Source organism: Oncorhynchus gorbuscha, linkage group LG06 (genome assembly GCF_021184085.1).
Source record: "Oncorhynchus gorbuscha isolate QuinsamMale2020 ecotype Even-year linkage group LG06, OgorEven_v1.0, whole genome shotgun sequence".
NCBI lineage: Eukaryota > Metazoa > Chordata > Actinopteri > Salmoniformes > Salmonidae > Oncorhynchus > Oncorhynchus gorbuscha.
Window position 1 is genome coordinate 51,605,837 of NC_060178.1, and position 72,089 is coordinate 51,677,925.

The 72,089-nt window shown below is 45.0% G+C and overlaps 2 protein-coding genes across 7 annotated transcripts; one reads left to right on the forward strand and one right to left on the reverse strand.

Moving 5' to 3' along the window:
• The first annotated feature begins 6,490 nt into the window (after window positions 1-6,490).
• On the forward strand, window positions 6,491-30,445 carry LOC124038066 (leukocyte elastase inhibitor-like). 2 transcript variants are annotated; one of them, XM_046353480.1, is made up of 7 exons: window positions 6,491-6,751; window positions 8,835-9,017; window positions 15,677-15,814; window positions 16,221-16,338; window positions 23,594-23,736; window positions 24,024-24,191; window positions 29,852-30,445. In XM_046353480.1, the coding sequence occupies exons 2-7, from the start codon at window positions 8,853-8,855 to the stop codon at window positions 30,257-30,259; spliced, it is 1,140 nt and encodes a 379-aa protein (XP_046209436.1). In that variant the 5' UTR covers window positions 6,491-6,751; window positions 8,835-8,852; the 3' UTR covers window positions 30,260-30,445. The 2 variants fall into 2 exon arrangements, with proteins under 2 accessions (XP_046209436.1, XP_046209435.1); XM_046353479.1 differs by lacking the exon at window positions 6,491-6,751 and adding an exon at window positions 6,950-7,141.
• A 14,994-nt stretch (window positions 30,446-45,439) lies between these two features.
• On the reverse strand, window positions 45,440-59,341 carry eef1db (eukaryotic translation elongation factor 1 delta b (guanine nucleotide exchange protein)). 5 transcript variants are annotated; one of them, XM_046353485.1, is made up of 10 exons: window positions 59,274-59,341; window positions 58,747-58,756; window positions 54,179-54,299; window positions 53,899-53,970; window positions 53,282-53,338; window positions 50,801-50,885; window positions 48,310-48,419; window positions 46,263-46,466; window positions 45,904-46,098; window positions 45,440-45,688 (listed from the first exon to the last, which is right to left on the reverse strand). In XM_046353485.1, exons 3-10 carry the CDS (start codon window positions 54,293-54,295, stop codon window positions 45,650-45,652), a joined length of 879 nt encoding a protein of 292 aa, XP_046209441.1. In that variant the 5' UTR covers window positions 54,296-54,299; window positions 58,747-58,756; window positions 59,274-59,341; the 3' UTR covers window positions 45,440-45,649. The 5 variants fall into 5 exon arrangements, with proteins under 5 accessions (XP_046209441.1, XP_046209440.1, XP_046209437.1 ...); XM_046353484.1 differs by lacking the exon at window positions 58,747-58,756; XM_046353481.1 differs by lacking the exons at window positions 58,747-58,756; window positions 59,274-59,341 and adding an exon at window positions 54,743-56,109.
• Between the last annotated feature and the right edge of the window lie 12,748 nt (window positions 59,342-72,089).

Sequence of the window (72,089 nt, forward strand, 5' to 3'; positions counted from 1 at the left end):
ACTTCATGATTGTGTCCCACTTGTTGTTGATTCTTCACAAAAAAATACAGTTTTATATCTTTATGTTTGAAGCCTGAAATGTGGCAAAAGGTCGCAAAGTTCAAGGGGGCCGAATACTTTCGCAAGGCACTGTATGGAATTTTTTATTATTTATACTTTTACTTTTGATACCTAAGCATAATTAGGCATTTACCTTGACGTTTAATAATTAAGTATATTTAAAACCAAATGTTATTTTACTTTTACTCAAGTAGTATTTTACTGGGCGACTTCAGTTTTACTTGAGTCATTTTCAGTGGGGATTTTAGCATGTAAATCTTGGTGGGACAAACTCCCCAAATTGTTAATAGATGCATGCCAGAAAATCCACAAAACAAAACAACGCAACACAACGCTAAACAATACATTCATTGGACTATAACGGTGACCACAAACTGTTAGGGCCAAACAGCAGTCCCAACAACTTACCACTGTTACACCTGGCTATCAGCTGAGCCTTGTCTGGCAGTGAAACGGTTCATTCAGCCTCATTTGCTGTCTTTAAAAAAAACATAGCTGATATGGCTGACTTTCTTAAACAAATGTGGTTTCTACTGACAATTGAGAAGTACAAACTGTGATATAAGGGGACGATGAGTGCATAAGAAGAAATCTGTCATTTTGATTAAGACATTAATGAGCAAGCAAGGACAGACAATATAGCTAGGACAGTCAAAATAACTATTTGTTAAGCACTATAGAAATGTACAGCGAGAGAATTCAGAACATGGGCCGTTCTTACCATATTCTCCCTGTATACCAAGTCAGCACCATAGAATAAATAAAGGGGGTACAGTTTAAGTCGGAAGTTTCCATACACCTTAGCCAACTACATTTAAACTTTTTCACCATTCCTGACATTTAATCCTAGTAAAAACTCCCTGTCTTAGGTCAGTTAGGATCACCACTTTATTTTAAGAATGTGAAATGTCAGAATAATAAGAGGGAGAATGATTTATTTAAACTTTTATTTCTTTCATCACATTCCCAGTGGGTCAGAAGTTTACATACACTCAATTAGTATTTGGTAGCATTACCTTTAAATAGTTTAACTTGGGTCAAACGTTTTGGGTAGACTTCCACAAGCTTCCCACAATAAGTTGGGTAAATTTTGGCCCATTCCTACTGACAGAGCTGGTGTAACTGAGTCCAGTTTGTAGACCCCTTGCTTGGACGCGCTTTTTCAGTTCTGCCAAACACATTTTCTATAGACTTGAGGTCAGGGCTTTGTGATGGCCACCCCAATACCTTAACCTTGTTGTCCTGAAGGGGTCATTGTCCATTTGGAAGACCCATTTGCAACCAAGCTTTAACTTCCTGACTGATGTCTTGAGATGTTGCTTTAATATATCCACAAAATGTTCCTCTCTCATGATGCCATCTATTTTATGAAGTGCACCAGTCCCTCCTGCAGCAAAGCACCCCCACAACATGATGCTGCCACCCCCGTGCTTCACGGTTGGGATGGCGTCTCCTTCCTGAGCGGTATGACGGCTGCATTGTCCCATGGTGTTTATATTTGCGTACTACTGTTTGTACAGATGAACGTGGTACCTTCAGCCGTTTGGAAATTGCTCCCAAGGATGAACCAGACTTGTGGAGGTCTACAATTCTTTTGGCTGATTTCTTTTGATTTTCCCATGATGTCAAGCAAAGAGGCACTGAGTTTGAAGGTAGGTCTTGAAATACATCCACAGGTACACCTCCAATTGACTCAAATGATGTCAATTTGCCTATCAGAAGCTTCTAAAGCCATGACATCATTTTCTGTCTAAAGGCACAGTCAGCTTAGTGTATGAAAACTTCTGACCCACTGGAATTGTGATACAGTGAATTATAAGTGATATTCTGTCTGTAAACAATTGTTGGAAAAATGACTTGTGTCATGCAAAAAGTAGATGTCCTAAACCGACTTGCCAAAACTATAGTTTGTTTAACAAGACATTTGTAGAGTGGTTGAAAAACTAGTTTTAATAACTCCAACCTAAGTGTATGTAAACTTCCGACTTCAACTGTGTTTTTGTCCTGGGAAATGTTCAAGTGACTTACAACCTCATGCTAATCACATTAGCCTTCATTTGCTTAACCTTCCTGTGGGAAGAAAAACACAGTTTTTTTCCTTCGAATCCTAGTCGCACCTCATGTAGCCTAGCCCATAGGCTTAAATGTTTTCATAAGGTTTGTATCACAACTAAAGCGGCCAAATAACTTCATAAAGTGTAGCACATTAATCTGCTTTACAAGGGGTGTATGATTTAACTGGCATACACAAGCAGAGGTGAGTTTCAAGTTTGAGAGAGATCATTTTCACCATAGAAATGCATCTTTATAATAAAAGCATTACATGCATGATTACATTTGCGTTCACTTTTGATAATGTTGTTTTCCGTTGATGGAACATGCGCATTGATGCACTTACAGTGTGAATAAGTAGCCTAATAGTGTGTCAACATTTTAAACTAAACATTCTGATCTGTTGCGTCAGCCACATTGCGTTAAAAAAAAAGTATTTTGATGCTCGTGGTTGTATTCATTTGGGATCTATCGCATCCCACTGTTGTCCCAGATTATGTTTGGAATATTTATTTCTCGCACGGAATAGAATAGGTCGACCTTTGTACTCTGGGGGACAGTAGAGTGACATAGGCTATTGCTTTTGCTGTTCGTTAGGCCGACTCATCTTGTTGGCTGATGAAAATGAAGTATGGACAATTCTTCCAATATCTTCAATATGCACTTCGGAAGGCCACGTGCAGTAGCATGTGAGAAAGACCCAATCATGTGATAGAGCACAGCACTCAGGGAGAAGGGCACAACCTCCACTGGCCGCAAAAGGTGTGGATTTTTTTAGGGTGCTTTACGATACATTATCAAGTGCTTGTCGATTTGTGAATGAGTGACTGATGTACATGTACAGCCTGCACAAAAAACTAAGTAGAGTTCATGCCTTTCAAGCGACTTTTTTCAAAATAATCATTAGTCACATCATGCAGCCTTACAGTGTATTAAAAATCTAAACATATAGCCCAACATTTGTAGGCCAACTAAAGTTACATTTAGTAAGTCTAAATTAAGCATATAGGAATACCTATTACTTTGTTCACCGCTCAACAAAGAATAGCCGCATGGACGCGCACTCAAATATTTTAGATTTTTTTTCAGCTTTGTTTAATAGAAAATAATGCCACGGAATTGTAAGCAAATATTGTCAGCTAAATTAACTAGTGTAGCACACAGCCATTTGGCATAGCCAGATCAGGACCCAACATAGGGACAACTCAAGAGTATGCTATTCTGTTGTTCTGATATAGACTACATTTTCTGCATATCATGCTTTTTTTAGACCTGTCTAAAAGAAATAATGGATTTATTGCGACGATGTAGGCTATATTACATTGATTTATTACGACGATGTAGGCTATATTCCATGGATTTATTACGACGATGTAGGCTATATTACATGGATTTATTACGACGATGTAGGCTATATTACATGGATTTATTACGACGATGTAGGCTATATTACATGGATTTATTGCGACGATGTAGGCTATATTACATGGATTTATTGCGACGATGTAGGCTATATTACATGGATTTATTACGACGATGTAGGCTATATTACATGGATTTATTACGACGATGTAGGCTATATTACATGGATTTATTACGACGATGTAGGCTATATTACATGGATTTATTACTATATTACATGGATTTATTACGACGATGTAGGCTATATTACATGGATTTATTACGACGATGTAGGCTATATTACATGGATTTATTACGATGTAGGCGATGTAGGCTATATTACATGGATTTATTGCGACGATGTAGGCTATATTACATGGATTTATTGCGACGATGTAGGCTATATTACATGGATTTATTGCGACGATGTAGGCTATATTACATGGATTTATTACGACGATGTAGGCTATATTACATGGATTTATTGCGACGATGTAGGCTATATTACATGGATTTATTACGACGATGTAGGCTATATTACATGGATTTATTGCGACGATGTAGGCTATATTACATGGATTTATTACGACGATGTAGGCTATATTACATGGATTTATTGCGACGATGTAGGCTATATTACATGGATTTATTACGACGATGTAGGCTATATTACATGGATTTATTGCGACGATGTAGGCTATATTACATGGATTTATTGCGACGATGTAGGCTATATTACATGGATTTATTACGACGATGTAGGCTATATTACATGGATTTATTACGACGATGTAGGCTATATTACATGGATTTATTACGACGATGTAGGCTATATTACATGGATTTATTACGACGATGTAGGCTATATTACATGGATTTATTACGACGATGTAGGCTATATTACATGGATTTATTACTTTTTTAATATGTAGATGTTCCAAATATGTGGAAGCCAGGAGATAAATGTGTTTGTTATAGTTAACGGTCAAGAACGACAGTTATTTGACAATCACCGGCTGACGAAATGTTGTGGTCCCACAGCCCTATCTCTAAATGTCCTTGAGTGGCCCAGCCAGAGGCTGGACTTGACATTTTTGCTATATAAAAAAAAAGAAATATGACATTTACATAAATATTCAGACCCTTTACTCAGTACTTTGTGGAAGCACCTTTGGCAGCGATTACAGCCTAGAGTCGTCTTCGGTATGACACTTCAAGCTTGGCACACCTGTATTTGGGGAGTTTCTCCCATTTGTCTCTGCAGATCCTCACAAACTCTGTCAGGTTGGATGAGGAGCGTTGCAGCACAGTTATTTTCAGGTCTCTCCAGAGATGTCCGGGCTCTGGCTGGGCCACTCAAGAACATTCAGGGACTTGCCCCGAAGCCACTCCTACGTTGTCATGACTGTGTGATTAGGGTCATTGTCCTGTTGGAAGGTGAACCTTTGCCCCAGTCTGAGGTCCTGAGCGCTCTGGATAAGGTTTTCATCAAGGATCTCCCTGTACTATGCTCTGTTCATCTTTCCCTTGATTCTGACTAGTCTCCCAGTCCCTGCCTCTGAAAAACATCCCCACAGCATGATGCTGCCACCACCATGCTTCACTGTAGGGATGGTGTCAGGTTTCCTCCAGACATGATGCTTGGCATTCAGGCCAAAGAGTTCAATCTTGGTTTCATCAGACCAGAGAATCATGTATTTCATGGTCTGGGAGTCCTTTAGGTGCGTTTCAAAAACTCAAAATGGTCTGTCGCGCTTTTTACTGAGTGGCTTCCGTCTGGCCACTCTGTTGTCCTTCTGTAAGGTTCTCCCATCTCCACAGAAGAACTCTGGAGCTCTGTCAGAGTGACCATCGGGTTCTTGGTCACCTCCCTGACCAAGGCCCTTCTCCTCCGATTGCTCAGTTTGGCTGGGCGGCCAGCTCTAGGAAGAGTCTTGGTGGTTCCAAACTTGCATGGCGCAGCAGTCTTAGGCACCGCATCGCAGTGCTTGAGGCGTAACTACAGACCCATGTTACATCCCAGGCTATGTCACAGACAGCCATGACCGGGAGACCCAAGGGGCGGCGCACAATTGGCCCAGCGTCGTCCGAGTTAGTGGAGGGTTTGGCAGGCCGGGCGCCTGCAAGCTGGCTTTGGTCGCCAGCTAGACAGTGTTTCCTCGGACCCTGCGGCTGACTTCCGGGTTAAGCGAGCAGTGGAAGGGTCGTGTTTTGGAGGACGTATGGCTCTCAACCTTCGCCTCTCCCGAGTCCTTAGAGGAGTTGCAGCGATGGGACAAGACTGTAACTACAAATTCGATATTACAAAATTGGGGAGAAAAAGGGGTAAATGTTTTTTTAATTTTTTTATAAATAAAACATTTGATGGAGGCCACTGTGTTCTTGGGGACCTTCAATGCTACAATCATACCATCCGGTCTCAGAGCTCTATGGACAATTTCTTCACCCTTATGGTTTAGTTTTTGCTCTGACATGCACTATGGGCTAACTAACTAACTATGGGCTGTTTAACTATTGAACTAACTATTCATTGTATTCTCACGCGTGAAGGTGCTGGAATTATTAGGGAATTAAGTCAAGGTGAGAAAGCGTCAGGGTTTTCCAACCCTCTCCTCGGCCTCCCCAGACATTCCGCCCAAAAATGTAACTCTAAACTGACACACCTGATTCAATAAGTCAACTAATCATCAAGCCTTTGACTAACTGAATCAGGTGTGGCAGTTTCTGTCCCCCTGTCTGTATGTCCCCTTTCTGTCTGTCGGTTCCCTCCTTTTGGTACTGTCAGGGAGCACGGGAGACCTCAGCCAAGAGAGAGAGAGAGAGAGAGAGAGAGGGGCGGAAAGGAAGGGCGGGGCGAGGTATTGATAGTGAGAATCAGTCATGTTTGCTCTGCATTGGTCACCATGGATTACCCCGTTTGGAGTGACTGATAAGGCTGTCATTGGTCACCATGGATTACCCCGTTTGGAGTGACTGATAAGGCTGTCATTGGTCACCATGGATTACCCCGTTTGGAGTGACTGATAAGGCTGTCATTGTAAATAAGAATTTGTTCTTAACTGTCTTGCCTAGTTAAATAAAAGTTAGATATTTTTTCTAAGTAAAAAATAAGAAAGAAAGGGTGAAAACCAAAACGGGACTGAGACAGAAACTCACCCGCCTGCTACATGTTGAAGAGGACAGGAATGTATCCGAGAGGACAAAAGTCACCTGGCTTAATATTGATGGGAAATTCAAGGTGTGACTGGTAATGGCGTCTGTCTGCTCTGACTCTGCTTTGAAGTTGTGTATGTGTTAATCATTAAAGTCATCCTGAAATGTGGGTTCCCTGCTTGGGCATTCTATATCTTAGCAGGGCAGGTAGGGCAGAGGAACCAAAGTCCAGCAGGTAGGAGCCTAGTGAAAATGAACTCAGTCTTACTGACAATATCAATAGGCGAACTGACTTACGCAAAGTGGACAGGCCTGTGTATTCAGTCCCCACCCAGTTTTATGGCTCGGTAGAGCAGTGCATAGCCTATATTAAAGGACACACCAGATGACTTGGGCTTATTTGCAGTTCTCTGTTGTTTTGTTTCTCTTTCACTGGAATCAGTCGGAGCTTTTCACACACAGAGAAGCAGAACGGGTAAGTGACAAATATTAGTCTTCCTAATCCCAAGTACACTACAGTAGCATGATTTGTAGGCCTACACTTGTAGCCTACATGCATTTAGCTTTTAGCTGTTGCATATACAGAGCCTTCGGAAAGTATTCAGACCCCTTGACTTTTTCCACATTTTGTTACGTTACAGCCCGATTCTAAAATTGACTACGTTTAAAAAATAATACTAATAATCCTCAGCCATCTACACACAATACCCCATAATGAAAAAGGGAAAACAGGTTGTTAGACATTTTTGCAAATGTATAAAACATGACAAACTGAGATGCAGAAGTATTCAGACCCTTTGCTATGAGACTCAATCCTGTTTCCATTGATCACTCTTGTGAGGCTGTGTGCTGCCAGGACAACAACCTCTCCCTCAACGTGATCAAGACAAAGGAGATGCTTGTGAAAAACAGGAAAAAGAGGACCGAGCACTCCCCCATTCTCGGAGCAGGTTGAGAGCTTCAAGTTTCTTGGTGTCCACATCATCAACAAACTAACATGGTACAAGCACACCAAGACAGTCGTGAAGAGGGCACAACTTAACCTATTCCCCCTCAGGAGATGGGTCCTCAGTTCTCCTGAGGTTCTACAGCTGCATCATCGAGAGCATCCTGGCTGGTTGCATCACTGCCTGGTATGGCAACTGCTCGGCCTCCGACCGCAAGGCTCTGCAGAGGGTAGTGCAAATGGCCCAGTACATCACCGGGGCCAAGCGTCCTGCCATCCAGGACCTCTATATCAGGCGGTGTCAGAGGAAGGCCCTAAAAATTGTCAAAGACTCCAGCCACCCTCGTCATAGACTGTTCTCTCTGCTACCGCACGGCAAGCGGTACCGGAGCACCAAGTTTAGGTCCAAGAGGCTTCTAAACAGCTTCTACTACCAAGCCATAAGACTCCTGAACATCTAGTCAAATGGCTACCCAGACTATTTGCACCCCCCCCCCCCCTACCCTATTCACACCACTGCTACTCTCTGTTGTCATCTATGCATAGTCACTTTCATTAACTCTACCTACATGTACATACTACCTCAACTAACCGGTGCCCCCACACATTGACTCTGTACCGGCACCCCCCTGTATATATTGTTATTTTTTACTGCTGCTCTTTAATTACTTGTTACTTTTATCTTTAATTCTTATCCATATATATATTTTTTTTACCTACACTGTTGGTTAGGGGACCGTAAGTAAGCATTTCACTGTAAGGTTGTATCTACACCTGTTGTATTCTGCGCATGTGACTAATAATGTGACTAATTTGATTTGATTTGAGATGCTTCTACAACTTGAATGGAGTTCACCAGTGGTATATTCAATTGACTGGACATGATTTAGAAAGGCACACACCTGTAGCAATTGGTATGTGAGGGTGCAAGAACACTGGGTTAAAATGAACAAAAACATTCTGCCTTGGAATCTATTTCTCTATTGTCAATGTCATTGAGTAGCCTATACAGTGAAGGCCCAAAATTGGATCAGAATTCATGCAGGATCAATGATAACTTGATTTCCAAAATTAAATAGACTAGTGATGGGGAGATGTGTGGGGTAGATTTTGGTCACATAAGATGCTCCAAAACGGCATATTGTCACATTAAAATCAGTGTAGATCTGATTATCTGATTAGTCTGCATATGTCAAACAATACTGTAATCTCCTTTCTTCAGACAGATCAGTCATCAGACATGGCTTCTATCAGCAGCTCTAACACAGCCTTTGCCTTGGAGCTGTACCGCACTCTGGGTCAGACCAACACAGGGAATGTCTTCATCTCCCCCTTCAGTATCAGCTCAGCTCTGGCCATGGTCTACCTGGGAGCTAAAGGAGACACAGCTGCTCAGATAGCAAAGGTAACGCACACATACTCAGATACACAGACATGGACACACACACACACACACACACACACACACACACACACACACACACACACACACACACACACACACACACACACACACACACACACACACACACACACACACACACACACACAGATACGCACTGAGAGAGATAGACACACATACACACACACACACACACACACACACACACACACAGATACGCACTGAGAGAGATAGACACACATACACACCCTTAAAGTAGGCTACTCAACTTGTACTTTGGAACGTACCAAAGCAGTATCTACGTACGTATCACTGTCCAGCTAGTTACCATGGAAAGGGCTATAAACCCACAGGTTACTTTTTCCCAAATGGCACCCTATTCCCTATATAGTGCACTACTTTTGACCAGGGCCCATAGGGCTATAGGCAGGGAATAATACACTGCACTTTATCTGCTTTATTCATTTCATCATCATAACTCAAAGGGTTGCAAACCGAGGGTATATTACCGATAACTTTCTAAGTTTACCAGTAAACTACCAGAATTTAGGAAACTTGGGTATGATTTAGACATTTTAATCATGTAAAATATATACATGAATAAAAAATAAGCGGATTTTAAAATGTTTTTAAAAAAATTGACAGCTGTAAAATATTATTCTAAATATAGAATACTTGTTGAGTAGCGTTCATTCGTATTTAATATGAGGAGTTCAGCATTAAATATTTTTATACTCTTTTATTTATTTTGCTATGTCAACATGTCTTTGTTGTAGTGGTCCTTCTGTAGCTCAGTTGGTAGAGCATGGTGCTTGTAACGCCAGGGTAGTGGGTTCGATTCCCGGGACCACCCATACGTAGAATGTATGCACACATGACTGTAAGTCGCTTTGGATAAAAGCGTCTGCTAAATGGCATATATTATTTTATTATTATATTATTATATTGTAAATGTTTGGCACTTAACTGGTGGCAGTTGTGAACAAAGTTGAAAATGATTCCATTGTTAATTAGAATTTGTTTTTTTAAATTAATTACGCTATTTTCTCATAGTTTATCCATTAGAAACTCATGGACAACATGGACACAGATATAAAAAGGAATATTTTGTACGAATACATTTAAAAAAAGTTTGTCATGCAGGTGAAAGAGGACCCAAAAGCGACTTGGCGAAAACAGAGTCTTTAATCCAGTAAAGTAATTACAAACAAAAAAACACAACTTTCACTCGAAATGACGAGGACTAACTGGAGACTCGATCTTGAACAGCAGGTGAACAGCAGGTTGCCTCGGGAAGGCACTCGAACCAGACAGACTCAGACACCTGCTCACCACGCAGCATCTGAGGAAAACACGACACGACAGGGCGATACACAATCACAGCACGGTGAATTCTAAACAAGGAACCGACAGGACAGGAACGGAACACAAAGGAAGAAATAGGGACTCTAATCAGGGAAAAGGATCGGGAACAGGTGTGGGAAGACTAAATGATTGATTAGGGGAATAGGAACAGCTGGGAGCAGGAACGGAACGATAGAGAGAAGAGAGAGCGAGAGAGTGAGAGAGGGAGGGGGAGAGAGAGGGATAGAAAGAGGGAAAGAACCTAATAAGACCAGCAGAGGGAAACGAATAGAAGGAAGCACAGGGACAAGACAAGATAATAAATGACAAAACATGACAGTACCCCCCACTCACCGAGCGCCTCCTGGCGCACTCGAGGAGGAATCCTGGCGGCAACGGAGGAAATCATCAATGAGTGAACGGTCCAGCACGTCCCGAGACGGAACCCAACTCCTCTCCTCAGGACCGTAACCCTCCCAATCCACTAAGTATTGGTGACCCCGTCCCCGAGAACGCATGTCCATGATCTTATGTACCTTGTAAATAGGTGCGCTCGACAAGGACGGGAGGGGGGAGGGAAGACGAACGGGAGTGCGAAGAAAGGGCTTCGACACAGTAGACATGGAAGACAGGATGGACGCGACGAAGATGTCGCTGAAGAAGCAGTCGCACAGCGACAGGATTGACGACCTGGGAGACACGGAACGGACCAATGAACCGCGGAGTCAACTTACGAGAAGCTGTCGTAAGAGGAAGGTTGCGAGTGGAAAGCCACACTCTCTGGCCGCAACAATACCTTGGACTCTTAATCCTGCGTTTATTGGCGGCTCTCACAGTCTGTGTCCTGTAACGGCAAAGTGCAGACCTCACCCTCCTCCAGGTGCGCTCACAACGTTGGACAAACGCTTGAGCGGAGGGAACGCTGGACTCGGCAAGCTGGGATGAGAACAGAGGAGGCTGGTAACCCAGACTACTCTGAAACGGAGATAACCCGGTAGCAGACGAAGGAAGCGAATTGTGAGCGTATTCTGCCCAGGGGAGCTGTTCTGCCCAAGACGCAGGGTTTCTGAAAGAAAGGCTGCGTAGTATGCGACCAATCGTCTGATTGGCCCTCTCTGCTTGACCGTTAGACTGGGGATGAAACCCGGAAGAGAGACTGACGGACGCACCAATCAAACGACAGAACTCCCTCCAAAACTGTGACGTGAATTGCGGGCCTCTGTCTGAAACGGCGTCTAACGGGAGGCCATGAATTCTGAATACATTCTCGATAATGATTTGTGCCGTCTCCTTAGCGGAAGGAAGTTTAGCGAGGGGAATGAAATGTGCCGCCTTAGAGAACCTATCGACAACCGTAAGAATCACAGTCTTCCCTGCAGACAAAGGCAGACCGGTAATGAAGTCTAGGGCGATGTGAGACCATGGTCGAGAAGGAATGGGGAGCGGTCTGAGACGACCGGCAGGAGGAGAGTTACCCGACTTAGTCTGCGCGCAGTCCGAACAAGCAGCCACGAAACGGCGCGTGTCACGCTCCTGAGTCGGCCACCAAAAGCGCTGGCGAATAGACGCAAGAGTGCCTCGAACACCGGGATGACCAGCTAACTTGGCAGAGTGAGCCCACTGAAGAACAGCCAGACGAGTGGAAACAGGAACGAAAAGGAGGTTACTAGGACAAGCGCGCGGCGACGCAGTGTGCGTGAGTGCTTGCTTAACCTGTCTTTCAATTCCCCAGACTGTTAACCCGACAACACGCCCATAAGGAAGAATCCCTCGGGATCAGTAGAAGCCACAGAAGAACTAAACAGACGGGATAAGGCATCAGGCTTGGTGTTCTTGCTACCCGGACGGTAAGAAATCACAAACTCGAAACGAGCGAAAAACAACGCCCAACGAGCTTGACGGGCATTAAGTCGTTTGGCAGAACGGATGTACTCAAGGTTCTTATGGTCTGTCCAAACGACAAAAGGAACGGTCGCCCCCTCCAACCACTGTCGCCATTCGCCTAGGGCTAAGCGGATGGCGAGCAGTTCACGGTTACCCACATCATAGTTGCGCTCAGATGGCGACAGGCGATGAGAAAAATAAGCGCAAGGATGAACCTTATCGTCAGACTGGAAGCGCTGGGATAGAATGGCTCCCACGCCTACCTCTGAAGCGTCAACCTCGACAATGAATTGTCTAGTGACGTCAGGAGTAACGAGATAGGAGCGGACGTAAAACGTTCTTTTAGAAGATCAAAAGCTCCCTGGGCGGAACCGGACCACTTAAAACACGTCTTGACAGAAGTAAGAGCTGTGAGAGGGGCAGCAACTTGACCGAAATTACGAATGAAACGCCGATAGAAATTAGCGAAACCTAAAAAGCGCTGCAACTCGACACGTGACCTTGGAACGGGCCAATCACTGACAGCTTGGACCTTAGCGGAATCCATCTGAATGCCTTCAGCGGAAATAACGGAACCGAGAAAAGTAACGGAGGAGACATGAAAAGAGCACTTCTCAGCCTTTACGTAGAGACAATTCTCTAAAAGGCGCTGTAGAACACGTCGAACGTGCTGAACATGAATCTCGAGTGACGGAGAAAAAATCAGGATATCGTCAAGATAGACAAAAACAAAGATGTTCAGCATGTCTCTCAGAACATCATTAACTAATGCCTGAAAAACAGCTGGCGCATTGGCGAGACCAAACGGCAGAACCCGGTACTCAAAATGCCCTAACGGAGTGTTAAACGCCGTTTTCCACTCGTCCCCCTCTCTGATGCGCACGAGATGGTAAGCGTTACGAAGGTCCAACTTAGTAAAGCACCTGGCTCCCTGCAGAATCTCGAAGGCTGATGACATAAGGGGAAGCGGATAACGATTCTTAACCGTTATGTCATTCAGCCCTCGATAATCCACGCAGGGGCGCAGAGTACCGTCCTTCTTCTTAACAAAAAGAACCCCGCCCCGGCCGGAGAGGAAGAAGGCACTATGGTACCGGCGTCAAGAGACACAGACAAATAATCCTCGAGAGCCTTACGTTCGGGAGCCGACAGAGAGTATAGTCTACCCCGAGGAGGAGTGGTCCCCGGGAGGAGATCAATACTACAATCATACGACCGGTGAGGAGGAAGGGAGTTGGCTCGGGACCGACTGAAGACCGTGCGCAGATCATGATATTCCTCCGGCACTCCTGTCAAATCGCCAGGTTCCTCCTGAGAAGTAGGGACAGAAGAAACGGGAGGGATGGCAGACATTAAACACTTCACATGACAAGAAACGTTCCAGGATAGGATAGAATTACTAGACCAATTAATAGAAGGATTATGACATACTAGCCAGGGATGACCCAAAACAACAGGTGTAAACGGTGAACGAAAAATCAAAAAAGAAATAGTCTCACTGTGGTTACCAGATACTGTGAGGGTTAAAGGTAGTGTCTCAAATCTGATACTGGGAAGATGACTACCATCTAAGGCGAACATGGGCGTAGGCTTCTCTAACTCTCTGAAAGGAATGTCATGTTTCCGAACCCATGCTTCGTCCATGAAACAACCCTCAGCCCCAGAGTCTATCAAGGCACTACATGTAGCACCCGAACCGGTCCAGCGTAGATGGACCGACAAAGTAGTACAGGATTTAGATGGAGAGACTTGAGTAGTTGCGCTCACCTGTAGCCCTCCGCTTACAGATGAGCTCTGGCTTTTACTGGACATGAATTAACAAAATGTCCAGCAACTCCGCAATAGAGGCACAGGCGGTTGGTGATCCTCCGTTCCCTCTCCTTAGTCGAGATGCGAATCCCTCCCAGCTGCATGGGCTCAGTCTCTGAGCCAGAGGAGGGAGATGGTTGCGATGCGGAGCAGGGAAACACCGTTGATGCGAGCTCTCTTCCACGAGCCCGGTGACGAAGATCTACCCGTCGTTCTATGCGGATGGCGAGAGCAATCAAAGAGTCCACATCTGAAGGAACCTCCCGGGAGAGAATCTCATCCTTAACCACTGCGTGGAGTCCCTCCAGAAAACGAGCGAGCAGCGCCGGCTCGTTCCACTCACTAGAGGCAGCAAGAGTGCGAAACTCAATAGAATAATCCGTTATGGACCGTTCACCTTGGCATAGGGAAGCCAGGGCCCTAGAAGCCTCCCTACCAAAAACTGAACGGTCAAAAACCCGAATCATCTCCTCTTTAAAGTTCTGGTACTTGTTAGAGCAATCAGCCCTTGCCTCCCAGATAGCTGTGCCCCATTCTCGAGCCCGGCCAGTAAGGAGTGAAATGACGTAAGCAACCCGAGCTCTCTCTCTAGAGTATGTGTTGGGTTGGAGAGAGAACACAATCTCACACTGCGTGAGAAAGGAGCGGCACTCAGTGGGCTGCCCGGAGTAGCAAGGTGGGTTATTAACCCTAGGTTCTGGAGGCTCGGCAGGCCAGGAAGTAACAGGTGGCACGAGACGAAGACTCTGGAACTGTCCAGAGAGGTCGGAAACCTGAGCGGCCAGGTTCTCCACGGCATGGCGAGCAGCAGACAATTCCTGCTCGTGTCTGCCGAGCATGGCTCCTTGGATCTCGACGGCAGTGTAACGAGCGTCTGAAGTCGCTGGGTCCATTCCTTGGTCGGTTCCTTCTGTCATGCAGGTGAAAGAGGACCCAAAAGCGACTTGGCGAAAACAGAGTCTTTAATCCAGTAAAGTAATTACAAACAAAAAAACACAACTTTCACTCGAAATGACGAGGACTAACTGGAGACTCGATCTTGAACAGCAGGTGAACAGCAGGTTGCCTCGGGAAGGCACTCGAACCAGACAGACTCAGACACCTGCTCACCACGCAGCATCTGAGGAAAACACGACACGACAGGGCGATACACAATCACAGCACGGTGAATTCTAAACAAGGAACCGACAGGACAGGAACGGAACACAAAGGAAGAAATAGGGACTCTAATCAGGGAAAAGGATCGGGAACAGGTGTGGGAAGACTAAATGATTGATTAGGGGAATAGGAACAGCTGGGAGCAGGAACGGAACGATAGAGAGAAGAGAGAGCGAGAGAGTGAGAGAGGGAGGGGGAGAGAGAGGGATAGAAAGAGGGAAAGAACCTAATAAGACCAGCAGAGGGAAACGAATAGAAGGAAGCACAGGGACAAGACAAGATAATAAATGACAAAACATGACAAAGTTATTCAAGTATACAGTATTTACCAAAGTTACCATCAATTGCAATAGATTAACTGTAAATGACCACAAATTCTGGTGACTTTGGTAAATGATCAGTTGTTTTGCAACCCTAACCACCATTATCATCAGTTTAACCATCTTTCCTCTCTGAATTCTCCCCAGGTTCTGTCATTCAACTTGACTAAAGACATCCACACAGATTTCCAGACACTCAATGGAGATATCAACTCTCCCTCTGCATCTTACATCCTGAAACTGGCCAATCGCCTGTATGGAGAGAAGACCTGCAACTTCCTGACTGTGAGTTTAACTATAAACTATACTTTTCATGCAAGTAGCAAGTAACAGCCACACTACCACTTTACAGGCTACTAATCTATACAATCTTTTCACATTTACAGATATGCTGAGGTAATAATTACATACCCATTGTTCTCTAGTAATACTAGTCCTGTGCGAATAGGGCTTTATTGAAACAGACCGACTGGCTGTGCTATTACTGTCCCCAGAAGTTCTACCGTGTTTCCCTATATGCTAATTGAACTGTTCTCTCTGCTTATTAGTTTAACTGTCCTCTATATGCTAATTGAACTGTTCTCTCTGCTTATTGGTTTAACTGTCCTCTATATGCTAATTGAACTGTTCTCTCTGCTTATTGGTTTAACTGTCCTCTATATGCTAATTGAACTGTTTCACTCTGCTGTAGGAGTTTTTAGAATCCACCCACAAGTTCTACCATGCAGACATGAAGGCAGTGGATTTCCTCGGCGCAGCAGAGGAGGCCAGAGGAGAGATCAATGGCTGGGTGGAGCAGCAGACAGCGAGTATGTTCATTCAACATATCAATGATTCAGTTAATCAATCACATACAGTAACAGTCACAAGTTTGGACACACTACCCATTCCAGGGGTTATTTACATTTACATTTAAGTCATTTAGCAGACGCTCTTATCCAGAGCGACTTACAAATTGGTTATCTTGTTTTTTATGTTTTCTACATTGGAGAATAATAGTGAAGACATCAAAACTATGAAATTACACATATGGAAACATGTAGTAACCAAAAAAGTGTTAAACAAATATTTTAGATTTCAGATTCTTCAAAGTAGCCACCGTTTGCCTTGATGGCAGCTTTGCACACTCTTGGCATTCTCTCAACCAGCTTCATGAGGTAGTGAACTGGAATGCATTTCAATTAACAGGTGTGTCTTGTTAAAAGTTCATTCACTTCTTAATGCGTTTGAGCCAATCAGTTGTGTTGTGACAAGGTAGGGGTGGTATACATAAGATAGCCCTATTTGGTAAAAGACCAAGTCCATACAGTGCCTTGCAAAAGTATTCATCCACGTTTTTCCTATTTTGTTGCATTACAGCCTGTAATTTAAATTGATTTTTATTTGGATTTCGTGTAATGGACATACACAAAATAGTCCACCTTGGTGAAATGAAATTTAAAATAAAAAAAATAATAAATAAAATGGAAAAGTGGTGCGTGCATATGTATTCACCCCCTTTGTTATGAAGCCCCTAAATAAGATCTGGTGCAACCAATTACACTCAGAAGTCACATAATTAGTTAACTAAAGTCCACCTGTATGCAATCTAAGTGTCACATCATCTGTCACATGATCTCAGTATATATACACCTATTCTGAAAGGGTCTAGAGTCTGCAACACCACTAAGCGACTTGATTAGTGTAGTGTTAGCTAGCTACATAGCTGTCTTTGCTGTCTTCGTATCTTCGTATCCAAGATAATTGTGTTGTTTAGGTTTAGAGTGTGTAGTCTTAGAGTGATTATCTTAATTTACCGAGGTTAGCTAGCCAGCTATTTGTCGTCCTTAACGTAGGAGACTCTGCTAGCTAGCCAACGCTAGCCAACGTCTTCTGAATAGAACTCAACAACCCGGTCGCATTCACAGGTAGTATCACATTTTCACTTCATTTCATTACAGTACAACGGTTTGATTTGTTTGATCGTAGCTAGCTACATAGCTAGCTACATAGCCGTCTTTGTATCAAAGATAATTGTGTAGTCTAGAGCGATTTTCTAGGTTAGCTAGCCAGCCATTGTCGTTCTTTTAACGCAATGTAACGTAAACAACACTGCTAGCTAGCCAGCTAGCCCCCGAATAGCAACACTGCAGAAACTATTACACTCAATGGAACGACTTGATTAGTGATTAGTGTAGTGTCAACAACGCACCCACTGCCAGCTAGCCTACTTCAGCAGTACTGTATCATTTTAATCATTTTAGTCAATAAGATTCTTGCTACGTAGCTTAACTTTCTGAACATTCGAGACGTGTAGTCCACTTGTCATTCCAATCTCCTTTGCATTAGCGTAGCCTCTTCTGTAGCCTGTCAACTATGTGTCTGTTTATCCCTGTTCTCTCCTCTCTGCACAGACCATACAAACGCTCCACACCGCGTGGCCGCGGCCACCCTACTCTGGTGGTCCCAGCGCGCACGACCCACGTGGAGTTCCAGGTCTCCGGTAGCCTCTGGAACTGCCAATCTGCGGTCAACAAGGCAGAGTTCATCTCAGCCTATGCCTCCCTCCAGTCCCTCGACTTCTTGGCACTGACGGAAACATGGATCACCACAGACAACACTGCTACTCCTACTGCTCTCTCTTCGTCCGCCCACGTGTTCTCGCACACCCCGAGAGCTTCTGGTCAGCGGGGTGGTGGCACCGGGATCCTCATCTCTCCCAAGTGGTCATTCTCTCTTTCTCCCCTTACCCATCTGTCTATCGCCTCCTTTGAATTCCATGCTGTCACAGTTACCAGCCCTTTCAAGCTTAACATCCTTATCATTTATCGCCCTCCAGGTTCCCTCGGAGAGTTCATCAATGAGCTTGATGCCTTGATAAGCTCCTTTCCTGAGGACGGCTCACCTCTCACAGTTCTGGGCGACTTTAACCTCCCCACGTCTACCTTTGACTCTTTCCTCTCTGCCTCCTTCTTTCCACTCCTCTCCTCTTTGACCTCACCCTCTCACCTTCCCCCCCTACTCACAAGGCAGGCAATACGCTCGACCTCATCTTTACTAGATGCTGTTCTTCCACTAACCTCATTGCAACTCCCCTCCAAGTCTCCGACCACTACCTTGTATCCTTTTCCCTCTCACTCTCATCCAACACCTCCCACACTGCCCCTACTCGGATGGTATCGCGCCGTCCCAACCTTCGCTCTCTCTCCCCCGCTACTCTCTCCTCTTCCATCCTATCATCTCTTCCCTCCGCTCAAACCTTCTCCAACCTATCTCCTGATTCTGCCTCCTCAACCCTCCTCTCCTCCCTCTCTGCATCCTTTGACTCTCTATGTCCCCTATCCTCCAGGCCGGCTCGGTCCTCCCCTCCTGCTCCGTGGCTCGATGACTCATTGCGAGCTCACAGAACAGGGCTCCGGGCAGCCGAGCGGAAATGGAGGAAAACTCGCCTCCCTGCGGACCTGGCATCCTTTCACTCCCTCCTCTCTACATTTTCCTCCTCTGTCTCTGCTGCTAAAGCCACTTTCTACCACGCTAAATTCCAAGCATCTGCCTCTAACCCTAGGAAGCTCTTTGCCACCTTCTCCTCCCTCCTGAATCCTCCTCCCCCTCCCCCCCTCCTCCCTCTCTGCAGATGACTTCGTCAACCATTTTGAAAAGAAGGTCGACGACATCCGATCCTCGTTTGCTAAGTCAAACGACACCGCTGGTTCTGCTCACACTGCCCTACCCTGTGCTCTGACCTCTTTCTCCCCTCTCTCTCCAGATGAAATCTCGCGTCTTGTGACGACCGGCCGCCCAACAACCTGCCCGCTTGACCCTATCCCCTCCTCTCTTCTCCAGACCATTTCCGGAGACCTTCTCCCTTACCTCACCTCGCTCATCAACTCATCCCTGACCGCTGGCTACGTCCCTTCCGTCTTCAAGAGAGCGAGGGTTGCACCCCTTCTGAAAAAACCTACACTCGATCCCTCCGATGTCAACAATTACAGACCAGTATCCCTTCTTTCTTTTCTCTCCAAAACTCTTGAACGTGCCGTCCTTGGCCAGCTCTCCCGCTATCTCTCTCTGAATGACCTTCTTGATCCAAATCAGTCAGGTTTCAAGACTAGTCATTCAACTGAGACTGCTCTCCTCTGTATCACGGAGGCGCTCCGCACTGCTAAAGCTAACTCTCTCTCCTCTGCTCTCATCCTTCTAGATCTATCGGCTGCCTTCGATACTGTGAACCATCAGATCCTCCTCTCCACCCTCTCCGAGTTGGGCATTTCCGGCGCGGCCCACACTTGGATTGCGTCCTACCTGACAGGCCGCTCCTACCAGGTGGCGTGGCGAGAATCTGTCTCCTCACCACGCGCTCTCACCACTGGTGTCCCCCAGGGCTCTGTTCTTGGCCCTCTCCTATTCTCGCTATACACCAAGTCATTTGGCTCTGTCATAACCTCACATGGTCTCTCCTATCATTGCTATGCAGACGACACACAATTAATCTTCTCCTTTCCCCCTTCTGACGACCAGGTGGCAAATCGCATCTCTGCATGTCTGGCAGACATATCAGTGTGGATGACGGATCACCACCTCAAGCTGAACCTCGGCAAGACGGAGCTGCTCTTCCTCCCGGGGAAGGACTGCCCATTCCATGATCTCGCCATCACGGTTGACAACTCCATTGTGTCCTCCTCCCAGAGCGCCAAGAACCTTGGCGTGATCCTGGACAACACCCTGTCGTTCTCAACCAACATCAAGGCGGTGGCCCGTTCCTGTAGGTTCATGCTCTACAACATCCGCAGAGTACGACCCTGCCTCACACAGGAAGCGGCGCAGGTCCTAATCCAGGCACTTGTCATCTCCCGTCTGGATTACTGCAACTCGCTGTTGGCTGGGCTCCCTGCCTGTGCCATTAAACCCCTTCAACTCATCCAGAACGCCGCAGCCCGTCTGGTGTTCAACCTTCCCAAGTTCTCTCACGTCACCCCGCTCCTCCGTTCTCTCCACTGGCTTCCAGTTGAAGCTCGCATCCGCTACAAGACCATGGTGCTTGCCTACGGAGCTGTGAGGGGAACGGCACCTCAGTACCTCCAGGCTCTGATCAGGCCCTACACCCAAACAAGGGCACTGCGTTCATCCACCTCTGGCCTGCTCGCCTCCCTACCACTGAGGAAGTACAGCTCCCGCTCAGCCCAGTCAAAACTGTTCGCTGCGCTGGCCCCCAATGGTGGAACAAACTCCCTCACGACGCCAGGACAGCGGAGTCAATCACCACCTTCCGGAGACACCTGAAACCCCACCTCTTTAAGGAATACCTAGGATAGGATAAGTAATCCCTCTCACCCCCCCCTTTAAGATTTAGATGCACTATTGTAAAGTGACTGTTCCACTGGATGTCATAAGGTGAATGCACCAATTTGTAAGTCGCTCTGGATAAGAGCGTCTGCTAAATGACTTAAATGTAAATGTAAATGTAAGCAAAGGGCACCACCAAGCAAGCGGCACCACCAAGAGAGGGCCGCCCACCAAAACTCACAGACCAGTTAAGGAGGGCATTAATCACAGAGGCAACAAAGAGACCAAAGATAACCCTGAAGGAGCTGCAAAGCTCCACAGCGGAGATTGGAGTATCTGTTCATAGGACCACTTTAAGCCGTACACTCCACAGAGCTGGGTTTACGGAAGAGTGGCCAGAAAAAATGCCATTATTATAGAAAAATAAGGCATGTGGGAGGCTCCCCAAACATATGGAAGAAGCTACTCTGGTCAGATGAGAAAAAAATGTTACTCCTTGGCCATCAAGAAAACGCTATGTCTGGCACAAACCCAACACATCTCATTACCCCGAGAACACCACCCCCACAGTAAAGCATGGTGGTGGCAGCATCATACTGTGGGGATGTTTTTCATTGACAGGGACTGGGAAACTGGTCAGAATTGAAGCAATGATGGATGGTGCTAAGAGGGAAATTCTTGAGGGAAGCTTGTTTCAGTCTTCCAGAGATTTGAGACTGGGACGGAGGTTCACCTTCCAGCAGGAAAATGACCCTAAGTATACTGCTAAAGAAACACTTGAGTGGTTTAAGGGGAAACATTTAAATGTATTGGAATGGCCTAGTCAAAGCCCAGACCTCAATCCAATTGAGAATCTATGGTATTACTTAAAGATTGCTGTACACCAGCGAAACACATCCAACTTGAAGGAGATGGAGCAGTTTTTCCTTGAAGAATGGACAGAAATCCCAGTGGCTAGATGTGCCAAGCTTATAGAGACATACCCCAAGAGACTTGCATCTGTAATTGCTGCAAAAGGTGCTGTACAAAGTATTGACTTTGGGGGGGATGAATAGTTCTGCACACTCAAGATTTCATTTTTTTCTTATTTCTTGATTTCTTGTTTGTTTCACAATAAAACATATTTTGCATCTTTAAAGTGGTAGGCATGTTGTGTAAATCAAATGATACAAACCCCCCAAAAATCAATTTTAATTCCAGGTTGTAAGGCAACAAAATAGGAAAAATGCCAAGGGGGTGAATACTTTCGCAAGTCACTGTATTATGTCAAGAACAGCTCAAATAAGCAAAGAGAAATGACAGTCCATCATTACTTTAAGACATGAAGGTCAGTCAATCCGGAAAATGTCAAGAACTTTGAAAGTTTCTTCAAGTGCAGTCGCAAAAACCATCAAGCGCCATGATGAAACTAGCTCTCATGAGGACCGCCACAGGAAATGAAGACCCAGAGTTACCTCTGCTGCAGAGAATCATTTAATTAGAGTCAACTGCACCTCAAATGCTTCAGAGTTCAAGTAATAGACACATCTCAACATCAACTGTTCAGAGGAGACTGTGTGAATCAGTCCTTCATGGTCAAATTGCTGCAAAGAAACCACTACTAAAGGACACCAATAAGAAGAGACATTTGTCAAAGTCTCGGGCCTAACAACACCAGTGCCTGTAATCTGGTTCAGGTTATTAATCAACCTACCAGGGTGTTTACAAACACTACAGGAACAAGATCATCCACATGTATAGATCACATTTTTCCTAATACTGTAGAACTTTGTTCTAAAGCTGTATCCGTACCCATTGGATGCAGTGATCACAATATAGTGGCTATATCCAGGAAAGCCAAAGTTCCAATAGCTGGACCTAAAATGGTATATAAGAGATCCTGCATTTTGCAGCGATACGCCATCCCATCTGGTTTGCTCTTAGTGGGACTATCATTTGTTTTTCAAAAGGACAATGACCCCAAACACACCTCCAGGCAGTGTAAGAGCTATTTGACCAAGGAGAGTGATGGAGTGCTGCATCAGATGACCTGGCCTTCACAATCACCTGACCTCAACCCAATTGAGATGGTTTGGGATGAGTTGGACTGCAGAGTGAAGAAAAAGCAGCCAACAAGTGCTCAGCATATGTGGGAACCCCTTCAAGACTGTTGGAAAAGAATGCTAAGAGTGTGCAAAGCTGTCATCAAAGCAATGGGTGGCTACTTTGAAAAATCTAAAATATAGTTAGATTTGTTTAACACTTTTTTGGTTAATACATGATTCTATATGTACTATTTCATAGTGTTGATGTCTTCACTATTACTCTACAATGTAGACAATAGTAAAAATAAAGAAAAACCCTTGAATGAGTAGGTGTGTCCAAACTTTGGACTGGTACTGTATATTGTCTAAATTGGGAAATATGTAGTGCAATACAGGGAGGAAAAAACACAACATAAATACAACAGCATACACAGCCAGAAGAGAACTGGCCACCCCCTCAAAGCCTGGTTCCTCTCTGGGTTTCTTCCTAGATTCCTGCCTTTCTAGGCTGTTTTTGCTGCCACCGTGCCTCTACATCTGCAATGCTTTCTGTTTGGGGTTTTAGGCTGGGTTTCTGTATAAGCACTTTGTGACATCTGCTGATGTAAAATATAAAATAAAATATAAATACATATGATTGATTAAACCATCAGCTAAATATGAATAAATGTGTCTTTGCTTAAATGACATAATTAGAACCATATGGTACCTCTTGTTTTAGATTGTTTCATTGTGCGTGTGTGTACGTGCATGTGTGTTTGTATGTTTGCGTTTACAGATCAAATCAAAGATCTGCTGAAGCCGGGGACAGTCAGTGCTATGACGAGGTTGGCTCTAGTCAACGCCATCTACTTCAAAGGAAACTGGCTGAATCGATTTGACCAAAAAGACACCAAAGAGATGCCCTTCAAACTAAACCAGGTATTTAGATAGATATCTATGCTGAGTAATTCAATAATGGAATTATAATATAATTATATACTACACTCCTAGAAGATATGATGAAAATATATATAAAAACAAAAAAGGATTCAAAAGTTCACTTTAAATGGGCCTTATTTATAGCAATGGTACAGGCAAAGATTAGACATGTGTGTGTCATCCGAGACAAAACAAACCTTCAAGTCACACTGTATAGGCCTATTGTGAATTATATGGCGGTCAGATGAACTCATTCTCCTTGTCTGTTATATTCTGTGATTTTTCAGAATGAAAGCAAGCCAGTTCAGATGATGCACCAGATGAAGAAGTTCCCCTTTAACTACGTCCCAGACTATAACCTTCAGATCGTGGAGCTTCCGTATGTGGACGAGGAGCTCAGTATGTTTGTCCTGCTACCTGAGGAGACCACTGATGGATCTGCTCCCCTAGTGAAGGTGATACACAACCTCCTATAACCTTTTCACACTACTGAAGAAACCCTTACTAATGAGCCATGTTACAAATCCCACAAAGTGGGTTCCCCCTATTGGCTCGATGCGTAGGGGGGTTTGCCTTTCATGCCAGCAACCCGGGTTCGCTTCGCTGTCCCTCTGTTCAATACACTACAAAACCTCCTATAGTTAAAGTGATACTTCACCCAAATTACAAAATTACATTGGTTACCTTACCATGAAAACAGACTATGGTCAAGGTACAGTGGTTCTTCCTTTGAAAGTTGTGTCATACTGCAACACAGCTTGTGGGGTGCCACAGAATCCTATGGCACGTTATTTAAGTGTCAGCCATTGTTGCCATTAATGCTAGTTTGACCACCAGAGGGCATCTTTGAGAAGTTAAGTTATTGAAATGACATGGCGCTGTAGACGTAAGAGTCCTTAAGAGCTGTTATAGCATAACTTACTTACGGCATACAGGCCTACTTCAATATACAGTATATCAATCAGTCATTAGTTAATTTGTGCGTGTCATCACGTCTTACATGTCTTTAAATGCATTCAAACATTTTAGTTATAACTTGAAATAACGAATGGATCAATTAATATTTAAACATTAATTTAAATATGTTAATGAATTCAATTTGTTTTTTACTATTTCGAAATGCATATGTTTATTAGGCTACTGTGCAATGTCTTTAAATACATTGGTTCCCTCTACCCTCCTTTCCTATTGTCCTGCTAATAGCCCATCCTCGGGGGATGGCTTCTTTTTTATTAAATACATGTTTTAATTACAGTCATTTACCATTCTCATTCTCGGAGTGTAAACGTTGTCAACAACCTGCTACACTTGTGTGAAAAACAAGTGTTTGAAAACATGTTTTCAAAATGTCTCCAACTGTTAATCAACTGTATTCTAAAAAAATAAAAACACAGGATCTACAGTGGTACAAATATATTATTGAATTGGGTTTTAAAAAACTGTTTTAAAATGAATATGTTGACTAGGCTACTGTGCAGTCTGACGAAACCGACAGGGCAATGAGAATAGACAACAGAAGCAGGAACAGCATAGGGCTGATTGACTTACTCATTCCTGGCTTTCGTTCAAAGTAAGTTATATTATTAAAACAGCGTCTCTAATGTGTGGATAGGCCACTGGGAGTAAACGGATACTGTACTGCACTCTGGTCAAAGAGTGATGACAGACACAGAAGACCAGTCTAGGAGTTTAATGATGAACCAGAGTATACATGTGGTCTGTGTCCAGAGGGAAACAGGAAACAGGAAATAGAAAATTACTACAATGTAAATCCAATAAACAATTAAACACTAATGTCAACAATCTCTATACAGAATTGACAATAAGAGAAAAATAACGCACCATAGTTCCTCTCAAGATAATTAACATTACAGTTACACCAACGGGTAGGCTAATCACACAAAACGTGGTAAGGGAACTGGTGAAGAAAGTTACATACACATTTAGTCAAAAATGCACAAATATCCTTGCAAATGAAAATAGTCTAATCTCCACAAAAGCCAACCTAACTAAGAAATACATTTAGTTTGTTGCCATGGTGAATAATCCAATAATAATTGGTAGGACACATTAAAGGAAACATCAGAGTTTACCGGAATCTCTAAATGAAATTACTGGCAGATCAATACAATGTCCTTGTAAATCTAATTACATTTAGAGGATTCTAAATTAATATCTAAGGGGCTTTTATACAATTATAATGCAGGGTTAATAACATTTACATTTACATTTAAGTCATTTAGCAGACGCTCTTATCCAGAGCGACTTACAAATTGGTGCATTCACCTTATGACATCCAGTGGAACAACCACTTTACAATAGTGCATCTAAATATTTTAAGGGGGAGGGGGTGAGAAGGATTACTTTATCCTATCCTAGGTATTCCTTAAAGAGGTGGGGTTTCAGGTGTCTCCGGAAGGTGGTGATTGACTCCGCTGTCCTGGCGTCGTGAGGGAGTTTGTTCCACCATTGGGGAGCCAGAGCAGCGAACAGTTTTGACTGAGCTGAGCGGGAACTGTACTTCCTCAGTGGTAGGGAGGCGAGCAGGCCAGAGGTGGATGAACGCAGTGCCCTTATTTGGGTGTAGGGCCTGATCAGAGCCTGGAGGTACTGAGGTGCCGTTCCCCTCACAGCTCCGTAGGCAAGCACCATGGTCTTGTAGCGGATGCGAGCTTCAACTGGAAGCCAGTGGAGAGAGCGGAGGAGCGGGGTGACGTGAGAGAACTTGGGAAGGTTGAACACTAGACGGGCTGCGGCGTTCTGGATGAGTTGTAGGGGTTTAATGGCACAGGCAGGGAGCCCAGCCAACAGCGAGTTGCAGTAATCCAGACGGGAGATGACAAGTGCCTGGATTAGGACCTGCGCCGCTTCCTGTGTGAGGCAGGGTCGTACTCTGCGGATGTTGTAGAGCATGAACCTACAGGAACGGGCCACCGCCTTGATGTTAGTTGAGAACGACAGTTTGTTGTCCAGGATCACGCCAAGGTTCTTAGCGCTCTGGGAGGAGGACACAATGGAGTTGTCAACCGTGATGGCGAGATCATGGAACGGGCAGTCCTTCCCCGGGAGGAAGAGCAGCTCCGTCTTGCCGAAGTTCAGCTTGAGGTGGTGATCCGTCATCCACACTGATATGTCTGCCAATAATAAATGAATATGTTTGTAGGGGTTGATACATTTTTGTTGTAGGGGAAAATCTGTTTTTAGAGTACTTAAGCATTGTCAGTTTGCCCATTTTGGCCCTTAGGCTACACTTTAGAATAGGACTCAACTCTAACTGACCGCACTATCTATCGGTAGTCTAAACTGTGGCACAAATTTGGGGATTTTTCACACCTAGCCAAGCTATTAGAGTATCCTTTTGTGAAAAACAAGTGTTTGAAAACATGTTTTCAAAATTCCTCCAGCTGTACATAACTACTGTAAATAAAAACAGCATCAACAGTGGTACAAATATATTACTGAATTAGATTTTTCTTTAAACTGTTTTGAAATGTATGTTTATTAAGCTACTGTGTAGTCTGACAAGTAAACATAGCCTATAGTACATAGTCAACATGGTAAAGTGCCTAATTCCTTACGTAAGGGAGAGCAGGCCATGTCCAGACTTTCTCTGTGACCTCAAGTACTCATTAACTCTGTCTTTAATGCTTTGTCGTGTTCCATCAGTCAAGGACAGAAACTTCTGAGACACACCCAGAGGTTCACTGGTAAGACACATTTGTCTCGGGATCCATCCCAGTTGGTATTCTGTGTCCTCTCGTGGTATCTCTCTTTGGTTACACATCCTTGGAATAGCAGAAGAGCATAACGGTCCGGACGGCCCTTGCTGTGCCTGGTGAGCAGTTCGTCAAGTTTTCTTGTCAGAAGAGGAATGGAAATGTCAGTGTGAACCGACGACCTGACGAACCCGCCACGTATGTCGACTCTGCCTGTCAGAGGTGGAGTTCCAGAGCTCACAGGTGGATTGTCCAGGTGTGCCTGGCATGGATTGTGACTCCATCTCCTTCCTCTTCCTCTTCAACATGTCATTCTCCACCTGGCTCTGGACCAATGACGAGTGACTCCGCCAATACCGCCTGGCTCTGGACCAATGGATCAGCTTGTCGCCCGTATCTCTCGTATCCCTCAGAGAATGTTTCTCTTTCTGCTGGTCTGCCTTCAATGACTTCATCTCGGTCTTCAAAGTTTGAATCTGATCCATGTGCATCTTCATCAGATGAGCCGAATGGTACAGCCCTGAGCCCACCTTCGATTACAGTGGAATAAACGGTAGATAAATGAATATTAAAAGTGACTACAAACACGCAAATGCTGCAGAAACACATTTTAAGAATCTAGCTAAACGAACCACTTTTTTGGGAACCAATGTATTTTTTCTGTTGTCTGTTGTCCAGATCTTTGTCCACTGATCTCCATGGATGGTTTTGGGTCGGTTGAGAATGACCAGGATCTCTATTCATTTAAGTGAGCAGATTATGTCTTTCAGGAGGAACGGAAAATCTACTGGAGACATTTAAAAAATACTGTTAGAATTAGGGATTATGTAGCTGAGATATACAGTAGTTGAAATGAACATCTACATTTTGAAAGAGTATTTTTATCATTATTTTATTGACAAAAGCATAAAGATGTTGATGAACAAATACTGTACTGTACAAATACTGTACTCCCTCCAATTTAGAGGATTGGATGATTCTAAATTTAGATCTAAGGGCCTTTTTCGTTAGGGCAAATCTGGTCTGTGAGAATATCTAAGGGCCTTTTTCGTTAGGGCAAATCTGGTCTGTGAGAATATCTAAGGGCCTTTTATATAATTAGAATGCAGGGTTAATAATAATAGCTGGATAACAGATCGGCTTTCGAAACTCATTAAGAGACGGCTTCTCTCTTCAATATAATCATTAATTAAAAAGATTAAACCCATAGGTTTTAGGCCTGCAATAGTGTATAATAATCCATGCCTTCTGGGAATGTTAAAAATTAGAATTTTGGCTGTTAGAAGTACTAAAATCAACCAATGTCAGCCTTTAAATGCTTTATTATCCAAATGTTTAAAGTGCGTGTGGGTGACGGAGAGAAACTAAATGGTGCAGTTTGAGGCCATGAGGCGGAGGGTGACGCAGTGCTGGAGATAAAATAAATGAGAAGGGAAAAAAAGCTGGGAAAAAAAGAAGCTTGCAACATGCGTCTGATTATTCATTATGAATACGATTGATTTAGTTTATATTCTTCATTGCAACCACAATGTCACGAATAATTGAACACGCACAACATGAGCAGATTAACTTGGTCCAAACAGTCAGAACATTTATTTTTAAAGACTATCAGAAAGAGTGTTGGTACTTCTTTATTTTGATCCAAAGCCATGAATGAGTGAGTCACTCAGCTTTATACTGACAAAATGCTGACTCTTTCATTCCGTTTCTTCTTCACATCAGCAAAGAAGGACTCCGTGTTTCAGAAACTCACTTTATATATATATATATATCACTCTTTCACACGGTGGTAAATAAAGCCAGGTTTTTATTGATTTGATTTATTTTTGTTTTCAGAGAGAGAGAAACCAAAAGCCCACCCTGCCTATTTAAAAAAAAAAATCCTCAGTCGATGGTCCTGGAGTTAAGTTCTCTCTAGTGCCAGAGAAGAGAGACTCTCAGACTGTAAATATTTCCATTAATTCTTCAAAAAGATTTGTGCCATAGTTTAGACATCTGAGAGATCAGCGTTCTAATTCCCCCTCTAATTCTGCAATGACAGAATCTACCACTAACGGTCTCGGCCTAAACTCTAACCTTTTAAAGAAGAACCACTGTGACAGCATTCCATGCGTTGGTTTTGTTTCCCTGGTTTCCAAATGCTAACGTTTTAGCATTTGTGGCAAAATCCAATGCAAGTCATGGTACCTATATTAGCATTTTCCACGCATCATTTGCCACTAGGTGGTGGACTTGGCTCAGGCCCGGGTAGGTTGCTGAAAATCCCACTACTACAGTATCATCTATCATCTGTAGGAGTGTCAATGCTGCTACGCCTCTCTACACTGATTGGGTTTCAACTGTGTGTGTTTCACCTTCTTTCTATACTGACTGGGTTTTAACTGTATGTACAATTTTAGCTGGAGAGAGAGCTGACCATGGAGAAACTGGACGAGTGGACCAGCAGGGACAACATGGACACGGGCACAGAGGTCATAGTTCACCTGCCCAAGTTTAAACTGGAGGAGGACTACGAGCTGAACGAGCCCCTGACCCAGCTGGGCATGAAGGACGTGTTTGAGGGGGGCAGGGCCGACCTGTCTGGGATGAACAGGGAGGGGGGACTCTTCCTGTCTACGGTGGCCCATAAGGCCTTTGTGGAGGTGAACGAGGAGGGGACGGAGGCTGCCGCCGCCACTGCTGGGATAGTAGCGTTCTGTATGATCCGAGAGGAACACTTCACAGCTGACCATCCCTTCCTTTTCTTCATCAGGCATAACAAGAGCAAAAGCATCCTCTTCCTCGGCAGATTCTCCTCTCCTCAGTAGAAGACTGGTTAAAAGCGTAGAGAAGATTTAATTTATGACATTTATTTGACAGGGAGAAATTAACATCATTCAACATTTCTGTAAATGTGGCAGATTTAGCAAGCTAGCTAGAAGCTAGTTCCATCAGCCCTTGATTGAATCCACTATTAAAAAATATATTTTAAAAAATAAAGGAAAATGTCTACATTTGTCTGTTTGAAAAGTATCATTGTGTGCGATCTTGGTTCCCTTATACACGTATTTTGACAACAGAGTAATCTGGGATTCAAATAACAAGGGGGAGGAGTAAACAGCTGAGAGTTGGGTCTGATAGGCTCCTCCTCCTCTTATCTTCTGTTTCTGTAGCGTGAGGCAGCTTGTATAGTCTATTGCAGGGACTTACCCCAATCTGTCTACTTAATGCTGAGTGCTAAGCAGATATGCACTGGGTACTATTTTTACAGTCCTTGGTATGACTCGGCCGGGGATCGAGCCACTCAAAACACAAGGTCTCTGAAATTATTGAACAAATGCAACCACTCAAATACATAGGCAGAGCTATAGATGCAAGGACTGACCATCCATTTTTAACCATGTTTTGAAGCTGTGTTTGTTTACAATACCATAACAGAGTTGAACTAAACTAATGAGAAGGATGTATGAGATGTATTCAAAAATCAATAGCTATACAGTGCACTCGAAACATATCCAGACCCCACATTTATGTTACAATCTTATTCTGAAATTAATTAAATTATTTTTTTCCCCCTTATCAATCTGCACACATTACCTCATAATGAGAAAGTGAAAGCATTATTATTATTATTATACCTTAATACCTTATTTACATAAGTATTCACACACTTTGCGAAATCGAGCTCAGGTGCATCCTGTTTCATTGATCATCCATGAGATGTTTCTACAACTCAGTCCACCTGTGGTAAATTCAATTGATTGGACATGATTTGGAAAGGCACACACCTGTCTATATAAGATCCCACAGTTGACAGTGCATGTCAGAGCAAAAACCAAGCCATGAGGTCAATGGAATTGTCCGTGAAGCATCAAGACAGGATTGTGTTAAGGCACAGATTTGGGGAAGAGTACCAAAAAATGCATTTAAGGTCTCCAAGAACACAGTGACCTCCATCATTCATAAATGGAAGAAGGTTGGAACCACCAAGACTTCCTAAAGCTGGCCGCCCGACCAAACTGAGCAATCGGGGGAGAAGGGCCTTGGTCAGGGAGGTGACCAAGTACCCAAATGGTCCGTCTGATAGAACTCCAGTGTTTATCTGTGGAGATGGGTGAACCTTCCAGAAGGACAATCATCTCTGCAGCACTCCACCAATCAGGCCTTTATGGTAGAGTGGCCAGATTTTCTGAGGAGTGGCTCAAAGGAACATGGCAGCCCGCTTGGAGTTTGCCAAACGGCACCTTGTGCTCAGGTGCATCGTGTTTTCGGCAGGAAAATGCTGCAAACTTTCTACTATTAAACTCGGACAAAACAGAGATGCTTGTTCTAGGTCCCAAGAAACAAAGAGATCTTCTGTTGAATCTGACAATTAATCTTAATGGTTGTACAGTCGTCTCAAATAAAACTGTGAAGGACCTCGGCGTTACTCTGGACCCTGATCTCTCTTTTGAAGAACATATCAAGACCATTTCGAGGACAGCTTTTTTCCATCTACGTAACATTGCAAAAATCAGAAACTTTCTGTCCAAAAATGATGCAGAAAAATTAATCCATGCTTTTGTCACTTCTAGGTTAGACTACTGCAATGCTCTATTTTCCGGCTACCCGGATAAAGCACTAAATAAGCTTCAGTTAGTGCTAAATACGGCTGCTAGAATCCTGACTAGAACCAAAAAATTTGATCATATTACTCCAGTGCTAGCCTCTCTACACTGGCTTCCTGTCAAAGCAAGGGCTGATTTCAAGGTTTTACTGATAACCTACAAAGCAATACATGGGCTTGCTCCTACCTACCTCTCTGATTTGGTCCTGCCGTACATACCTACACGTACGCTACGGTCACAAGACGCAGGCCTCCTAATTGTCCCTAGAATTTCTAAGCAAACAGCTGGAGGCAGGGCTTTCTCCTATAGAGCTCCATTTTTATGGAACGGTCTGCCTACCCATGTCAGAGACGCAAACTCGGTCTCAACCTTTAAGTCTTTACTGAAGACTCATCTCTTCAGTGGGTCATATGATTGAGTGTAGTCTGGCCCAGGAGTGGGAAGGTGAACGGAAAGGCTCTGGAGCAATGAACCGCCCTTGCTGTCTCTGCCTGGCCGGTTCCCCTCTTTCCACTGGGATTCTCTGCCTCTAACCCTGTTACGGGGCTGAGTCACTGGCTTGCTGGGGCTCTCTCATGCCGTCCCTGGGGGGGGGGGGGGTGCGTCACCTGGGTGGGTTGATTCACTGTTGTGGTCAGCCTGTCTGGGTTGGCGCCCCCCCCTGGGTTGTACCGTGGCGGAGATCTTTGTGGGCTATACTCGGCCTTGTCTCAGGATGGTAAGTTGGTGGTTGAAGATATCCCTCTAGTGGTGTGGGGGCTGTACTTTGGCAAAGTGGGTGGGGTTATATCCTTCCTGTTTGGCCCTGTCCGGGGGTGTCCTCGGATGGGGCCACAGTGTCTCCTGACCCCTCCTGTCTCAGCCTCCAGTATTTATGCTGCAGTAGTTTATGTGTCGGGGGCCTAGGGTCAGTTTGTTATATCTGGAGTACTTATCCTGTCCTATTCGGTGTCCTGTGTGAATCTAAGTGTGCGTTCTCTAATTCTCTCCTTCTCTCTTGCTTTCTCTCTCTCGGAGGACCTGAGCCCTAGGACCATGCCCCAGGACTACCTGACATGATGACTCCTTGCTGTCCCCAGTCCACCTGGCCATGCTGCTGCTCCAGTTTTAACTGGCCTGGGCCCTAGGACCATGTCCCAGGACTACCTGACATGATGACTCCTTGCTGTCCCCAGTCCACCTGGCCATGCTGCTGCTCCAGTTTCAACTGTTCTGCCTTACTATTATTCAACCATGCTGGTCATTTATGAACATTTGAACATCTTGGCCACGTTCTGTTATAATCTCCACCCGGCACAGCCAGAAGAGGACTGGCCACCCCACATACGCTCTCTCTAATTCTCTCTTTCTTTCTCTCTCTCGGAGGACCTGAGCCCTAGGACCGTGCCCCAGGACTACCTGACATGATGGCTCCTTGCTGTCCCCAGTCCACCTGACTGTGCTGCTGCTCCAGTTTCAACTGTTCTGCCTTATTATTATTCGACCATGCTGGTCATTTATGAACATTTGAACATCTTGGTCATGTTCTGTTATAAACTCTACCCGGCACAGCCAGAAGAGGACTGGCCACCCCACATAGCCCGGTTCCTCTCTAGGTTTCTTCCTAGGTTTTGGCCTTTCTAGGGAGTTTTTCCTAGCCACCGTGCTTTTACACCTGCATTGTTTGCTGTTTGGGGTTTTAGGCTGGATTTCTGTACAGCACTTTGAGATATCAGCTGATGTACGAAGGGCTATATAAATACATTTGATTTGATTTGATTTGAAAAGGAAGGAAGCACCTTGTTTCTCAGATTCTCTGGTTGGAAGAAAATGAGATTGAACTATTGTGACAGATCCTTGATGAAAACCTGCTCCAGAGCACTCAGGACCTCAGACTGGGGCGAATGTTCACCTTCCAACAGTACAACGACCCTAAACACAGCCAAGACAACGCAGGAGTGGCTTTGGGACAAGTCTCAATGTCCTAGAGTGTCCCAGCCAGAGCCCAGACATGAACCCTATCGAACATCTCTGGAGAGACCTGAAAATAGCTGTGCAGCAACTCTCTCCATCCAACCTGACAGAGCTTGAGAGGATCTGCAGAGAAGAATAGGAAAATCTCCCCAAATACAGGTGTGCCAAGCTTGTAGAGTCATACCCAAGAAGACGAGGCTGTAATTGCTGCCAAAGGCGAGGCTGGCTGAGGCTGTAATTGCTACAAAGTACTGAGTAAAGGGTCTGATACCCTGATATAATAGGATAATTATATCCTCCTGATTCCTGCTTACAAGCAAAAACTAAACCAGGAAGTACCAATGACTCGATCAATACGGAAGTGGTCAGCTGACGCGGATTTGCTAGCACAGACTGGAATATGTTCCTGGATTCATCCAATGGCATTGAGGAGTATATCACATCAGTTACCGGCTTCATCAATAAGTGCATCGACGATGAAAGATTATTGGAATCTGTGTGGGTTGCTGGACAGGTAGGATGACTGACAGTGAAGGTGAACAGGTGGTCACGTGTCAGGTGACAGAGGAATGTATGAGACTGAGGCAGGAATTCCTTTAACCATAAAGTGGTATATTTACTGGGTAGTCTGTGCTGCATCACAAAGGAAACAAATAACATGTATACAATCAAATTCATAATCAAAGATCAAATCATAGCAGTGATTATTAACATAAGTTAAGGAATTCAACAGTCCAGTTCATGAAGAAGTCAATAGTAATCATCCGTGAGTCATTTAGGCTCATAACCATTTATCATAAATCATGAAAGACTACAAACAGTGAATGGTTATACAATCTATAATCCCCATGATCAAAGTCAATCAGTTAGCAAACAATGACGTTTCTCATTTCACGCTTTCAATAGTCTTCATGTGTACATATAATTAATTTCAATACACATGAACCATATCGATTGTGTAATTGGCCTATGAGGATCTGTAGGGCCGTGATCATTGACAATTCACATTACACAATATGTTTGAAGCGTGCGCTCCAAGCCGCGCTCCGCGGTGATAACTATAAACAATAACTGAATGGCCCACTCTCCCGATCACCACAGATCATTCAGATGAAAGGTAAGAGTCGGTGGACTTACGTGGATTCATGGACGCACAGAACTTCTGGATCAGATGGATTTAGGGAAGAGAAAGCAGCGAGATCAGGCGATGGCAATTTCCTCCTTTTATGGAGTTGAGATCTGTAGGACATTTCCACCTGACCTAATTAAAGCGCCCCTGGCCTAGCTGAGTAAATGGCAATGAATTAAAGGAGTATTCCACCAACTCCATGGGCCTTTTCTACAGCCACCCCGGAAATTTGTTAATTTCCACATTCCTCAAAAAGGCTCATTGCTCCCCATCCTCTGTCATCTCAGGGAGAGGAATCAGTCGGGCAACTGGCCGGATATATGTCCGGTTCTTCACCTGGATTTCCACTGATCTAACACGACCATCGGTCCCAGGCATGGTCTTAGTTATACGGCCCACCGGCCAGGAGGCTCGAGGCAGCTGAGGGTCCACCATCATTACTACTTGGCCAGTTTCCAGGCTGGCCATTTCTCTCTGCCATTTCCCTCTGTGCTGTAGACTTGGTAGGTAATCCCGAATGAATCGGGCCCAAAAATGGTCAGCTAAGATTTGGCTGTGTCGCCACCGGCGTCTGCCTACGAGGTTGGTATCAGCATACATGGCTTGAGGAAGTGACGCATCTCGGCGTCCCATCAAGAGCATATTCGGTGTAACCGGATCGGGGTCAGCGATGTCTGCAGAGAGATATCCCAAGGGTTTGGAGTTCAGAATCCCTTCCACCTCTATCAGGACGGTCCTCAAGACCGTTTCAGTGACAGTTTGGTCCCCTAGTACGACTCGTAAGGCCGTCTTTACAGATTTGATCTCTCGCTCCCATGTTCCTCCAAAATGAGGAGCGCCTGGAGGGTTAAATTTGAATGAGATTTGTTGGTTCATCAGCTGATCCTGGAGGCTGGGTTCCATGGCTTGGAAGGCTTCCTCCAACCTGGCTTCTCCTGCCTTGAAGTTCGTACCTCTGTCAGCCAGGATCTCGTAGGGTTTCCCCCGTCGGGAGATAAACCGCCGTAGGGCCATGAGGAAGGCTTCCGTATCCAAACTCTCCAGTAGGTCCAGGTGGACACATCTGGTTGTCAAACACTTGAATAGAATGCCCCAGCGCTTTTCCACACGACGACCTAACTTGATCATCAAGGGGCCAAAGCAATCTACTCCTGTTGACCAGAAGGGTGGTTTAAGGAGGTGCAAGCGAGCAGGGGGTAAATCTGCCATTTTGGGCACCGTAGCTCCGGCCCGCCATCTCTGACATTCTACGCAGGCGTATTGGTGCTTACGAATGGCTCCTCGTCCTCCAATTATCCAGTACTTCCGCCTCATCTCCCCATAGACGCTCTCTGGCCCTGGGTGGAGAAGCCGCTCATCATAACTCTTGATGAGGAGCCTGGTAAGAGGGTGTCTGGAGTCAAGGATAATTGGGTGGATTGGATCATATTCTGGGGCAAGAGAGAGAAGACGGCTGCCCTTAGCCACTTCCCTACCGGCTTTCAGAGCTTTTAACTCCTCAGGGAAGCTAACTGCTTGTGCTTGCTGGAGGAGTAGTGTCTCTGCCGCGAGGGAGGTAGGTATAGAAGCCACCCCATCTGAGGTATGGTTTGTGGCTGTGATCAGATCCAGCAGTGTTTGGGATTGTGTTAGGTCAGGGAGAGCCATTGTTGGTTCCGTAGAAATGCTGTAGCATTGGGCGGACTTCCTTAACTCATGAGCTTCAGTTGGTCGCGGAGGGGCCGCACGCCTGGGGGCTGTCGGCCACTCGTTCTCTGGTTGGGACAAGAATGGTGGTCCCAAGCTCCAGCGATGGGGTTTAGCCAATTCCTTAAGGGTTTTACCTCTAGTAATGTCATCAGCAGGATTGTTTATGCTATCAACATACCTCCAGTCCTGGACTTCTGTTAGGTCTTGGATTTCAGCGATGCGAGTTCCGACGAACACCTTATGCCTGCAGGACTCAGACTTGAGCCAGGTCAATACAGTGGTCGAATCACTCCAGTAGATGACCTGTTGGATTGACAAGGTGAGCTCGGCTCGCAAGGTAGAGGCCAACTGGGCTCCGGAAAGGGCAGCACTGAGTTCCAGCCTAGGCATTGACAACTGCTTCTTGGGTGCGACCCTGGACCTGGCCATGACAAAGGAGACATGGGTGTGGCCTGCCTCCATAAGGTTATGAATCTCTCGGTTATGAACTTCTGCAAGCTCAGGATTCTTCACCAGGCGTCGCTCTGTTCCACGCAGTAGTGGGAGTACAGCCCGTGTCGTGGTTGCCAGAGGAGGATGGTTGGGCACCCGTAGCAGTGGGGTTGCATACCTGCGAACGCCATCCATTTCAGTGGTGGTGGTCCTCTTCTCCAGGAGGTCTAATGCATAGGAGTCATGTTTCGAGCGAGTGACCTCCTGTAGCTTCTGGTTGGAGAAGGTGTCCATCTTCCATAGCATCTCAACATTCCGAAGGAGGTCAGTGGCTGCATCTGGATTGCTTCTGGTGAAGAGGACTTGCTGTGACTGTACAGCTTGGGTGGTGAGAAGTAGATGGGATGGACCTTGCACAGCCCAAACCAAGGATGTATGGACAGCAATGGGTCCTCCTTCTGGTCCAGCTCGTATAGGCTCAGTCGGGGTGACGAGATGTGGGTGGTCTGACCCAATCATGATAAGTGGCGCAACTCTGGCCAGGTTAGGAAGAGGCAATCCTCGTAGATGAGGATATTGTTTCTGTAGAACACTTACCGGGCAGGAGTGCTCTGCGAGATTCAAGCCATCTGCCGTGAAGGCATTGGTGATGTTATAGGCCACGCCCCTGTTTCCTGAAGGTGAAATGCTGAAGGTTACAGCAGAGCCTTTCATTTGGATAACATCATGTCGCACCGTTCTGAGATTAAGGGTCTCGGGGGTCCCTTCCAGGTTAAGCTGACGGGTGGCCGCTGTGAGAATGATTGTTCTTTCTGACCCATCATCTAGAATGGCGAATGTATCAATGCTTCTCCCTTCTCTTTGCAGAGTGACCTTGACCACCTTCAACATGACCCTTGGAGACCGGTTCTGCTGGTCGAGATACAGCTCCTTTGCAGCTCCTACCATGAGCATACTCTGCTCCTTCTTTGCTTGGGGAAATAGATCATGCAACACGGTGAGATGGATTTCTTTACAGCGGTTGCAGGGTTTCCTCAATGTGCAGGTCTCCACCTTATGGCTACGGGCACACTTGTAGCATCGCTCACCTGAAGTGATCCAGGCCTTCAATTGAGTTTGAGTGAGCTTTTTTACTCTGGGGCATGAGCCAAGGAAGTGCCCCTTACTATTGCAATATGGGCAGTAAGGCTGGAATTTGATGTTCTTGCTCTTGAGAGGGGTCTTCTTCCCGGGTTCCTCCCCGGCCTCACTATTTAAGAACATGGTAGTGGGATTTGGTCTTTTCTGTCCCTGCTGGCGTTCAAACTCCTTCCTTCCCCCTGTGGCTATGGCGGAGATTGTGGCCTGGTGAGCGATGCTCTTCGCCTTTGCCTTCACCTCCAACCATGTGGCCAGGTCTCTGAGAGCATAGGTGCTTCTCGAGCCCTCTTTCAGGATGCCCTTATTCAAACAATGTTCAATGAAACTGTCTCTGAGGTACACTGGAAGTTTGCTAAGAAGCCTGTCCACGTGGGAGCCACATTTAAGCTCGTTCCCGTCTTCTCCTTCAACGGATTGGAGCATCGAGGTCAGGGATTGGACAGCCAGGGAGAATTCTTGGAAGGCAGCATGGTCTCCCATTTTAATTGGAGACGTGTTCAGGATGTTGTTTAGTTCATTCTGTACTAGCTGACGTGGCTCACCATATCTCGACTTCAGGGCCTGGAGAGCTGCAGTGTATGGTGTTGCGGAGTGCATAAATGATTGGGCCAGCCTGTATGCACTGGGAAACCGCAAATGATCCATTAGTACTTGGTATTTGTAGCGTTCTGACAGATAACTGTGAATACCCAGTAGACTCTCCAATGCCATTTCCAAAAGGACAAATTCACTCTCCTTTCCATTTTCAAAGTATGGCAATTTGGGTCTGGGAATTCCATAGGCTGAGGCTACTAGAAGTTTCATAATGTTGGCTCCCTCTTCTGGTTGCGTGAAGGATAAACCCGGGACTTCTGATGAGCCCACTGTGGCCTCATTGGGCCTGTCCCCTACTGTCCCAGACCCTCCATTTGTGGTAGCCGGAATTGGGCGAGAGCCCTCCGACCTGTTGTTTGAGGACTGGCCTGGCCCTGGACGAAAGGAACGATTTGCCTTGGTTGGTAATTGGCGGAAAGGCGAAGGAGTGATGCTTTGTACAGATGGAGGAATGCTAACTTGTGTCACTGGCATAGAGGGCGTTGGCGGAGCGGCCCGTCTCCCGTGCTCCGTGTTGGCTGTTGACCCCGGTACCTCCGAGGACTGTGTGCCATGCTGTACCAGAGGGGCAGATTGGGAAAGAAAGGCAGACAGTTCAGGTCCATGTGGAGGGGTGGTCAGGTCAACTCCCTGTTCGTTCCTCTCCAGGAAGGATGAGACCATCCGTGCCTCTTCTAATTCCCTTCTGGCTTGACGGTGCCGTCGCTGCTGTGCCAGGTCCTTGGCAATGAATTCCCTTTCCTGTAGAGCTCTACGGGCCTGCACATCCAATTGGTGACATTGTTCGTCAGCCTGTCGTTCCTCCTCAATCTGACGCTCAATTTCCTCCAAAGCTAATAGTTTCATCCTCTCTTGTAGGACAGCGGTCTGTGAATTGCTGAGGGCTAGTGAATGGCGGCTGCCATGGCCACTTCCAAAGGGGTATCCACTGGTCCAACTCCCACTCCGTCTAGAGTGCTTCGACGATTTCCCATTAATTAAGGGGTGAGCGGAGACTGCCTCTGGAAGCTGGTCGACCTGTGCAGTGGGAGTTACCTCCTCCATAGGTTCTTCACGTAGACCACTTTCCTGCTCCAAAGCAGTTTCCGGTCCTTGGCTCAGAGGGGATGGTTGATGGCTGAAACATATAGTTGATCCATCAACTCTTTGAGCTCCTGCATAATCCTTAAGATAACCAGGTGCTTGCCTGGTTCTTCTGGTGCTGCTGGTGGTTGAGGATGAAGCCTTTGTTGCTTTAGGCTTAGCTCCTGGATATTTCCTTTGTTCCAAGACCTTTCCCTCAGCTGCTCTCTCCTCCTCTCTTCTTCCTTCCAGTGGAGACAATTCTTCCCTCTCCGCCTCAATTTCCTTTTCACCTGTCTTTAGTTCAGTCATCATCCGGCTCAAAGGACCATTGAAAGATTATGGGAATCTGTGTGGGTTGCTGGACAGGTAGGATGACTGACAGTGAAGGTGAACAGGTGGTCACGTGTCAGGTGACAGAGGAATGTATGAGACTGAGGCAGGAATTCCTTTAACCATAAAGTGGTATATTTACTGGGTAGTCTGTGCTGCATCACAAAGGAAACAAATAACATGTATACAATCAAATTCATAATCAAAGATCAAATCATAGCAGTGATTATTAACATAAGTTAAGGAATTCAACAGTCCAGTTCATGAAGAAGTCAATAGTAATCATCCGTGAGTCATTTAGGCTCATAACCATTTATCATAAATCATGAAAGAATACAAACAGTGAATGGTTATACAATCTATAATCCCCATGATCAAAGTCAATCAGTTAGCAAACAATGACGTTTCTCATTTCACGCTTTCAATAGTCTTCATGTGTACATATAATTAATTTCAATACACATGAACCATATCGATTGTGTAATTGGCCTATGAGGATCTGTAGCGCCGTGATCATTGACAATTCACATTACACAATATGTTTGAAGCGTGCGCTCCAAGCCGCGCTCCGCGGTGATAACTATAAACAATAACTGAATGGCCCATTCTCCCGATCACCACAGATCATTCAGATGAAAGGTAAGAGTCGGTGGACTTACGTGGATTCATGGACGCACAGAACTTCTGGATCAGATGGATTTAGGGAAGAGAAAGCAGCGAGATCAGGCGATGGCAATTTCCTCCTTTTATGGAGTTGAGATCTGTAGGACATTTCCACCTGACCTAATTAAAGCGCCCCTGGCCCAGCTGAGTAAATGGCAATGAATTAAAGGAGTATTCCACCAACTCCATGGGCCTTTTCTACAGTCTGATACCCTGATATAATAGGATAATTATATCCTCCTGATTCCTGCTTACAAGCAAAAACTAAACCAGGAGGTACCAATGACTCGCTCAATACGGAAGTGGTCAGCTGACGCGGATTTGCTAGCACAGACTGGAATATGTTCCTGGATTCATCCAATGGCATTGAGGAGTATATCACATCAGTTACCGGCTTCATCAATAAGTGCATCGATGATGTCGTCCCCACAGTGACTGTACGTACATATCCCAACCAGAAGCCATGGATTACAGGCAACATCCGCATCGAGCTAAAGGCTAGAGCTGCCGCTTTCAAGAAGCGGGAGACTAATCCGGACTCTTATAAGAAATCCCACTATTCCCTCAGACGAACCATCGAACAAGGAAAGCATCAAGTCAGGGTTAAAAATGAATCCTACTACACCGGCTCTGACACACATCGGATGTGACAGGGCTTGAAAACTATTACGGACTACAAAGGGAAACCCAGACGCGAGCTGCCCATTGACGTGAGCCAACCAGACGAGCTAAATGCCTTTTATGCTCTCTCCGAGGCAAGCAACAATGAAGCGTGCACGAGAGCACCAGCTGTTCTGGATGACTATGTGATAACACTCTCGGTAGTCGATGTGATCACAACCTTTAAACAGGTCAACATTCACAAAGCCACTGGTCCAGACGGATTTCCAGGACACACTAGACCCACTCCAATTCGCGTATCGCCCCAACAGATGCACAGATGACGGAATCTCAATCGAAATCCACACAGCCCTTTCTCACCTGGACAAAAGGAACACCTATGTGAGAATGCTGTTCATCGACTACAGCTCAGCGTTCAACACCAGTGCCCACAAATCTCATCACTAAGCTAAGGACCCTGGGACTAAACACCTCCCTCTGCAACTGGATCCTGTACTTCCTGACGCGCCGCCCCCAGGTGGTAAGAGTAGGCAACAACACATCTGCCATGCTGATCCTTAACACTGGGGCCCCCCAGTGTACTTAGTCCCCTCCTGTATTTCCCGTTTACCCACGACTGCGTGGCCAAACACTACTATAACACCATCATTAAGTTTGCTGACAATGCAACAGTGGTAGGCCTGATCACCGACAACGATAAGACAGCCTATAGGGAGGTCGTCAGAGAACTGGCAGTGTGGTGCCAGGACAACAACCTCTCCCTCAATGTGAGAAAGACAAAGGAACAGATTGTGGATTACAGGAAAATGCAGGCCAAACAGGCCCCCATTAACATTTACATTTACATTACATTTAAGTCATTTAGCAGACGCTCTTATCCAGAGCGACTTACAAATTGGTGCATTCACCTTATGACATCCAGTGGAACAGTCACTTTACAATAGTGCATCTAAATCTTAAAGGGGGGGGGTGAGAGGGATTACTTATCCTATCCTAGGTATTCCTGGGGCTGTAGTGGAACGGTTCGGAACGGTTCGACATTTAAAAGTTCCTTGGTGTCCACATCCCCAATGAACTATCATGGTCCAAACATACCAAGAAAGTCGTGAAGAGGGCACAACAAAACCTTTTCCCCCTCAGGAGACTAAAAAGATTTGACATGGGTCCCTAGATCCTCAAAAAGGTTATACAGCTGCACCATCGAGAGCATCCTGATCAGTTGCATCACCGCCTGGTATGGCAACTGCTCGGCATCTGACTGTAAGGCTCTACAGAGGATAGTGCGAACGGCCCAGTACATCATTGGGGCCAAGCTTCCTGCCATCTAGGACCTATATAATAGGCAGTATCAGAGGAAAGCCAATAGAATTGTCAGAGGCTCCAGTCACCAAGTTATAGACTGTTTTCTCTGCTACCGCACGGCAAGCGGTACCGGAACGCCAAGTCTAGGACAAAAAGGCTCCTCAACAGCTTCTACCCCCCCCCAAGCCATGGGATGCTGAACATAAAAGCCGCCATCAGATCAATTACATTGACCCCCCCCCCCCCCCCCACTCCTTGTACAATGCTGCTACTCGCTGTTTGTTACCTATGCATAGTCACTTCACCCCCAACTACATGTACAGATTACCTCATCTAGAATGTACCCCTGCACACTGACTCGGTACCCCCTGTTTAAAGCCTCGTTATTGTTATTCTTATTGTGATACTTTTTATTTTATCCTACTTGATAAATATTTCCTTCTTCTTGAACTGCACTGTTTAAGGGCTTGTAAGTAAACATTTCACGGTAGTCTACACTTGTTGTATTGGGCACATGTGGCAAAAAAAAGTGTCTATAATTTGGATGGGTTCGGACACATTCAGACTTTGTGTCGCTTGGCAACAGCTTTGTCCACTATCTTCTCGTAATTATTACTTGTCGTTACATTGTGTTCACAATAGACCCAATACAGCATTATGGAGGTCTGGAGCCTGCTGGTTCGGTTCTACCTCTTAATTAATTGCAACCGCCTGGTGTCCCAGGTCTAAATCAGTCCCTGATTCGAGGGGAACAATAAGTTTGAGAGATATTAAGCCTTGTTCACACTGCAGGCCTTATTACTCAAATCAGACGTTTTTCAAATCAGTTTTGGACTACTGACTATCCAAGCAGCAAGTTACAAGCGACCAAATCGGATGCGTGTTCAGACAGCAGTCATTTGCTGAAATGGCTACGCTAGTTGTCATTGTTGTGACGGTTGTGTGCACGGTGGTATAGGCCGAGTGGTGGTGGTGCTCGTGCTTCCTATCACTCAGAAGTTATGTAGCAAGCTAAGGTGACAATAATGCCTGCCCTGGACGTTTCCCCAGTTGCTTTGAATGTTCACAATCATAGTGTAAGAACACTTTGAAATTCTCAAAGGACAAGATGATACAACTTTCAAAACCATTTTTGGCTAGCCACAGCAGCTGTTTAGCTTTCTAGCACATTTACCAATTAGTTTGTAAACTATTAACAAACCAGTTAGCTACCACGTTCTTGTCAAACTGTCAGAGTAGCTAGCAAGCAACAAGATATCCCAAATAAGTCTAAAAACTAAATCAGACAAAAGTCACATGGCTGGGAATCAGATTTGTATGAACAACCTACGAAGTTGGTTTGAAATATCCAATTCCATTTGCGTTTTGGCTGTTTAGACTGCAGGAAAAAGCACAGATTTGAATAAGATATGCAAATAGGTGTCACGCCCTGACAAATAGGTGTCACGCCCTATGTTGGTTGGGGCATGATAGTGACCAGGGTGGGTCATCTAGGTGAATTATATTTCTATGGGTGGGTCATCAAGGTGAATTATATTTCTATGGTGGCCTGATATGGTTCCCAATCAGAGGCACTGTTTTTCATTGTCTCTGATTGGGGATCATATTTAGGTAGCCATTTTGCCCATTGCTGGTTGTGGGATCTTGTCTACATTTAGTTGCCTGTGTGCACACCAGTAGCATCACGTTTCATTTGTGCTAATTGAGTTTCGATTTATTTAAAATATGTGGAACTCTATGCAAGCTGCACCTTGGCCTACTCATTACAACGAGCGTGACAATAGGTTTTGAGTCACTTCAAATTGCCAATGTGAGCACAGCTGACAAAATCCATGAGTATGTCTCAAATGCCATCGATAATGTGAAAAATATCCCTGTTGATCTTTCCTTCTTGAACAGGCACCATTTTTCTGTTAACAAACTCCTCCATACGGTTAAGACTGAATTCCCTGAGGATTTCTACCTTCTGTTTTTATCTTGGTTTGTGATCCACTGTGGGGACAAAAGGAGAAAGAGCATGTAGCAAAGCCCCACGGTTACACAGATTATTATAAGTATGAATTAATTATTTTAAGTATTAAGATGTTGCAGAACAATGAATGATCATTATGTTAGCAGGAGATGGATGAGTTTACAGACTAAGGAACGGGCTGGGAAATCCCAGTCATTTTACCCATTCGTATAGCTATAACTTCTTCTACTGTATGCCGTTTTGCTGTCAACTTTCATAATAATTCACAAATAAAACTCTACATCCACTAGTGATCACCTAGCCTTGTTTGAATACAGAAATGGACACAATGTAAGAACAGTTGATTTGGTAAAGTGGTCCAGAGCCTTCTCTTAATAAAGAGAATGGCTGATATATCTTGCCGCTAACTCATGCATTTAGGGGATACATTTGACCCTTTATTTCCTACTATTGATCCCCACGTGGCTGCATAACTGTGTTAATACTCACAGAGAGACAGACAAGAAACTAGTTAAAGTGCACCAAAAGCTCTTTATTATTAACCATGAGTGACACAAACAGCAGCAAGGGACGGACTGGGAACATGGTTACGTCCCACATGACACGCTATTCTCTATATAGTGCACTACCTTTGAACAGCTCATAGGGCTTAAAGTAGAGCACGACACAGTGAGTGGGGTGCCAGGTGGGACGGGCCCGATGAAAAGGAAGAAGGTCAGAATCAGATCTTGTTGAAGGCTGCTACGTCAACACTCTGGACCTGCAGAACAAGAGATAACATTCATCAAGATAAAGTACATAAGCATTTCTAATTTGGGAACGCTAACCTGTACAAAGTGTGTCAGGTACATTTTTAGATTTCATTGTGGACCCCCGAAGGATTATGTGTGTGTGTGTGTGTGTGTGTGTGTGTGTGTGTGTGTGTGTGTGTGTGTGTGTGTGTGTGTGTGTGTGTGTGTGTACGCCTGTACTTACAAAGTCCTCGAACTTTGTAATCTCCTCCTCTAGCAGGTCTGTCCCGACCTTGTCGTCCTCGACAACACACTGGATCTGTAGCTTCCGGATACCATAACCCACAGGAACAAGCTTAGATTGACCCCAAAGTAGACCGTCAGCAACAACAGACCTCACACATTCCTCCAGCTTAGCCATGTCTGTCTCATCATCCCACTGTAAGAGAGGGGAGGGAGGGAGGTGGGTTATAGAGAGAGGGATGGGATTATATTAATGTCAGGAACACAAACACACAGAGGAAGAGACCAAAATTCCATTCATAATTTGAAAAAAATACTGTATAGTGATTGGCGAAAGTATTAGGAAAAGCTCTGACATACAGGCTTGACGTCCAATAGGATGGAGGACTTTGCGATGAGGGTGGGTTTCTTTGCCTTCTTCTCTGCATACTCTTTCAGCCTCTGCTCTTTGAGTCGCTCAGCCTCTGCATCCTCCTCTTCATCGCTGCCGAACAAGTCCATATCATCATCATCATCTTCATCCTCCACTGGGGGGCTGGTCTTCTGCTGCTGGACAGAGGTTCCCTGAAGAGAAGATTAAAATACACACTCATATATTAAAATACACACTCATATATTAAAATACACACTCATATTTCTACAGTACCAGACAATAGTTTGTATACACATACTCATTCAAGGGTTTTTCTTTATTTTTACTATTTTCTACATTGTAAAATAATAGCGAAGACAAACTATGAAATAACACATTTCATTTCATATTTGAGATTCTTCAAAGTAGCCACCCTTTGCCTTGATGGCAGCTTTGCACACTCTTTGCATTCCCCCAACCAGCTTCATGAGGTAGTCATCTGGAATGCATTTCAATTAACAGGTGTGCCTTGTTAAAAGTTAATTCCACAAATTTCTTTCCTTCTTAAAAAATTTGAGCCAATCAGTTGTGTTGTGACAAGGTAGGGGTGGTATACAGAAGACAGCCCTATTTGGTAAAAGACCAAGTCCATATTATGGCAAGAACAGCTCAAATAAGCAAAGAGAAACAACAGTGCATCATTACTATAAGACATGAAAGTCAGTCAATCTGGAAAATCTCAAGAACTTTGAAGGTTTCTTCAAGTGCAGTCGCAAAAACCATCAAGCGCTATGATGAAACTGGCCCTCATGAGGACCACCACAGGAAAGGAAGAGTTACCTCTGCCGCAGAGGATAAGTTCATTAGTTACCAGCTTGAGAAATTGTAGCCCAAATAAATGCTTCACAGAGTTCAAGTAACAAACACATCTCAACATCAACTGTTCAGAGGAGACTGCGTGAATCAGGCCTTCATGGTCGAATTGCTGCAAAGAAACCACTACTAAAAGACACCAATAAGAAGAAGAGACTTGCTTGGGCCAAGAAACACGAGCAATGGACATTAGCCTGGTGGAAATCTGTCCTTTGGTCTGATGAGTCCAAATTTGAGATTTTTGGTTCCAACCGCCGTGTCTGTGAGACGCAGAGTAGGTGAACGGATGATCTCTGCATGTTGCCACTGTGAAGCATGGAGGAGGAGGTGTGATGGTGCTTTGCTGGTGACACTGTCAGTGATTTATTTAGAATTCAAGGCACACTTAACCAGCATGGCGACCACAGCATCCTGCAGCGATACGCCATCCCATCTGGTTTGGCCTTAGTGGGACTATCATTTGTTTTTCAACAGGACAATGACCCAACACACCTCCAGGTGGTGTAAGGGCTATTTGACCTAGAAGGAGAGTTATGGATTGCTGCATCCGATGACCTGGCCTCCACAATTACATGAACTCAACCAAATTGAGATGGTTTGGAATGAGTTGGACCACAGAGGGAACGAAAAGCAACCAACAAGTGCTCAGCATATGTGGGAACTCCTTCAAGACTGTTGGAAAGGCATTCCGGGTGAAGCTGGTTGAGAGTGTGCAAAGCTGTCATTAAGGCAAAGGGTGGCTACTTTGAAGAATCTAAAATATAATTTGATTTGTTGAATACTTTTTTGGCTACTACTTGATTCCATATGTGTAATTTCATAGTTTCGATGTCTTCACTATTATTCTACAATGTAGAAAATAGTAAAAATAAAGAAAAACCCTTGAAGGTGTGCCCAAATTTTTGACTGGTACCACACACGGGCAGACATAAAAATATATGCCGCTTTGTGTCACGTCAGAAGGCTTAGTCTGAAAATAGTCCATAAGAATGACATCTGTCGAAAGAATGGCCACTTAGCAGTCTTTTATTCAAAGCGACAGACTAGAGTGAGTGCATGCATTTTTAGTATGTGTATGCGATCCTTGGGGTAATCCTTGGGGTAATTGAACCCACAACCTTGACATTGCGCACCATGCTCTTCCCGAGTAAGCCACATGGGACCAGAGCGAGAGGGACTTACATTTGTACAGGGGGCTGCAGAGACTGGGGCTGCAGCTGGCGACGGTGATTTCTCCAGCACCGCTACCCGACACTCCAATTTAGACAGAGCCAACCGCAGGTCGTCCACCACTTAAACACACACAAAGGAAGTCAGTAAGATTACAGACTAGTTATATCATCTGTAATACAGATTAGACATTCTGTATACAAATAGGGAAACAAACACCTTTCAGTAACATTTTCGAAGGGTAATTTGATCTCTATACATGTGGACACATACATACACTGAACAAAAATATGAAAATGCAACAATTGCAATGATTTTACAGTTCATATAAGGAAATCAGTCAATTTAAATTAATTCATTAGGCCCTGATCTATGGATTTCACATGACTGGGCAGGGCCGCAGCCACGGGTAGGCCTGGGAGGGCATAGGCCCACCCACTTGGGAGCCAGGCCCAGTCAATCAGAATTAGTTTTTCCCAACAAAAGGGCTTTATTACAGACAGAAATACTCCTCGGTTTCATCAGTTTCATCAGCTGTGTGGCTTTCAGACAATCCCACAGGTGAAGAAGCCAAATGTGGAGGTCCAGGGCTGGCGTGGTTGAGAGGCGGGTTGGACGTACTGCCAAATTCTCTAAAACGACGTTGGAGGCGGCATATGGTAGAGAAATTAAAATTCCATTTCTCTGGCAACAGCTCTGGTGGTCATTCCTGCAGTCAGCATGCCAATTGCACTCTCCCTCAACTTGAGACATCCGTGGCGTTGTGTTGAGACAAAACGGCACATTTAGTGGCCTTTTGTTGTCCCCAGCACTAGGCGCACGTGTAATGATTAGTGATGCACCGATATTACACTTTTGGCCGATACCAATATCCGATATTTTCCTTGCCAAAAAAAAACGATACCTGATATTTACAATTTTAGCTGCCTTAAGCATTCTAGTAGTTATATAGTTAACACACACACACGGACGCAGCGGTCTAAGGCCCTGCATTTCAGTAAGAGGTGTCAATACAGTCCCTGGTTCGAATCCAGGCTGCATCACATCCGACCGTGATTGGGAGTCCCATAGGGCGGGGTGCACAATTGGTCTAGCGTCGTCCGGGTCGTCATTGTAAATAATAATTTGTTCTTAACTGACTTGCCTAGTTAAATAAAAGGTTACACACACACACAAAAAGTTATTTTGTTGGCATTTACGTATGTCCCCATTACCAGTAAAACATTATCAAATCCTATTTCTTTCACTTACTTGCTGTGCTGTTTGGTGGTTAATTTGTTCAGTCGTTTCATTCTCAACCAGGGTTTCTATGGAACGCCGTTTGGGTCTTTGTTTAGAAAGATAGGTCAAATAAAACTATCCAATAAGAACAATCTGTTTCAATAGCTAGCTAACTATATAGCTATGTGTCATTTGCATCACTGTCAATGACACTTTTATTTTGAAGGCAAACTGCAAATTCCACTATTGTGCCTAATCCTTATTGTTTCTAGCTTCACAACACATAACTCAGTCCGGTCGAGCCTCACTAGACAGATGAAGCTGGCTGCTTATTATGGTCGCTTTGGGCAACAGGGTTAAGTAGCTGGCTAGCTATTTATTTTCATGAACTTGAGTTCAATTTCAATAGGCGAACAACAAGTGGCAACCTAGCGAAAACGTACTCACAAGGATTCCTAAATCATAGCTAAGAATAATTAAAATGACTGCAGTTTCTACTGGTCATTGTTTTCGGGCTGGTTGTATTGGTGCTAGCTAGGTACTCCAGAAGTTGCGGTTGAACAAATGATGCTTTATTACCAGTAGTGTCAACCCATCGTTTGTGGCCGGTGTTTGCTTGTTTGCAGACTTTTGTACAGCTTTGACAGTGCTACTGTATCTTTTTGACGTGTAAAGACCCAACCGGCCTTCCATAGTAGGCATGTTGTGAAGCTAACAGCAGTGAAGCTATTATTAACTCCGGTAGGGCAACATCTGAAAAAAATAGCGCACTTGGTAGTGTGTACCAGTGCAGAACGGTTGATTGTCAAGGACAACGTACTCTTTCAAATGACTGCTCGACTTGTTGACTGCTCGATCCACACAGGAGACATTGTGTGAGCTAGGAATGCTGTGTTACACGTTTAGCATGTGCCATTATTACGTCATGTACCTACGTTATATAGGTATGCACAGTAGCTTTGACATCGGCTTCTAACATCGGTGTTAAACTAGACATCGGGCCGATGTTGATGTCGGTATTTTTAGCTAATATCGGTCGATTCCGATATGTTCACCAATATATCATGCATCCCTAGTAATGATCATGCTGTTTAATCAGCTCCTTGATATGCCACACCTGTCAGGTGGATGGATCATCTTGGCAAAGGAGAAATGCTCACTAACAGGGATGGAAACAAATTTGTGGACAACATTTTTATGTGTATGGAACATTTTGGGGATATTTTATTTCAACTTTAAAATGTTGTGTTTATATTTTTGTTCAGTATACACACACACACACCTTGGTTCAGACTGTTGTTCTCTAGCTCCAGGCTCTTAATCCGTGTGATGAGTTCGCCTTGATCTCCTGCCCCATTAGCTGCACTCTGAACACACACACACACACACACACACACACACACACACACACACACACACACACACACGAAAGAGTGTCAGGATATCCCTATAAGCATATCACCAGCGAACTCTAGTGGCTAAACTCAGGTACCACCACAACCAATTGAGGAGACAGGGCAGACATGAATAGAATGAGCAACACATTATATCACCTGTACACGTAAATAACCACCATCACCTAGAGGCACAGATTGGACAACAACAGCTACAATTGCAGCTCATGCAAAGCTGTCTCACTCAGGAATAAAAAGGTACTTTAGAGTCTGTTGTCATGGTGACGATCAGAGGAAAGTTTCAGGAAATCCAGGTAACCCCTCTGGAGCATTATACATGGAGGTGTCCAAATATTAGAATCCTGAAGTTGACCAATCACAACTCTTCAAAAACCAAAGAAACAAGTGTCCATCTCAGCACCACCTAGAGAGAGAGTAAGCTCAGTGGAGGGTGGCCAAGGACAGGGCAGACTATGGAGTCAGAGAGAGAAGCAGACCCATCATACAGGGAGAATGAAGGAGGGTGGCCAAGGACAGGGCAGACTATGGAGTCAGAGAGAGAAGCAGACCCATCATACAGGGAGAATGAAGGAGGGTGGCCAAGGACAGGGCAGACTATGGAGTCAGAGAGAGAAGCAGACCCATCATACAGGGAGAATGAAGGAGGGTGGCCAAGGACAGGGCAGACTATGGAGTCAGAGAGAGAAGCAGACCCATCATACAGGGAGAATGAAGGAGGGTGGCCAAGGACAGGGCAGACTATGGAGTCAGAGAGAGAAGCAGACCCATCATACAGGGAGAATGAAGGAGGGTCGCCAAGGACAGGGCAGACTATGGAGTCAGAGAGAGAAGCAGACCCATCATACAGGGAGAATGAAGGAGGGTGGCCAAGGACAGGGCAGACTATGGAGTCAGAGAGAGAAGCAGACCCATCATACAGAGAGAATGAAGGAGGGTGGCCAAGGACAGGGCAGACTATGGAGTCAGAGAGAGAAGCAGACCCATCATACAGGGAGAATGAAGGAGGGTGGCCAAGGACAGGGCAGACTATGGAGTCAGAGAGAGAAGCAGACCCATCATACAGGGAGAATGAAGGAGGGTGGCCGAGGACAGGGCAGACTATGGAGTCAGAGAGAGAAGCAGACCCATCATACAGGGAGAATGAAGGAGGGTGGCCAAGGACAGGGCAGACTATGGAGTCAGAGAGAGAAGCAGACCCATCATACAGGGAGAATGAAGGAGGGTGGCCAAGGACAGGGCAGACTATGGAGTCAGAGAGAGAAGCAGACCCATCATACAGGGAGAATGAAGGAGGGTGGCCAAGGACAGGGCAGACTATGGAGTCAGAGAGAGAAGCAGACCCATCATACAGGGAGAATGAAGGAGGGTGGCCAAGGACAGGGCAGACTATGGAGTCAGAGAGAGAAGCAGACCCATCATACAGGGAGAATGAAGGAGGGTGGCCGAGGACAGGGCAGACTATGGAGTCAGAGAGAGAAGCAGACCCATCATACAGGGAGAATGAAGGAGGGTGGCCAAGGACAGGGCAGACTATGGAGTCAGAGAGAGAAGCAGACCCATCATACAGGGAGAATGAAGGAGGGTGGCCAAGGACAGGGCAGACTATGGAGTCAGAGAGAGAAGCAGACCCATCATACAGGGAGAATGAAGGAGGGTGGCCAAGGACAGGGCAGACTATGGAGTCAGAGAGAGAAGCAGACCCATCATACAGGGAGAATGAAGGAGGGTGGTCAAGGACAGGGCAGACTATGGAGTCAGAGAGAGAAGCAGACCCATCATACAGGGAGAATGAAGGAGGGTGGCCAAGGACAGGGCAGACTATGGAGTCAGAGAGAGAAGCAGACCCATCATACAGGGAGAATGAAGGAGGGTGGTTGAGGACAGGGCAGACTATGGAATCAGAGAGAGAAGCAGACCCATCATACAGGGAGAATGAAGGAGGGTGGCCAAGGACAGGGCAGACTATGGAGTCAGAGAGAGAAGCAGACCCATCATACAGGGAGAATGAAGGAGGGTGGCCAAGGACAGGGCAGACTATGGAGTCAGAGAGAGAAGCAGACCCATCATACAGGGAGAATGAAGGAGGGTGGCCAAGGACAGGGCAGACTATGGAGTCAGAGAGAGAAGCAGACCCATCATACAGGGAGAATGAAGGAGGGTGGCCAAGGACAGGGCAGACTATGGAGTCAGAGAGGGAAGCAGACCCATCATACAGGGAGAATGAAGGAGGGTGGTTGGGTTTGTTTGTTTGTTTGTTTGTTTGTGTGAGTGTGTGCACAAGTCTGTGACATTGCTCTCAGTCGGGGGGGGGGGGGTCTAGCTACTGTCACACAGGGTGGGACACTTACAGGATGGGGGTTCTGGGGTTGATCAAAGCCTCTGCTAGGTAACAGCGAATTCTTCAGCTGGGGTGCGGGGAGGGAAGGAGGAAGGGAAAGAGGGAGAGAGTTGAATGAGGTTGGAGGTGCAGAAGGGTCACTAGCAGAAAGAGAGAGAAAGCTACAAAAAAGGATCAGGCAAAGTTAAAGTATAGCCAGGGTTGGTCTAAAGAGGAATCAGAGAAACTAAGAGCTAGCCAGCAATACAAGAAATCTTGCTTCATGAATACGACCCAGGATATTCAATGCTCTCAGCAGCAGTTCAGAGTCAAAGTACCCACACCTTGCGTTTCCCCGTGACATGTAGCCTTAGCCGTGTGGTCACATATAGCTGGTTCAGCCTTGCTTACACGTTTGTGTGTGTGTGTGTGTGTGTGTCTTTGACCATGTAACAGAAACTAAACATACAGGGACTTCTGTAGAAAACTAGCCGGCTGGCTAAAACTGGCATATTTACAGTAATGGTGTGCACTGTCCCTGTAAAACTACATTTAATAAAGTATCTTACTTCCAGTGCAGCTTTAAAAACAGATCATGTGAGATATATGTATTGTATGAAGGGTTGGATGGGTTTATATTATACTCACTCCTGCTAGGGACTTCTGGATGTTCTCTCTGGCCCGGGCTATGTCCTGCAGGATGGTGTTGGCTCCCAGCTCCTATAGGGTACAGGAGACCAGGTCTGACAGGATGTAGGCACACACACACCAGAGACGTATCCAAGTTTTAAGTGAAACGCCTTTCTTGCTTCCCAACAATGCGGTAATGGATATCAGGTGGCGACACGCGTGAGGAAAAGACCGACAATGTGGGGGATGGCATTGGCACACACACACACACAAACTAAAAGAAACGCCCTCTACCTACCTGTGCTGGGTGTGAGGTGCTGTTAATGCGTTCGTAGAAGTGTCTCTCCGCATCATCATAGCGAGGCTTATCAAACCAGATCTTCTCCTGGACAAAGTAGTCTACTGCTGAACTCATGGTGCTACACGGACAGAGAGAGAGGCACAGAGATGAGGCAGAGAGAGACAGGATAACAAATGGTTAGTAAAGTAACATTCAGTCCACCAGAAAGCTTGTGTCCCTCTGTTTTAACCATCTGTGTTCCACTATTTACAGACAAGACCACTTCTCTTTCGCCGTCAACGCCACACTAACATCATCCTTAGAAGTAAAGCTACATCTTTGAAAACCACTAACATTGAGTAAAATAAATCAAGCATGCAAAAAAATTAAATGGAAAAGGATAACATCTAAAACAAAATAAAACAAAAGAGACAAATGAGCCAAACAAAGTTTAATAAATGATGTGAAACAAACAACTGAACCAAATCAAGACACAGACAACACCAAAAATAAGGGGGGAAAAAAGGAGTAAATGAAGCTGGTTGTGTTTGTAGAGGTCCAGTCTCCTGGGATGGGTCATACTTGTCCCTCAGAGGGCCGGTGCAGGCGACCGATGACGGTTGTGGTAACAATGTTGCCGACACCACAGCATCTTCTTGCCCACGAGCCCCCTCCTCTCTGTCTGCTACTGTTGACTCAGCAGGTACAATCTGACGGTAACTGTAGAAACGGCTCTCTGCTGCCTCGTAGCGTCTCTGCTCCAGCCAAACCCTCTCGCTGTCTGGATGCAGGAAGTAGCAGACTCCTCCCATCGACATGGCCCCACCTTCCTCCTGTGCGACGTCAGCAGGCTCCTCCTCCTCCTGAATGGTGCGCAGAGCGTGGAAGACTTCGAGCTTCCCCTGTGAGACCACGGCTTCTTCTTCTACCACTTCTTCCTCCTCCCCCTCCTCTTCTTCTTCTTCAACAAGACGCTGTGGGTGGTCTCCACTTCCTCTGGAGGTTGAGGGAGCGTTGGGGTTGGTACGTGAGGTGGAAACTCCACCACCCAGGTTGTTGCCGGTGGGAGAGCGGTTGTTTCCATAGAGGCTCTGGTAGAAGGCTGCCTCGGCCCGGTCGTAGAGAGGTTTCTCCAGCCACACGTCCCTCAGTAGCTCCATGGGGAGACAGGGAAGCCCATTCACTGGCTGGCCAGGGGCCGGGGTCAGTGGAGATGTGGAGGCTGCCTGGGGGGTCTGGGCCAGGGACAGGTACCCCTCATCTGGCGTGGCTGGTGTGCTGGGGCTGTTGGCAGGGAGGGCTAGGAATTCTGGGGCTGCTGGCTGCAGTGGCTCTGCAACAATGCAATGCTCTTTGGCAACTATGGGTGGATGGTTGCTGGGGTGGTTCAGGGCTTGGGGTGAGGGTGATAGTGAGGGTTGAGGGGAGGCGGGGTGGTTGTCAGTCGTCAGGGTTGGGGGTGAGCCGATGGGCCGTGTCATCGACCCGTTGGCAGAGTGTGCCAACCAGCACTGATACAGACTCTCAGCCTGCTCATACACACTGCGGTCAAACCACACTGAACCACACTCAGACCGCAGGCCGAGCAGGACCGCGCCGGGGGAGTCAGGAGCAGGGTCGGGAGAGATGTGGCTACTGCCCTTCTGGCAAAGCTGGGGCTCCTCCCCTTTCTCCTGGCCAGGTGGTGGAGTCATCATGGCAACAGGAGCCGGGCGGTTATCGGGTTGAGCGGAGCGTTTGCGACGACGGCGCCTCTTCCCACTGCGTTTCCCATTGCCGTCTCCATTCACACTGCTACTCTCTGGGGAGGACGAAGCAGCACCACCCCTGTTCCTCTGACCTCCCTCCACTGCCACCTCAGTGGTACAGTCCACCTGGCAGCGTCTGGAAGGGAGATCAGGATCGGACTGATCCATTGCTGAACACAAGGGGTTCCTTTGAGGCATCATCTTTGATACGAAGCAGAGAAAGAGAGTGACAGGGACATGCCAGAGGGTTAGTTACACAGAGAGGAATTTAGAGAGACAGATTGATCCATATAGATTATAGTCTTTTAAATACCTTCTAATTTTAGTATCTTTGTAAATTTTACTTACGAAGCGAATCTCTGTTTAACAGAGATAAGAGAGAATTCAACGGACCAATCCCAGAATGCTTTTAGGCATGCAGGAAAGGAAGAGAGCGGAAAAGAATGTGAAAAGAACCAGATCAAGCAGACCAATAGATGATGAAAAATGAACTGAACGATGGATGATGTCCACTTCACTGGTTGTGTTTGAAGAACACAAACAAGAGAACAAAAAGTATTCAAAGTACACTAAGTAATATAGGCCAAATTTTACTCCCATTTCATGCCCTCCGAACACAACTCCTAATGTCCAATGTTACATTCTGGAGTTCTTGTGATTCTCAGACTTCTGAGGCCACCCATAGTAGATAAACACCCCTTTAACCAGCATGTATCTGGACTACTTCTAGTCAGGTCTACATAGAGGTAGAGGACACAACATAGTATCTTTCCCATTATGGAGTCTGCGAGAAAATGGGCAGCGCCATTGAGGCTATTTCCTTATTTTATTACCTCTACGAGTTGGTAAACAAACTGAAAGGGTGCATCCTGCCACCTGGAGTGTGTTGTTTGAACAGGTACTAAACCACGGTTGGTGATTTACTGCCCCCTGGAGTGTGTTGTTTGAACAGGTATTATGTAATGCTTGCTCATTTTATTTATTTGTTGTACCCTTATTTTACCAGGTAAATTGAGAGAGAACTCATTTACAGCAACAACCTGGGGAATAGTTACAGGGGAGAGGAGGGGGGATGAACGAGCCAATTGGAGTATAATACATTGGCTGAGTCCTCCTGGTGACCTGGATGGAATTATGTGACCTGGGGAATAGTTACAGGGGAGAGGAGGGAGGATGAACGAGCCAATTGGACTATAATTCATTGGCTGAGTCCTCCTGGTGACCTGGATGGAATTATGTGACCTGGGGGAATAGTTACAGGGGAGAGGAGGGGGGGATGAACGAGCCAATTGGAGTATAATTAATTGGCTGAGTCCTCCTGGTGACCTGGATGGAATTATGTGACCTGGGGGAATAGTTACAGGGGAGAGGAGGGGGATGAACGAGCCAATTGGAGTATAATTCATTGGCTGAGTCCTCCTGGTGACCTGGATGGAATTATGTGACCTGGGGGAATAGTTACAGGGGAGAGGAGGGGGGGATGAACGAGCCAATTGGAGTATAATTCATTGGCTGAGTCCTCCTGGTGACCTGGATGGAATTATGTGACCTGGGGGAATAGTTACAGGGGAGAGGAGGGGGGATGAACGAACCAATTGGAGTATAATTCATTGGCTGAGTCCTCCTGGTGACCTGGATAGAATTATGTGGTGCCTCTTAAACCGATAGAAAGTCCCACCCAGTTGAAATGTTGAAACTGTAAAGATGACCATTACAAGCAAATGGCAATAATGACAGCATATACCAACATGCAAATTCTGCATGCGAACTGAAAAGGTTTCTGCATAACCTTAAAAGGCAAAGCATGTAATATGATCACTCAGCAAGGTTACTGGGCAGCCTTGGTGAATGAATGATGTTTTGTGTAGTGGTGGTGATAACAGTAACAGCACTGGCATGCTTAGTCAGAACTAATGCAGGTGAGACCAACTCGCACTGTGGAGCGGACCAAGTGGCACCCTATTCCGTTTATAGTGCTAGAGCTCTGGTCAAAATTAGTGTACTATAAAGGGAATAGGGTGCCATGTGAGACAAATCCTGTGGGTTCTGTGTACACTGCATAGAAAGAGAATCATAGATTCCATACAGTATGTCTACACAACATAACCAACCACAGTCATTAGCAGTGCGGGATGCAGCTGTGGTTTTGATGAAGGAGGACGATCCATGCAACATTCATGATTCATACAGTAGCATTGTGAAACAGGAAATACATTTCCTTGTTTCCCCCCCAATTGTTTTTAGGCCTACTAATATCAAACTTGGCTGTACTATTGCTGAGCAATGTGCCTTAAATCATATTTTAAAATATATTTTTGTGACTATTATTCAAATCCTGATGAATTCACCATTCAGAAAAAGATTTTGTTGCATTACAGGTGTGTCTATTGGTGGCCTATATGAAACCCTATGTAACTCACCTTCCTTGGTGAGAATAAGACCAAAAACTGTCGTGATTAGATTGTTCCATTCAGCAGCCACCAGCCATGAACAAACAAACAAACATTATAGCCTAATACGCCACACAGACCTAGCAGAAAAGCAACACGTTTGGGAATAGGGTACAGTATAGGCGTGTACAGTATGCTTACAGTAGCCTAAATGGTGGCAGCTTCATAATTAGTCTAAAGTGCCTTCACTTCCTGTTGGATCTTCCCCACGGAGCAACGTGTGAGTGAGAGGAAATCTAAGGTATTCATTCAATGACTGCCTTTGGAGTGGGACCGTGTGGGGGTGGGAAAGGCTATAAAGACTGCATCGTTGCGTATGTCAGAGGAATAATCAATAGCCTAAACCACATTTGACTCATGTTAGGCTACACGTCGGAATCATACTCACTTTTCCAATTCTTGAGAACATAGAAAAGGGGACAGAGGCACACTATTAGAGGTTATCGTATTGTAAACGGTGACAAGAAACAGGAACACATTCTAGCTTGTCATTAGCTGATTAACAGCAACATTGTATCAACCGCGGAGCTATTCCTTTGTTTGATCGGTGTTACAATGTAACTATTTCAGGTCACCAGCTCGCACTGCCACTGCAGCGTCGACATCTTCAATCGCTCTCAAGATATCGAGGCAGGTTGTGACAAAGTAAAGCCTATATACACGTCTATATTCATTAGCAACGAATTCGCTGAAATGTTGAATTTTTTTGTAATATTTCTTCAGTATCTCAGTTTATGTAGACATTCATTTTTATCCGGTCGGCCCGGTCCCGGGCGCCCATCATGGCTCCACGACATTTCGCTTTTCTTAGACATTCACATGATTTCTCCCTCCCACCAAACAAGTCGACTAACGACTCCTGTGTTCATTTCTCCAGAATCCCCAGGCTCGAAAAGCGAACTGTCAGTTACTTACTGTTCTGTATGTCGGTGGTTTAACCGGGCCGGTGGTCCTCGTGCGATTGTTCAGCTGGGAGCCTAGAACAGAAAGAGTGACGAGTGGGAGAATAAAACGCGAGTGAACCGGAGGGGGGGGGGGGGGGGGGGGTTGGGGGGGGGCTGTTCTTTTAAACAACGGGTTGTTTTACACTCAAACGCTGAAAATAGTATTTTTTTAATCCACATATTATTAATGTCCAGAACAGTGTATTAATGATGTGGTTTTTAATTATTTTTTGTACATCAGTTTTATTTCGGGTTGGTATGTTCCTACTGCACTTGCTCATGACAGAATCAAGAACTAAATCATAAATGATTTCGCCAGCAGGCTGAATACATTGACCATGGTTTGTCACCACCTTTCAAAGTGTGTGGCATTATAGTTATAAAAATCGTCAGACTTGCGACGACATGTCAACTGCACGCACTTTACATAAATCATATGATCAAAAGATCCGTTTTTGATGAAGTCGCTGCAGTTGCTTCTCACTAACCGCACCATGCAGCCATCATCTGCATTGTGAGAGGCACTATTTGTCAACCAATCATTAGGGTTGTTTGAACCACGCTAACCTATCGGTAGCAGACGTAAAAGAAAACGGCTGCGCGGACTTTCCTCGTCCAGTTTTCAGCGGAAACGGAAGCTAGATTGAATTTGCTGTATCATTTATGTAGCACTATATTGTATCACTCCAATAGGGTATCCTTCCGCGCGGCAGGATACATTCTGAGTAATTTCAGATTAGTCCAGTGTACCGGGGCACTACTTCCACCTCTTCATTTTCTCTGCTCATTCCAGAGAGGATCGTTTTATAAGAGCTACATGTTGGAGTGCATAAGTGCATAAGCATACCCGCAGATATTCAATAGCTCGGAGCAGTTAGCCTCTTCATCAAGGTGCTCTGCTGTCCTCCCACTCGGTGTGATTTGTGCCATCTCGTTTGGGTTGCGTCCTAGTGACAGTGTACTAATTTTGGCGATACTCGGTTTAGTCTACTAGTTTTGCAACGCTGATGGTTGGTCATAGTTGTCTGCATGACATGTCAATCAACCGAAACCCTCCCGGTTATAGCCTTCAGAATCGTGGACCTCGCCTACCCCGCACGATCGGGAGACTGTATGTTTCGCTCCAGCGGGCTTGCAGTTCTCCCTTGCGTGAGCTAGGTGTCGCGAGGCGCACCACTATGGGATCAATAGCATGCCAAATGTAATTCACTATCCACAAACACTTTTTGATTTGTATTTGTAAATGGATATATTGCATTATCATTTTTTTATAACTGCAGATATGCAGGTCATTTCCAAAGGACAGACGATTTTTAGGCATTACAGCTTCAGTACTCTGCGGTCTGGTTCTATAAGCTTGTGTGGCCTACCACTTGGCGGCTGAGCCTCAGTTGCTCCTAAACGTTTCCACTTCACAATAATAGCACTTACAATAGAACATCTTTGGAGGTAGCTGAAAGTCCGTATTGCCCAGCGACAAGCAGGAAACCTGAAGGATCTGGAGAAGGTCTGTATGGAGGAGTGGGCCAAAATCCCTGCTGCAGTGTGTGCAAACCTGGTCAAGAACTACAGGAAACGTATGATCTCTGTAATTGCAAACAAAGGTTTCTGTACCAAATATTAAGTTCTGCTTTTCTGATGTATGAAAAACCTGTGTCATGCAATAAAATGCAAATTAATTACTTAAAAATCATACAATGTGATTTTCTGGATTTTTGTTTTAGATTCCGTCTCTCACAGTTGAAGTTTACATTTACATTTACATTTAAGTCATTTAGCAGACGCTCTTATCCAGAGTTACCTATGATAAAAAAGTACAGACCTCGACATGCTTTGTAAGTAGGAAAACCTGCAAAATCGGCAGTGTATCAAAATACTTGTTCTCCCCACTGTATTTGCTGACCAGTAGTAGTGTAAAAAATTGGGAAGGCGGCAGGCTTAGGTCTCACTAGATACACCTTTCTCATTGGTGGATTTGACTTATTCCAAATGAAGTTGGAAATGTAGCTGTCCAGTTGCTTGAACATCGACTTTGGCAGGAAAATGGGGATCATTTGGAAAAAGTACAAAAACCGAGGTAGTCATCTTAACAGAATTAATGCTACCTGTTAATGAAATGGGAAGAGACGACAAACGTATGAAATCCTGCTTAGTGCGCTCCAAGAGTGTTTTGAAGTTTAAACAGAGCCTTAAATGAGCGTGTGACCTTTATCCCCAAATTAGTAAAGACCTGATGCTCCACCTTAAATGGGAAATTGGCCCAATTCCTTCTGCTAACTGATTAATGAGGTGGAGCACACTTTTTGTTAGGTTTAATTTATAAGCAGAGAATGTCCCAAAACCTTGTAGCATGTCCAAGAGATAGGGTATGGACTCCACTGGGTTAGAGTTGTATAAAAGAGGACTGTCTGCATATAAGGACACCTTGTGAGTTATGTTGCCCCTCAATATCCCCTTAATCCTATAGCAAGAGACTCGATAGCAATATCAAATAGGAAAGGGGATAAAAACACCCCGCCCCCCTGTGGAGAGGGAAGTAGCTGGAGGTAACATTGTTGGTGAGAACGAAAACCACTGGGGATGAGTACAAAATGACGGGCCAAACCCAAATTTCTCTAGTTCTGTAAATAGATATTCCCACTCAACCCGGTCGCCTGGGTAAGTGTCTGTGGCAGTTTCTGACTAGAACGGATTTCATTGTACATTGACCTGAGAATAGGGGATCATTTAGAGGAGTATGCTTTATGCATTTCAATAGGGAAGCCATCTTGCCCAGGGGCTGGATTGTCAGAGTAGCTTCATCCTCACTTATTGAGGCATCCATGTTGGTTTGTTCATCTGAATTGAGGCAGGGGATGTCCAGATTGTCTAGAAATGCGTCAGGATGTGTCTCTGACAAGTAAAGAGCAGAATAGAATTCCTTCAATTGATTATTGTTTTTTTGGGATTGGTAGAAGTTAAATCAGCTGCAACACAGATTTCAGGTATGGTGCTGCTATTCTTTTTATTTTATCCTTTATTTAACAAGGCAAGTCAGTTAAGAAGAAATTCTTATTTTCAATTACGGCCAGGGAACAGTGGGTTAACTGGCCTAGGAACAGTGGGTTAACTGGCCTAGGAACAGTGGGTTAACTGGTCTAGGAACAGTGGGTTAACTGGCCTAGGAACAGTGGGTTAACTGCCTAGGAACAGTGGGTTAACGGCCTAGGAACAGTGGGTTAACGGCCTAGGAACAGTGGGTTAACTGCCTAGGAACAGTGGGTTAACGGCCTAGGAACAGTGGGTTAACTGCCTAGGAACAGTGGGTTAACTGCCTAGGAACAGTGGGTTAACGGCCTAGTAACAGTGGGTCAATGAAAACAGAGGTGAATGTTAGCCCTGTGCACTGTGCATAACGCACACACACAAGTATGTAGAGCAATAGATTCACAAATGCAAATACAGTGATGGACATCGACTGAGGGGGGTGGAGGGGGAAAAAAGTGAATATAGAAAGAAAATTAACATTAGGCAAGTTAAGAGCCACACACACAGAGAGAGACACACCCAACAGGTGAGGTTGGGTGAATTCCAATTGAAGGCAGTCAGGAAGTAAACTGAAATTAAATTTTAATATTTGAAAAAAGGGCATCTAAACTCAGCAACAAAATAACGTCCTCTCACTGTCAACGGCGTCTATTTCCAGCAAACTTAACATGTGTAAATATTTGAATGAACATAAGATTCAACAACTGAGACATAAACTGAACAAGTTCCACAGACATGTGACTAACAGAAATGGAATAATGTGTCCCTGAACTAAGGGGGGGTCAAAATCAAAAGTAACAGAGTATCTGGTGTGGCCACCAGCTGCATTAAGTAATGCAGAGCATCTCCTCCTCATGGACTGCACCAGATTTGCCAGTTCTTGCTGTGAGATTTAGAGAGTTACCCCACTCTTCTACCAAGGCACCTGCAAGTTACCGGATATTTCTGGGGGGGAATGGCCCTAAGCCCTCACCCTCCGATCCAACAGGTTCCAGATGTGCTCGATGGGATTGAGATCCAGGTTCTTCGCTGGCCATGGCAGAACACTGACATTCCTGTCTTGTAGGAAATCACCCACAGAACGAACAGTATGGCTGGTGGCATTGTCATGCTGGAGGGTCATGTCAGGATGAGTCTGCAGGAAAGATACCACATGAGGGAGGAGGATGTTTTCCCTGTAAAGCTTTGAGATTGCCTGCAATGACAAGAAGCTCAGTTCGATGGTGCTGTGACACACCGCCACAGACCATGACAGACCCTCCACCTCCAAAACCGATTCCGCTCCAGAGTACAGGCCTTGGTGTAACACTCATTCCTTCGACGATAAACACAAATCCCACCATCACCCCTGATGAGACAAAACCGCGGCTCGTCAGTGAAGAGTCCATGCTAGGTAAAGCTCCGCCTTATCTCAGTTCACTGGTCACGATGGCAACACCCACCCGTAGCACGCGCTCCAGCAGGTGTATCTCACTGATCATCCCTAAAGCCAACACCTCATTTAGCCGCCTTTCGTTCCAGTTCTCTGCTGCCTGTGACTGGAACGAATTGCAAAAATCGCTGAAGTTGGAGACTTTTTTCTCCCTCACCAACTTCAAACATCAGCTATCTGAGCAGCTAACCGATCGCTGCAGCTGTACATAGTCTATCGGTAAATAGCCCACCCAATTTACCTACCTCATCCCCATACTGTTTATATTTATTTACTTTTCTGCTCTTTTGCACACCAATATCTATACCTGTACATGACCTTCTGATCATTTATCACTCCAGTGTTAATCTGCAAAATTGTAATTATTCGCCTACCTCCTCATGCCTTTTGCACACAATGTATATAGACTCTCTTTTTTTTCTTTTTCTACAGTGTTATTGACTTGTTAATTGTTTACTCCATGTGTAACTCTGTGTTGTCTGTTCACTCTGCTATGCTTTATCTTGGCCAGGTCGCAGTTGTAAATGAGAACTTGTTCTCAACTAGCCTACCTGGTTAAATAAAGGTGAAATAAAAATAAATAAAAATATAGAGCACTTTTTGCCAGTCCTGTCTGGTCCAGCGACGGTGGGTTTGTGCCCATAGGTGACATTGTTGCCGGTGATGTCCGGTGAGGACCTGCCTTACAACAGGCCTACAAGCCCTCAGTCCAGCCTCTCTCAGCCTATTGCGGACCGTCTGAGCACTGATGGAGGGATTGTGCGTTCCTGGTGTAACTCGGGCAGTTGTTGTTGCCATCCTGTACCTGCCCCGCAGTGTGGACTCCAATCAAATGTGGAAAAAGTCAAGGGGTCTGAGTATTTTCCGAATGCACCGTATATATTTGATCAATACATTTTCACAATATTTAAATATGTTCATATTTCATTGAAATATATTTTAAGATATAATTTTCCTGTGTGTGTGTGCGTTTCTGCCCCATCACCGGATGTGATGGTTTACTGTCGGTTTGACAGGGATATGCATGATTATCCCTGTTATGGGTGGTATGATTACTGTTGTGATCTATGTAAAGCCTTTTGCCTTTTACTCAGGTTATTGGTTAGTGTTGTGGGCGTGTTCTCAGATGAGAGGAAAGGAGGCCTTCAGCCTGCTCCCCCCTCCTCCCTCACAGAAGTCCCTGGAACCAGAGAGCCACCCTGTCCCCCCCCCCCCACTACTACCACCCCCACTCCCGCAAATTCTTCCTCCTCCACACCACAGAGGTGAGTCTGACTAGGACGGTAGACACCAGTGTGTGGTGGGGCTGGGGTGTCTGGCGTGATATCGTGGTTTCTGGTATGTATGAGTCGAGTCTGATGGCCTGTTTTAAAGTGATTTAGCTAACATGCCATGCGTTGTATTTTTATCCTGAACTCTCTCGCTGTTTCTTCAATCACTCAACTGTTTGATTCTTAATGAGAGATCTGAGTAAGATGAACTTTATATTAGATGCTCTCTCTGGCTGTGTGTTTGTTTCTCTTACCTCCTCCTTACTTTTCAGAGATGATCAGGACAGCTTCATGACTGGTGTGTAACATGCTCTATACACTGAGTATATCAAACATTAGGAACACCTTCCTAATACTGAGCCGCCACCCCCCCTCCCCTTCCCCTTCCCCTTCCCCTGCCCTCAGAACAGCCTCAATTCGTCAGGCCATGGATTCTGCAAGGTGTCAAAAGTCTTCCATAGCGATGCTGCCCCATATTGACTCCACAGTTGTCAATTTGGCTGAATGTCTTTTGGGTGGTGGACTATTCTTGATACACACATGAAACTGTTAAGCATGAAAAACCCAGCAGTGTTGCAGTCCTTGACATAAACTGGTGCGTCTGGCACCTACTACCATACTCTGTTCAAGGGCACCTGTGTCTAACCCATTCACCCTCTGACAATCCATGTCTCAATTGTCTCAAAGCTTAAACATCCTCCTTTAACCGGACCTCCTCCCCTTCATCTACATGTCTCCTCCCCTTCATCTACATGTCTCCTCCCCTTCATCTACATGTCTCCTCCCCTTCATCGACATGTATCCTCCCCTTCATCTACATGTCTCCCCCTCCCCTTCATCTACATGTCCCCCCCCCCCTTCATCTACATGTCTCCTCCCCTTCATCTACATGTCTCCTCCCCTTCATCTACATGTCTCCTCCCCTTCATCTACATGTCTCCTCCCCCTCATCTACATGTCTCCTCCCCTTCATCTACATGTCTCCTCCCCTTCATCTACACGTCTCCTCCCATTCATCTACATGTCTCCTCCCCTCATCTACATGTCTCCTCCCCTTCATCTACATGTCTCCTCCCCTTCATCTACATGTCTCCTCCCCTTCATCTACATGTCTCCTCCCCTTCATCTACACTGATTGAAGAGAATTGAACAAGTGACGTCAGTGTCATGGAAAGAGTAGGTGTTCTTAATGTTTTGTATGCTGTGTCAGAATTCCCCTCAACATGAATGGAAAATCAGTGTCCTTGGTCTTGTTTTGGCTTTCTTTCATTATTTAAAGGTGACCCCTGCATAACAGCACTGTCTCCCTCCCATGCACACCACATGTCTGAGGCAATGTTTGTGCCTGTTACGGGCACACCGAACCACTCTACCACCAGGTTCAAGGGCCGGACGAGTCTCTCTGCGGTGAGCATGAATTTCCTCGAGAAAGAGGGATGGAGGCCATTAGTGTCGTCATACTAAGGGATGAACCTGGGCCAGGATTCAATCTGATCGTGGGTTGTCGACAATGCAGATTTTACAGGCAATATCCCGTGTTTGCTGAGATCTCCTTCGCAGGGAACGCTGTAGACGTCGGCTCAATCGGAAATGGCCTTTATATTCCGCTTTTGACAACCTGCAATCTGATTGAATTCCCGCCTTAGTTATAAACCAGACACAATCAGATTATGATTGATCCTGTCGTCACTGACATACTGTTTTCTTTTTGGTGGGCTATTCTTGACATGCTTTGTTCTGATTGGCAGGTCTGCACCAAAGGAACCAAGGAAGGAATCATGCAGCCAATCCCTGGTCAGCAACAGGTTGGTAATCTAACTAAACCCCGCCTCAGATGTAGCCAAGTCAACTCTGTGTGCAATACAATGTATATGATCCTTGTGTGTGTGTCTGACCCCCTGACGTAGTAAAACCAATAATGACACACACCGTATCACATTTGTGCTACGCCACCATACTCTATATTTATAGGTGTGGCAAGGATTTATAGGTGTGGTTATGGGTTGAAGGACAACTTTTGTCAATTGTGAGAAATAGATAAATCAATTATAATGCATGGTTTATCTTGGTACAACTATATATGACCGATGCATAATATCAGATCACATTATTATACCACACCACTCAAACTGTATGTTTATAGTGGAGGAACAAGGAATGACTTTACTGCCTGGCTTATCTTAGTGCAACCAATGAACCACACCTGTGTTTGAAACTTGAGCGTGCATAACTATTCATCCCCCAAAGTCAATACTGTCTCCATAAGCACATTAAGCCACTGGGATTTTTGGCACATTCTTCAAAGCAAAACTGCTCCAGCTCCTTCAAGTTGGACAGGTTCCACTGGTGTACAACAATCTTTACCACAGATTCTCAGTTGGATTGAGGTTTGGGCTTTGACCATTGGGCTTTAGGTTTAGGCTTTAGGCCATTCCAAGACATGTAAATGTTTCCCTTTAAACCACTCAAGTGTTGCCTTAGCAGTACGCTTAGGGTCATTGTCCTGCTGGAGGGTGAAGCTCCATCCCAGTCTTAAATCTCTCGAAGACTGAAACAGGTTTCCCTCAAGAATTTCCCTGTATTTAGCGTCATCCATCATTCTTCAATTCTGAAAAACATCAACACAGCATGATGGATGGTGTTATTGGGGTGATGAGAGGTGTTGGGTTTGCGCATGACATAGCGTTTTCCTTGATGGCCAACAAGCCCTATTCTAGTCTCATCTAACCAGAGTACCTTCTCCCAAATGTTTGGGGAGTCTCCCACATGCCTTTTGGTGAACACCAAACGTGTTTGCTTATTATTTTCATTAAGCAATGGCTTTTTTCTGGCCACTCTTCTGTAAAGCCCAACTCTGGAGTGTACGGCTTAAAGTGGTCCTATGGACAGATACTCCAATCTCTGCTGTGGAGCTTTGGAGCTCCTTCAGGGTTATCTTTGGTCTCTTTGTTGCGTCTCTGATTAATGCCCTCCTTGCCTGGTCTGTGAGTTAAGGTGGGCGGCCCTCTATTGGCAGGTTTGTTGTGGTGCCATATTCTTTACATTTTTTAATAATAGATTTAATGGTGCTCCGTGGGATGTTCAAAGTTTCTGATATTTTTTATAACCCAACCCTGATCTGTACTTCTCCACAACCTTGTCCCTGACCTGTTAGGAGAGCTCCTTGCTCTTCATGGTGCCCCTTGCTTAGTGGTGTTGCAGACTCTGGGGCCTTTCAGAACAGGTTTATATATACGGAGATCATGTGACAGAGTATGTGACACTTAAATAAAGTCCACAGAGTATGTGACACTTAAATAAAGTCCACCTGTGTTAAATATAACTAATAATGTGACTTCTGAAGGTAATTGGTTGAACCAGATCTTATTTAGGGGCTTCTGAAGGTAATTGGTTGAACCAGATCTTATTTAGGGGCTTCTGAAGGTAATTGGTTGAACCAGATCTTATTTAGGGGCTTCTGAAGGTAATTGGTTGAACCAGATCTTATTTAGGGGCTTCTGAAGGTAATTGGTTGAACCAGATCTTATTTAGGGACTTCTGAAGGTAATTGGTTGAACCAGATCTTATTTAGGGGCTTCTGAAGGTAATTGGTTGAACCAGATCTTATTTAGGGGCTTCTGAAGATAATTGGTTGAACCAGATCTTATTTAGGGGCTTCTGAAGGTAATTGGTTGAAACAGATCTTATTTAGGGGCTTCTGAAGGTAATTGGTTGAACCAGATCTTATTTAGGGGCTTCTGAAGGTAATTGGTTGAACCAGATCTTATTTAGGGGCTTCTGAAGGTAATTGGTTGAACCAGATCTTATTTAGGGGCTTCTGAAGGTAATTGGTTGAACCAGATCTTATTTAGGGGCTTCTGAAGGTAATTGGTTGAACCAGATCTTATTTAGGGGCTTGATAGCAAAGGGAGTGAATACATATGCACACACCACTTTTCCGTTTTTATTTTTTGTTTAATTTTTTTTGAAACAAGTAATTTTGTTCATTTCACTTCACCAATTTGGATTATTTTGTGTATGTTCATTACATGAAATCCAAATAAAATCTATTTAAATTACAGGCTGCAACAAAATAGGAATAATGCCAAGGGGGTGAATACTTTTGCAAGGCACTGTACAGCTATATGTGAATGTAAATAGTCCGGGTGGCCATTTGATTAATTGTTCAGCAGTCTTATAGCTTGGGGGGGTAGGAGGCTGTTAAGGAGCCTTGTCGCTCCGATACCGCTTGTCGTGCAGTAGCAGAGAGAACAGTCTATGACTTGGTGACTGGAGTTTTTGACAATTTTTGGGACCTTCCTCTGACCTGCCTATAATATAGCTCCTGGAATGGCAGGAAGCTTGGCCCCAGTGATGTATTGGGCCATACGCACTACCCTCTGTAGCGCCTTACGGTCAAGTGCCGAGCAGTTGCCATACCAGGCAGTGTTGCAACTGGTTAGGATGCTCTTGATGGTGCAGCGGCAGAGCTTGACAATCTGAGGACCATGCCAAATCTTTTCAGTCTCCTGAGGGGGAAAATGTGTTGTTGTGCCCTCTTCATGACTGTCTTGGTGTGTTTGGACCATGGTACTGTAGTTTGTTAGTAAATCTAAATCTAGCATAATAGACGTGTTTCAAATAATCACTTTTAGGCTCAACATATCCACTTCATATGCGCACTCGCTCCGGAATGAGATGAATATCCCTTCTATTTTATTCGGCTAAATTCAATTATATTATTTTTACTATAAAATGTTTACTATAAAAGCCTACAGCCTATGGCATGGAACATAGTTCTTCTGAAAAACATTTTCTTAATGTGTTTCTTTAGACCTGACTAAAATAATGGATTTATTGTGATGTATATTAAACGTATTTATTAGATTTTTAAAAAACAAATGTAGATTTTCCAAAAGTGCACATCGGCGGCTTGTATAAGTGGAGGGTTGCCTGGAGATGCTAAACTTTGTTAAAGTTAAAGTTAGTTAAAGTGTGGCCCTTCTGTAGCTCAGTTGGTAGAGCATGGCACTTGTAACACCAGGGTAGTGGGTTCGATCCCCGGGACCACCCATACATAGAATGTATGCACACATGACTGTAAGTCGCTTTGGATAAAAGCGTCTGCTAAATGGCATATATTATATTATTAAAGGGTTAATTACCGTGAGACCGGCAGGCTTTTGCGTGACAATAACCGGTTGACAAAATTAAATGACTGCCACAGCCCTACCAATGATGACATCATATAAGATCACTTTATGCCACACCCCATACAATATTTGTATAGAGGAACAAATGGTTACTTGCACTGTGGTGTTGTACGGTGGTGGGCTAGTAGACTGATTTGATCAGAGGTATTTGATATAAGTTGGACCAGCTCTGGCGGTTTAAAAAACAGATTTCCTTAAATGACCAACAATTGTCCACTCAAAACACTGGAGTTTAAACATCTTCCACTTTCTCCTGTTAATTTAATATAGAAATATAGAATATAGGGGTACTGCCATGTCCACGAGGGTGGGTATATCTTCTACAACTGCCTCATAACTACATGCTGGCTGCACCCCAAATGGCACACTATTCCCTATATAGGGCACTAATTTTGACCAGGGCACACTGGCACACTGGTCAAAAGTAGTGCATTATGTAGGGAATAGAGATCGGGGACTCTCGTGCCCAAAAGCCCTTTGAAGACTTCCACCATTTCAAAGTAGTTAACTGGGTGGGACTTCCTATGGGTTAAGGAAGGATCACATAATTCTATTCAGGTCAAAGACAGATCAGCCAATGAATTATACTTGTGAGGAAATGTTCCATAGCTGCAGGGTGGCAGTAAATCAGCAACCGTGGCTTTATACCCGTTTAAACAAACTAGGTGGCAGTGTGCACCCTTTCTGTTTGTTTGCCAACTCATAGAAGTCGTTAGAAGAAAATTCACTTCAAAATAGAGATGGCCTTAATGGTGCTTGCCTTGCTCTCAGATGCAGAATGGCACAGATACAATGATGTCTATGGGAATAGCCTTCCATTTGGGATGCAAACCCTCCCCCTGACCACTTCCTCCATCTACCTGGGGCAGATGGAGGAAGTGGTGTGGTACTACCTGAACTTTTCCTAATAAGAACACTGATGTTGTTCCTTTGCAGACGTTTTTGCTAGACAGCCGTCATGTGATCATCCTCCCCGGAGGACCATTAAGTACCTGGGCTATTCTCTTATTTTTCTTTTAACCAATTTAGTTACCATGGTTTCTCTGTTGCTGTCTCTAAAGCAATGACCAGTTGTCATGAGTATTAACTGTATGTCTGTGTGGATGAAAGCGCTTGCCTGTGACATCCTGTATAGGAGGATATTCGCCTCTGTCTGGCTGCAAATGTGAAAGTACTGTGGTAAAGCTGTGGTCTCAAGCTTTATTACAGTACTAAACAAAGTTACAATATTCTACAACGGATTATGGAGGCAGGATTGTTTGCACCCTGTGTGTACAGTACGCATGATAGACCAGTATCTTTGCTTAGGTTGTGTAGATTTGTAGTTTGCATTTGAGTTATGGAGAGGACTAGGGAGCAAATTCTAACATTAACTGAAGTTGAATTTTCCCTTAGTCATGTATTGATGCCAATAGGAGACTAAATTAAATTGGTCTGAAGTAGCAGTTAAGATTTGCCCATAAACCACCAAATTGCTCTAATAAGGTACTCTTGACTTGACTAAATGTTTGGACTGTGAGGTTGGGAAGATTTTTTTTCTTCTTCTCTGAACCATTTTGGTACTTTGAGTTTGAACGTTACCTATACAAATATTTTTGCCTATTATTTCAATAATGCAAAGTTTGTATAATAATTTCTAATGTGCCCCTGTCATCTGGGAAGAGCAGGACAAACCACATTCATTTAGTAAATGTTATCTTAAAAGGAGATCACGTGAAAAGAAAGTCCAATGACACGCTTTGACTATATTAGCTGACAAGGGAATGGCTTCCCAGACACAGAATAAGCCTAGTCCTGCACTATGGAGATCAGAGGTCGACCGATTAATTGGAATGGCCGATTAATTAGGGACGATTTCAAGTTTT

Coding starts and splice junctions, on each gene's coding strand:
- LOC124038066 (XM_046353479.1), top strand. CDS start 7,052: ATGACTTGGGCTTATTTGCAGTTCTCTGTTGTTTTGTTTCTCTTTCAC. Junction 7,142..8,834: donor CACACAGAGAAGCAGAACGG/GTAAGTGACAAA, acceptor TCCTTTCTTCAG/ACAGATCAGTCATCAGACAT. Junction 23,737..24,023: donor TGCCCTTCAAACTAAACCAG/GTATTTAGATAG, acceptor GTGATTTTTCAG/AATGAAAGCAAGCCAGTTCA.
- eef1db (XM_046353481.1), bottom strand. CDS start 56,109: ATGATGCCTCAAAGGAACCCCTTGTGTTCAGCAATGGATCAGTCCGAT. Junction 54,300..54,742: donor ACCGGCCCTCTGAGGGACAA/GTATGACCCATC, acceptor CTGTCCGTGTAG/CACCATGAGTTCAGCAGTAG. Junction 53,339..53,898: donor TCCAGAAGTCCCTAGCAGGA/GTGAGTATAATA, acceptor CCCGCACCCCAG/CTGAAGAATTCGCTGTTACC.